Source organism: Beta vulgaris, chromosome 5 (genome assembly GCF_026745355.1).
Source record: "Beta vulgaris subsp. vulgaris cultivar EL10 chromosome 5, EL10.2, whole genome shotgun sequence".
Taxonomy (NCBI): Eukaryota; Viridiplantae; Streptophyta; class Magnoliopsida; order Caryophyllales; family Amaranthaceae; genus Beta; species Beta vulgaris.
The window spans coordinates 8,762,270-8,834,358 of NC_079206.1; the positions used below are offsets into that span (position 1 = coordinate 8,762,270).

Genomic DNA, 72,089 nt, shown 5'->3' on the forward strand with positions numbered 1-72,089 from the left:
TTGATTACAAGTTTACAATGACTACAGTCTACGAAATGATTTAAAAGAAAAACAAATGTTATTGATTAAAAGTTTACGATGACTATAAAATTATTGTAGCCATTATAGAATTTGTATATTTCCATGACGAGGTTAATTAATTGTAACTCGTAAAATTTGTGACCATCAAAGATGGTAAATTTCTACTTTTTACACTAAAAATTGGTTAGAGCTTTCCTTCCGATCTCAAAAATTGTTGGGACGATTGTCATCACCTTACCCCTATGGCTCTCTAAAACAAACCTATCAAACATTCCCCCAGACTAGGTTCACGTGCCATTTGGGCTGGCCCATCAATAACCCGTTTTCCTTTTGTTCTGAGGTAGCAATTTGCCCTTCACCTGGCTAACCTGCTTCACTCGTACAAAGTGTTAGCAATGTGTTTTGGTAAGGCAAAAATTGACAGGGCATTGCTGCTGGAAAGAAGCATGGTTGATAAAAACAAGGCATAAACTCAGATATGATAAAGAAGTCTGAGAGATGATGGAACATTCAAACTTCAAAACAGTCCAAATTAGAGCCCCTTATGTGCAGGAACCAAGAGGAACCAACGTTTATGGTTGTCGTGAAATGATTTGTTGCTTTTTTGCAAGATTTGACGTCTCCACTACGAACGAACCTTACCTTAGAAAAAGCTAGATTGTTCCTTTTTGTGTTTGTGAATTTCAATGTGGATTTGTGTATTAACATATTGATAGTTATATTATAATCCATCAAGAGAAATAAGAATTAAGGGTTAAATTCTCACCTTCCAACTATGAAATTGATTTCGATAATTAATTAAACAATAAATTACAATCTATTTTTAGTACCATCAAACATAAAACAAAAAAACACCTAAAGGAGCTTTAGTAGCTCGTACATGCCCTAAAAAACCTAAACAAATAAAATTGATAGAGAGTTGCATATTAAGTAAGGAGTCATTGGTCGATGATTGTGATAGTGGAGTCAAAAATATGAAGACTGGTGGAAGTGGTACGAGAAGCAAATGTCGATCACAATCCGGACAACGAACAACGAACAGTGAGCAATCCTAACGAGCATCTATCGCTTGGGATTCTTGGCTCATCATCTGTTAAAGAGTCACATTCCTAGATGACTCATGACTCTCTCTCGAGGATATTTGAGGTTTCTCCTTTAGGTAGGAGAAATGGGGTGTACTGAAATCCACCAGATGTAACTGGGGTGCCACCTGCAGATTTGAATTTTTCATGGCAATGACGACCATTAAGATCATTGCCAAGTTAAAATAAGAACTAAACATTGTGAGCTCTCAAAAACACCTCCGGCTTTGGAAACCGAAAAACACATATCTGATCCATAAATACTGATCATCGCCTCGACCACGGTCACACTTCTCATCCTTTCGATTCACATGTTCCTTCATCAAAGAGTCCAAAAGAACTACATATTCTACGACTATAATATTACACCACCATCTCTTATGCAACTGGCAAACGTTTATTAATTGCCATAACCAACTACTATTACCAGCCTTATCAACTCGAAATAAACAACTTACAACTGTTTCACGACTTATCACCCAAACTAAGAAAATACCGGCTAACATAGCCACCACCAGGCGGTTGGGGATAACAACACTCGACCAACTAAGGGGGAAGGAGACTCGACAGACTAACATGAACAGGGGAGGGGAAGGGGATGCCCAACTAGCGAAAAACTGGGGAGGGGGGGGGGAAACCGATGCACAACCAGGGAAGGGGGGAGGCCCAATACACAAGATAAAACAGGGGAGGGGAGGGGAAGAGGAGGCCTAAACAAACGAAAAAAAAGGGACGGGGTGGTGAAAGCCTGACACACAACTAGGGGAGGGGGAGGGGAAGCCCGACGCGACTCAACTACGGGAGAAGGGTGGAAAACCGACAAAATAAACCAAGGAAAAGAAACAGGGGGTGGGGAGGACTAACCAACAAACAAGGGAGGGGAAACTCCGCTGCGAAGATGACGAAAACACGGGAAAGCCACGGAGGAGCAACAATGAGATCAGATCTATAACCTTCGAGGCAGAACCGAAAATAAAAAGGGGGAGAAGGGCTCGACGGCCGCCATGAGGGCACGGAGGCGACTCAGGCGGTCATCGAACCCTAAGGTTTGACGGCTGAGAAAAGGCTCTTAGTTTCGCCTAGGGTTTCACTTTTGTTTTCGCTAAACAAAGGCAAGATATCACTTTCATATATAGTAATGGGATTAGTTTAGATAATATTCCCAAATTACTTCCTCCATTTCTTACTAAGTGATACATAGAGAAATTAGGGAAAATCAAGGAATCTAGAGAGAAAAATTTGGACCACAACAAAGTAATGTAATTTAAGGGGTGAAATAATAAAAGGTAATTGTCTTTTCTTGCTTTCTAGTCGCATATTTATGATTTTTTTTTTTTTGTCGTTTTAAGCTTAGTGTCATTTATTATAACATTTCTATATAAGAGAAGCATGTCACTTTCAAGAAAAAGTCAAAAAGAGGTAATATTAATTTAAATAGCTAACTAGTTTTTTTTTATCCCGGGCGATGCCTCGGGTCAATTACAATAAACAAATATGTTATTGTTTTAAAATTTCATAATTTATTTTGCTACTTTCGTATTCTTTATCCATTAAAAAATTGAAAAATTCACGTTACGACGTGATAAGTAAAAAAATTGAAAGGTTTCAGTTTGAAAATAATATCTTAAAGGATTGTGGTAAGAGAATAGATATCATATCTCTTGTAAGTTACTTAATAAGAGTATTAGAAATGTAATATAGTACTTGTTTAAGTATTTTTAGTTAATTACAATTATTACAAGACTTCATCATATTTTATTTGAAACGTAAGACAACAAAGTCATAGTGTATTGATGGTTAAGCTCTTACTTTTCATTTCAAAGGTCACGTGTTCGATACCTTGCACTTATACATTTTTTAAAAAGCGAGGAGTACATGTAGACATAAAACATTTGCATTAGAAATGTGAGGAGAGTGCCACGTGGCACATAGGCTTTCTTTGGAAGGGATCATGAAGGGCGAGTGATGTTTACTGCTATAAGGCGGGTTCATGCGCGGTGGCCAGTGGAGATACCTAAAGGCAAGGCAATGCTGATGGCATTCAGTTAGCACAAAGGTTTGGGTACAAGGATGTTATCCTTGAGTCTGATTGTCAAACTATTATTTTAAGGCTCTTCAAACCTATAGTTTACTTCTCGGATCTTGGCTCTGTTTTAGAAGACATTTTATTACTTTGTAGTGAGTTTAATTCAATGACTTGATCTCATGTTAAAAAGGGATGGTAACGTTGTTGTCATCACCTTGCGATTTTAGACTTTTAGTTCCTTTAGATGTTAAACAAATTTAGGAAAATTATTACCCGAGATTAGCCCTTACATAGTTATGGACACTTTGTTCTTTGATTAATGAATTTGATTCTTTCCCCCTTAAAAAAATGTATATGATCAATTAATTTCTGAATAAAAAAAAGTTTGGTATAACCCACTTATCCTGAGTCTGAGTTAACAAGCTAAGCTTCCACCATACTAGTCATCCACTTTGGGTTATCTTATAAAAAGCAGAAATTGGTAATGGTGAGCCCTATTTCAGAGACATATACCATCTCCCTTACCAATATCCATGTGGCATGATCAGGGCCCAAAACATAGTGGACGAACTAACGGTCACACTATTCATTAATTATAGGACTATATGGATTATGGAGTACCGAAGCGCAGCACTACTCCATAAAATGAATGTAAAATACCACTCTCTTTTGTTGACCATGCATCTCATATTCTGATGCATGTAGATGTAGTACTTGATGTGTCATTTGAGTGCTTAATGCCCACTTCATTTCATGTGACAAGTGATGTATCTGGTTGTAGTGTTAATGAAACACACAAATTTTATAAAGAGGATGAGATGAGAGTGGTGGGTGTGGGTGCATTTTATTGAAATCTTTATCGATTTTTTCACCATATATTTTTGATAATTTTTTTTTGCACTATATACTCTCGTAAGTTTCTAAATTCACCATACACTCTCCAATTCTCAAAAAATACACCAAACTACCCTTTTGACTAACGGTGTTAGACTTCCGTTAGTCATTAATCCATGATCTCTCCTAAACCTAATTAACTACCCTGAACAGTAAGTAATCCTAAAAACCATAACTAATCCTAAAAAACTAACTAATCCTAAACCCCTAACCCTAAAAACCCTAAAAGCCCACCAGCCCCCACCCACCCCCAGCCCACCAGCCCCCAACAATCCCAGCCCACCACCCCCAACAACCCCAGCCACACCAACCACTCCTCCCCCTCCCTCGCAGCTCCCATTCCCGCAGCTGCGCCTCCCCCTCCCGCAACCACTCCTCCTCCACCGCCTTAATTCCTCGCAGCTCCCCCTCCCCTTCTCCCGATTTCATCCCAAAATCCTCCCCCTCCCCCGCCTGACCGCCTCCTCACTCTCCTCTCCTTCTCCCGATTTCAACCCGAAATCCTCCCTCTCCCGATTTTAGCCCGAGATTCTCCCTCTCCCCGCCTGGCCGCCTCCTCACTCTACTCCCATTCTCAAATTCAAAAATTTCAACAAAAAAAATTTCTAAAATATTGGCCGGAGTTGAGATGTGGTCGAAATCTTAGCCGAAATTTCAAATCAGAGAAGACGACTTCACAGAGACTTGGTTGCGGCCGCGGGGAGGGAGAGGCGTAGTGGGGCTGCGGGGGAGGGGTTGGTGGCGCTGGGAGTGGGGGTGCTGGTGGGCCTAGGGGTTGAGGGTGGGTTAGGGAGAGAGAGGGGGTTAGGGTTACTTAGGGTTTTAAGTTAGTTAATTTGGGTTAGAGGGAGAATTAGGAGTTAATGACTTACAAAGTTTAACTCCGTTAGTCATTCAGGGTGAGTGGATGTAATTTTTCAAAAGTGGGGGTATATGGTAAATATCAAAAGTCGAAAGGGTATATGGTGCAAAAAAAATTTGTCAGTGGTATGTGGTGAAAAAATCGAATCTTTATTGATCTGCTATGTAACTAAGTTTAGGGCTTTTTTAACAAAAGTAGTATTAATTAGATCGTTCTTAATTTTAATAGTTCTTAACTTTAATACTAGCTATTAAGATTAGATGTCAAAATAATCTTTGATCAAGTAATGTTGGATAAAACTAGCTATCAAACTAGTAAATAAAATTCTAAATTTATTTGGAAATTATGTAAAATGGGTTTAACCGTGTCATTTTGTATCGAAAATCTCAATACTAACACGATCTATATAATAGGATGGCATTGTATTGATTCGTTTAATTAAAGGGGTTGAAAGTCCTCAACATTAACCATTTTTTCGCATTCAGTTCATGTAGTGTTATCGTATTGTGCCAACTTTTGCTAACTCTGATATTATGATTTTTTAGTATTTTAATATAAAAATTCAAAAATTGGTAGTGATACCACATGGACCCCAACTTTTCCAAGAAGTTACATTAGCCAAAATAAGGTAACATTGTGTGTATAAAATTTTATTAGGTAACATAAAAAAATTTAGCAAAATGCATAATATGTTATTAGAAGAAACATTGAATCTCTGGGTGAGTGGCCCTGTACGAAGACAGCCCAGAGAAAATTCATCTTACCACGAGTTTCCGAAAGGAGGGCCTAAAAAAAGATAAATTTGATCAAAACTTATTAAAAGAGACGGTCTAATTTTAATATAAAAGTAGACAAAGTCACTAAATGGATTAAACTAGTCACCGAAAGAAATTATCCTAGTCACTATTGTGCTAATTCTCTTTATAATATCGGATTTACCATTGCCTAATTTTAGTTTAAAAGTAGGCGGTCTCTTACAAGACAAATTCAAATTTGATTTTCTTGAAATAAAAAAAGAAGTATCACAAAAGGAGCAATTTCTAGTGGCAAAAACCGACCAATAACATTTTTGGTTAAATCAAAGACATCATGGAGAAATTCAGAAATCTACAGTCCGCTGATCCATAGTTATTTTGGGCCAGGTGCTATAACTTTTTGGATCGCAACTAAAACCCAACCACTTAAATTGGGCATCATCAACAGCTCAAAAAAAACCAAATTACCCAATGAAAAACAGGCCCAAATTCCCACTCTTACCTCATCAAACTACAGTAGAGAAACTATCAAGAACCTAAAACCCTTCACTCTCTCTCCTAAAACCCTCCGGCGAAGAAATGTCGGCATTAGTACCGGAAACTTCTCGCCGACTAATTACGCCGGAAACTATCCGTTTAGCGGCGAAACAATCGTCGAAATGCAACGTCATTCCCGACCGTCTTCGTCGCGCCATTGAAAAATATCTTCAAGGTTTTGTTTTTTACCACTTTTCTCTCTCCTCACCTTCAATTTCTTCATTGGAGAATTCTGAGCTGAAAATTTTGTTGTTTTTTTGAATTGATTAGAGCAAGAAATGGGGCATATAAAGAAGAAAGTACTGAGATTAACGGAATCTTTCGCGGAAATTAAGGATGTAAATCGGTTGCTTCCATTGTCGATATCAAAGGAGCTTGTTGAGGATCCATTGAAATCAATGGAGCAAACAAAGAGGTGGAAAATTAAGAGTGAATATGGTGATATTGGATTAACTTACACAGATGATGAGACTGTTGCTTATGTTGCCTCTCGAATGCCTGCTGTTTATTCTGCTTGTTTTAGAATCCTGCGTGAGGTGATTTTTGTTGCTTTTTAATTGCAAATTTCATAGTTCTTGTTTTGAATTGAAGTTATTGTGTTAGCGTTTGGTGTGCTAGTGAGGTAAATGTTTAGAGTGATCCCTAGTTCATAACGATTACGAACAATTTTTGTTCAGTACAACAGCTGTTTATTGAAATCAAAATTGCACCAACTTATGTAGCTAATGCCTAGTAGTCGGTATTCTAATTTCCATGTGTAACATATGATATTCCCTATACAACATTTTATGAATTGATATACAATGTTTGTTCTCAAATATACAAGAAAATGTTATGGAGTTTTTTTTGCTTATAATGGTTATGAATTAGGAAGTTCTTGTAGAATTTGAGGCTACATGGTAATTTTTTTTTTTTGCTCCCTCTTATATGAAAGCTATATGATATCGAAAGGAAAAATTCCTAATTCATAACCATCATGAACTCTTCTTTTTTGGTGTATTGATTTATAAATTTTGCTTATGTAGAAAATTTTGCTTATGAGAATTAAGGTATCTATATGATCTACTGGCTATCTTAAATGATAAAATATGACTAAATTGTTCATAACGGTTATCAATTAGTAGTGGGCAACACTTTTAAAGGGGTAATTTAAGGATGTGAATTGTGTTTGTCTTTAATACTCAGTTACTTTAGGGGCCTATAGCAAATTTGCTTTATTGATCTTGTAGATACGAAGAAGAGTTCCGGATTTTGCTCCAGCTAAAGTGTTGGATTTCGGGTCCGGTACTGGTTCGGCTTTCTGGTGAGACCTCCCCTCTTTTTTTTACTTTAAAGTCTCAGCTCTCTAATTTATAAACCAAAGCATATAGCTTGTAGATTGGGTTGTTGGTAGTGAATTTATTTTGTGAACAAAATGGTGCAGGGCTTTGAGAGAGGTTTGGCCGCGCACAATGGAGAGGTTCAATTTAGTTGAGCCCTCACAATCAATGCAACGTGCTGGTGTTAGCCTTGTTCGAGGTAACTAGTGAACTTTGTTACTTCTTGCTAGCATTGCACTCATTTCTATTCTTAATTCGAACAAATTTTCAATTGGTAGATATCAAGAACTTGCCACTTATTCACAGCTACAGTAACATTCAATCCTTAACTCAAGATATCAAAAAGGCTGAAAGGGAACATGACCTTGTCATTGCTGTGAGTTTCTATGATTGTTCATCTCAATTGCCTGCACATTTTATATATATCGCTCACTTCAAACTTTAGATTTGTGCTTCAACTCGTGTTTGCTTCTTTTGCTATTGCATGGCTCTTGCTCCAAAGTCCTATGTTCTTGGAGAAATTCCGTCACTGAAGGATAGGATTGCAATAGTACGACAACTGTGGGGTCTTACTCGAGATATTCTGGTAATTTCTTACTTGTGGTTTTTTTTGGAGTCCGTGTTGTATGTATGGGAGTTTCTGGTGGGATATAGTAAGCTATTTCAGTTGCAAAGGGAGATACCTTTGAAGCCTTATTAAGAACAAAACTATTTCTGGTTGTTGTGGAGTGTTCTTTTTTTTCTAGTAAAAAGTTATAATGAGTTTTCACTATGATAACATTTCTGTGTTACTTTGTGCTAGGTACTTGTTGAACCAGGCACACCTGAAGGGTCAAATATTATATCTCAGATGCGATCACATATTTTATGGATGGAGAAGAGGGTATGTCATGCATGTTATGGTTAGACCTTTTGTGTTCGCAACCTCTTGGATAAGCTTAAGCCTATGTTACTCAAATTCAACCACTAGTGTCAGACATAGATACATGTGAGGTTACCCGCTTGGCCATTCTGTGGAAAACTTGCATGTTCAATGATGAATTGCCAAGTATCAGTATCTATGTTGAAGAGTTGAGTACCTGGCATGAGCATGGAGGTGAAACTGAGAGTAACAGTACAGCAAGATGGTTTTAAGGGGTTTCTTACCCTTCTATATCGACCTTTAGAAATCTTCATTAGTTGCCTGTTTTTCTCATTACTTGTATTTTAACCCTGCTGTATGACATCATATGCATGTTTGTATTTTCTTAGAAATGCCGAAAACGTAAAGATACATCTGATGATGCTCCCGAAAAGCGCGGAGCTTCCAGAGATGGTGCTTATGTAGTTGCTCCTGTGAGTATTAACTATATAACTGTCTACTGCCTCCAGAATATGTTAGGAAGAGATGACTTACCTTTGTCATGGGTTGTTTTTTCCTCAGTGTCCACATGATGGGCCTTGTCCACTGGCAAACACTGGAAAATATTGTCACTTTGTTCAACGGTTGGAAAGAACAGAATCACAGCGTGCATTTAAGGTTCTTCTCTCATCCAAAAGCTCTTGTATCCAGGATGTTTTTCATGTTGCTTTATATCATTTGGAGTAGTAATGGCTTGGAGATATGGCATGAGAATTGGTTGAGGACGTTCAATATCACCTCTCTTGTAACTAGGACAAACCTCCATACCATCTTCTAAAGTGCCCAACACCATTTAGATGATAATGCATTCTATGATGAGGTATTATCATGAAAAGAATTTAATCTACCGAAGTTTTGACTCTAAAACCCCTTTTGCATAAAGAAGCACTCTTAGTAATAATGACATTCTTTGTGCTACCAAAGTTCACAGGCATGATCCAACTCCACTTCACCTGCAAGGAAAATGAGAAAGCCTAGTGCTTTTTTAAAAAGTTATGCACTTTATATCAATATGTTGGAAATTATAGATTCATGATATGCCATATAGATCTGTGGCAATTATATATGCCAACTTAACATTTTTGAAAAAAAATCTTTCTTTGGAGATCTGTGGCATCACATCACCTTCAAGGGAGTCACCCTGGGTTAAAATCATGATAGGGTTAAGGCTCACATGTTTTAGCTATTTGGGAAAGGCCACTGAGTACCAGCTGCTTCACCAGTATGTCATCTTTGATAGAGCAGGAGTGGGGCCAGTTCACGTTAGAACAATCTGTTGAAGGGTGAAGTACTTAAGCGTGCTTATGTTGGGATTTGTGACCATGCTTTTGATTTTTACGTGCAGAGATCAAGCGGTGCACCTTTACGTGGGTTTGAGGATGAGAAGTTTTCCTATGTTGCGTTGAGACGAGGAAAAAGACCACAGTGAGTATTGTTAACTCATATGCTATATTTTCGTGGTGGACTGCTCTATCAATACTATGTGATCTTTATGTGCTTAGAATGGTTAATTTAGTATTTTAAAATTCTAAATAAACTATATTGTGGAGCGACCACACCAACCTAGAAATTTGGAAGTATGTTGCAAGTATATTAATCAATTACTGTAACTATATGTTTTTTCGGTATGCTATTTATAAACTAATTATTTCACATCTAACTATTTCATGTTCTCATTAGTACTTTAAATGAGGCATATAGATGTTTAGACATTTTACTCAAACCCTCTATAAATTTTCTAATTTTCTGACAGCAAGTGGCTCATGCAGCACTTCCTGCTCCAAGCCCGTAGTGCTCTCCTATCTAATAGTAATATGAAGCTATGTTACTCGGACTCTTGGGTTTGGATTCGTCAGAGTATTGGACACGTATAATCATATATGCTTGTATGTTTTTCCTGCTATCTAAGTAGCATAGCCAATTAGTTATATCCATTTGAGGTGTCAAACAAGATGACAGCAAGTTGAGTTGGAGTAACAAAGATCGGAAAGAAAGAGCAATTGCGTGCTTATCATAGAACGCGAGTTGCATTTTTTGCCTGTGACTGCTATAATACATGTTGATTTGTTCAATGCCAGCCATTTGTTCTACTTTTTTCTTGCCTTTTACGTCTCTTGATGTATAGGCTGTGAATTCTGTGATAACTGATGGAATGTCTTTTGTATTTTGATAGGGAGCCTTGGCCTCTTGATGGCATAAAGTTTGACACCTTAAAAGAACTGCATGCCAAAAGAAAACCTGAGGATCTTGAAATTGACTATGGTATGTGTTTCTTATATCCTATCCCCCCAGGCCCCGACTCCAGCATTATAGTTGGGTTGCTTGGGGAAGGAACAGTTTTCCCTGAATTTTTTTTTCCTTTGCCTCAATTTCCTTCTTGTGATGCCCCTAAAAGATTGCCCCATATCATAAATCGACCATGGGGGACCACTACTTTACTCTCGCATTCATTCTGTTTGGTGCCACCATGTTTGTCTTTCATTGACTCCCCCAACCAAAGAAGTAAAGAGCAATAAATACTCAATTGGACAAACACTTGAGGCGAAAGGGAGTAAACAATAATAGAGGTAAAAGCATCTGGTCTCTCGATAATTGATGGCAGAGGATGCAGCTAATGGTTGTGAATATCTGAGCCTCTTGGCTTAAAGTGTGTTGTAGGTCATGGAAATAGATCGTATGCCGATTGGTTAGGCTTCCTTGTACACTCAATTTTAAACCCTTTTTGAGGAAGTCTCATGTGTGTCGTGTTTTCAGTAATAATTTGTTAAGTGGGAATCGTTAAATTGGATGTGAAAGTTAGAAGAAAAGGTGATAACTTCGATGTTTGAAGAAGGTGATACCATGTTTGCTTTTTTGGTAAATTTTAAACGAGGATAGAATGGGATTTAAGAAGTGAAATGAATAGGCCTTGATTATTGCTATTTATTTTCATCTTATTCAGTTTTAATTTTTACCAGTGGGATGCCATGTTTCATTCACACTCCGGAATTTTGCCGCGGAACCTACTCCTTTTTCATCCCAAAAAGGGATTACTATAATATACGAAAGGAGTTAAGAGTTAGACATGAAATATGTTTGCTTGATGGTGAAATTGTTTTATGAATAAATACGAAGACATGGTTATGTTACGTGAACTCACGTGGAGTTTTAACATTTTGCTGATCATGTAGGCAACTGATTTTTCCTTGCATCTCTAAGCAAATATGCATTTATCTAGAATTTCTGTAAAAAATGAACTGAGAACAGATGACTCATTAGATTTCCCTATACTTCCTCCGTTTTTTTTAGATGTTACACTTTCTATTTTAGGAAGTTTTAAATTAGATGTTACACTTTTATTTTGGGTAATAACTTCTTTCTATCTCTCTCCTATCACATGTTCACATGGGACCCTTTTGTTTTTCATTCTCTCTATCTCTCTCCTCTCCAAAATTACCTAGGAGTCCGTGATTTGAAAAGTGTAACATCTAATTAAAAACGGAGGAAGTATTATAAAGTAATAGATGATTGACTGATTTTCATTAATTAAGAGTTGATAAAAACAGCCTCTCTTCGTACAGTTAGCCTGGCTTTACTAGCCAAGGCAGACCTCCTTTAGAATCATTGTGGTATGTTGATGTTATGTATCATGCTTACAACTGATTTTCCGCATAATGGATTAGAAGGGGGAAGCAATGATTTTCTCACCAGGGTAAAGGACATTTTCCCATCAAGTGGGGTATTTTGAGATGGTGAACGCTTTTGTTATTCTAATGCTTGGAATTGGTTTTCTTGATAGATAGATTATATGGGATATACTGGTCTAACTTTCAAATCATTGATGGTAATTCTCTCTTTGACCATCATATATCTACAAACTTTCACTATCTCCTCTCTTCTAAGGTAAAAGTTAAGTTTAGCCACCCTATACTATGCCTACTGTTATATATTCTGTTGAGTTTGACAAGTGTTTATTGTTAGATTAAATGGAAGATGTCTTCTTCTTTAACCTAAAATGAGCTGTTAGTATTACATATCTTCCATAAGGGTGCTTAGGTATTAATTGTACCAAAAATCTTGTTGATGATGGATTCATTATCTAGCTCTTGTTTAAATTTGCCAACTTTGAGTACCCTTAAGTTGCGGTTGGTGATTTGCACATTGAAGTCTTGGATGCGCAGGTGGCCTTTTCTGTGTGCCTATCAACCCAAAGTTGAAACCTTTTGATTCGCTTAAGCACTAACTTGTCCTAACTGACAAATTCTGATGCTGAACTCTTCTCTGTTGTCAGAGGACCAATATGAGCAAGAAACTGATGATATTGTTCCCTATGAGGCCCATCATTCTTCATATGATTCTGATGCAACAGAATCTGATGCTGTTACCGATCATGAAGAGGAAGAAGAGCAGGCAGGTCGTGCAGATTTAGGAAGTGGTTGGGGAAGAATAATCTTCATGCCTCAAAGGAGGGGCAGACGTGTTGCAATGGATGTTTGCCGGGCCACCAAGCGTGATGGTTCTGAAGGCTCGTTTGATCATATGGTCATTACACGTGCGAAAAATCCAACCTTACATCATCAAGCTCGGAAGTCTTTGTGGGGGGATCTGTGGCCTTTCTAGGCGAAGCTGATAGTTTTCACTTTTCATGCTGAGTTATCTAATTCACATGGCAGTGCGGTGATTCGTAGATGCTGCATTTGCTCTTTGCATGTCGAGTTATGAGAAGTCACTATTGGATTTTTTGCCTTTTAGTGACTCTTTGGCTCATCTTGGGCCACATGGTGGAAAGGGTGTTTTTCATAAGTTCAAATATTGTCCCAAATTAGCCAAAGCGCTATTACCTATTGGCCATTCAGACAAAAATCTCAGTGGTTTTGGCCTAGGGTTTATCAATTTTGGCTAGGGTTCTGGAGAGTGTAGATGTTTATATCTTTTCATCAGAAGCTGGAAATACACTTGGATGGAGCAAGGTGCGTCTTTGTGCTGAAGTGCTGAACCTTGGACGCAGCGATCTTGCAGCAACTATCCAGAGGACCAGCTCCTGGTGAGGCATGGTTGATAAAACCACTGTCATTTCTAGACAAAATGTATCATGTATATATGCCAGGCGCTGGTCTGACCGTAAATTTGATTATGTTGCAGTCATACGTAGAAATATATGATATTTTTATCGTGGTGTTTGTACAAGCATGAGATGGTTTTATTCCATATTTCTTTTTCCATCAATAATTTAATCTTTTCCAGCATGTGTTTGTTTCGTGTTTGTGTTGACATGATGCTGTTACAGGACAGATGCATGAGATCAATATGAACTTGGATTGCTTCATGATCTGTTTCAACTGTGAGAGCCAAACAAAACCAAGAAAGTAAATCTTAGACTATACAATTTAGGAATCAAAAATATCTACAAGGTAAGTTTTTGATACTTAAGCCTACCATGCGAAGTCTAAACTATCGACCAAAACTGGTTGAACTTCCTAAGCTACGGCAATTCTCTCTACAACGGTTTCTAATATTAGAAAATGAAGATCTAAGGGATTTCCCTGGATATCGAACAGGCAATCCGTAATTATGATATGTTCTAATTTGTCCATCCTTTCCTCCTGTTACTATCACAAGCCCCCACATATGAGAACCACTCAAAATGCTTTCGCATACATTCCTCAAGAACCCGTAATCAATGTCTCCAACAGCTGGTGAAACAAGTGCTGCTCGTAAGTTTCGTAATGCCGCATCTTCCTGTGATCTTATCGTAGATGGCGACACATGATCATGGTTGGTATTAGTAGTTTGTTTTGGTGTCAATGGTGGCAGTTCTGAGGTGGATGTCCGAATACCATGCCAAGGTACCGCGATCAATGCATTGTCTGATATAAAACTTTCAGAAGACCATATGTTTTTCGGTTTGTTGTTGGAAATTCTTCCCTTGTTAGGATGATTCCATATGTATATATTTGAATCATCAGTTGCTGAGATTATGTGCTTTCCATCAGCTGTATAAGATGCGAATACTTGGCTTCCTCGATCAATCAGTGGGAGAGAACCTATTTTGCAAAAGAGAACAAAATTACAAAAATTCTCAACTAAAACCACCTATGATCTTACAATAGGTCATACCATTCATTTATGATGAACTATATCAACAACAATATTCGACTTAATTATTACATACGGTTTTAGGATAATAAATATAATTCAAACTTGGGAAATTATCCCATGATATTCCAGAGGTTTAGCTTTAAGATAAAACTTAAAATGTTATTTTCACACCATAACTCAATATAATTAGTGTGTTCTGGTTTTGTTAAAGTAAGGAGAATGCTTTTTGTGATGAAATAAGGAGAGAGTGATTATTTTGCTCAACAATAGCAGAGCATAGAACTATCAGAAAAAAAAAATTGCTGTTGTTAAATGAACTCTAATTTCTGTAATCAAAGTTAATTTGGATGTTAAAATATAGGAAAAATTCACAAAAGAGAGTCGAACTATTACCCATTTTCTTTGATAAGTCCCAACTATGGATTATTCCATGCAGGTCCCAAGTTTACTATCTTGTGATTTTCATAGGTCCTGAGTTACTTATAGCCGGTTTAGAAGCTAAAATTTTTAAATATTTACCATCTTCGAACACTTTCAGCAAGTGACACATACTATAAAATAGGGCCAACGTTTAAAAATCTCACCTTTTAAAACATTTATATGTAATTCAGGACTTATAAAAATCACATACCCGTTATTGTGAATTTCTCCTAAAATATACCAACCTCTAAGTTTGCAGATGATATCAGCTCCCTTAAGTATTCGAACTAGGGAGTCGGCCGAGCTAACTACTACTTCACTTGGGTTAATCGGTGAAAACTGTGATGAGAAAGAAAAGTGAGATATTGCTATTGCAACAAAAGGCAGAAAATTTTGACATGGAGAGAAAGAAAGATATAGAAAATTTGTCATAACCTGAAAACCAGTTATTCTCTTGCAAGCTAATGTCTTCTTGTATTGCAAGTATATAACAGAAACGTGACGCAGAAAATCATCTGCTGCATGCAATGTTTCATCAGTACTTTTTCTGACTGCAAAATTCAAAGCTCGGAATTTGCCTAACCAGTTGAATTAAGTTGGTTATAATGTAGTGAATACATGAATAATTTATAACCAAGTAAACTAAGCCTTTAGTAATTCGATTAAGTACTCAAACAAGCATAAAATTTGACCATTGAACTGATCGATCATCTTAGAAGGTGGGTGTTCTTGGTGCAAAGCCTGTGTAATTATGATACAGTAATAATAATCTTGACAATTATCGGTCTAAAATGAGGAGAGACGATTAGTCTTAGAAAAGAGATCGACTCAAATGTGATGCTTGACTGCTTGTTAAAGAGAAAACTACGCATGTAATTAGGACTAGTTGTCTCATGTAGATGAAGAAGAGGGAGAATGACTAACATAAAAGATTCTAGAATACTCCACCTATTGTCAATTGATTTTAGGATAGAACTCGAAGGACAGTTTGAAATGCATGGTTTCCGTGCCTATTTCTATACTTGAACTCAGTTATAACGATGAAAATTCCGACACTAGACCAACTGAAGACTAGCATCAGATTACTTAGCAGAGCTGCAGAAATAGAGGCTATCATACCTGAGATTTCAAAAAATGAGCAGTTTCCAACCATTGAGCCAACAATACCACCCTGTCATCAAGCAAAATAAGTTCTACAAATGAAAGCTGATGGTCGATATAGCGAAATTAAAAAATTAATCATACAGTTACTAATTATATCTTGAATACTGAATACAGATACTCGAAACTACTTGGCTCCATATCACTATCATTGGTTGTCAAAACCGAAAACAATAACAGAAACAATAACAATAACAATAACGATAACAAAAAGACCATTGGCCTGACCTTTCCATCAGGCCGGTAGCAAATAGCAGTGACGATTTCCTTGACATCAATCCAGTCAATCACTTGACATCTTAGAACATCCCAAACGCGGACTATTCCATCTATAGAACCACTGATGAAGTAGTTATCATCCATGGGATTGAACTGTCCACAAGTTACTACATCAATAACAATGACACAAAAAAGAGTCACAAACAAGGCTATTCAAGCCAATGACATAAGTTGAATAACATACATGCTGGGCTAATTCATACTAGAAAATAGAATAGAATGTAATAGAAACATAAACTTCACATTACCAAAATCATTGTGAGGAAAAACTCTTAGACATTGGCTACATCCTACTTCCCACAATCGCACTGTCTTATCAACTGAAGAAGAAAGCAAATGCTGCATTGAAAGAAAAGGTGCAATGAATTCATAAATCCAAAGAAAGGTTAATCATTTGTCATGTGACTAGTTCAAACTAGTTTTTCGGCCTAGAAGATGCTCCAATTGTTGCTGCATGCACAACAAATTATAACTATATATGTAAAACTCATGATTGGATTGTAATTACATCGATAAATTTACAAGTTCCTGATGTTAAAACTTTCAAGTTGCATCTTCAGGACTTCTAATATGACATTGATTCCTTTTAATATAGATGTATATATGGAGAAACATATGATGCAGAGGGAGTATAACATTGACTTTTAACATCATTTTACTAGATTAATGCACATACTAACCCCATTTTTAGACCATGAGATATCCAAGATCTCACCCTCATGTCCATGGAACTCATGCAAAGGCTTCTCTAGAATCCGAAACACTTTACGAGGAATCATAATATCATTTGCAGCTGATTGATCAGATGATTTCTTCAGCTTATTCATCACATTTCCTTGATCTTTAAACTTGAGAAAGCAAGCCAAATTTGGAATACCATTCACAGAAAAATTCATACCTGCAGATACAGCACTGAATCTCAAAAGGTCAAAATCAGTAATTCTCTCATCCTCAACTACCTTCCATACATTCAAAACTCCATCTTCACCACCAGTAGCAAGATGCTGCCCATCAATACTAAACTTCATAGATAGAATTGAGCCTTTATGAGCAGAAAATTCTTGTTTATTATATAAGGAAGACAACTCCTTAGACCATTTCTTATGAGAACGAACACGAATTCTCGGGTTTTTAGACCCGGAAACTTTGCAGTTGGTGAACACTTCTTTGTTCTCTTTATCTTTGTTAAACATATTTGCAGCTTTGAAGCTGAATCTCTTTAACCAATTACCTTCTTTAAACTGCTGTTTTCTCTTACCCACCATATCCATTTCTTCTTCTGATTCTCTTGTTATGAAACGCTGAACTAGATCAGATGATCCAAACTTTTCTTGAAACTCATCAACTGTAACACAAGAATTCAAAGCAACCTCTTTTGGAATTTCTTCATCATCAACCTCATCATTCAAGCACTTAATTCTCCATAATAAACCATCATCATCTTCTTCATCAATTGCAGCTTCCTCATTCTTTTTACCTGCTAAATCCTTTCCTGTTGTGCTGTCATTACTCTTTTCAGTGATCATACAAGTAGTATCATCAGGTCCTTCTCTAGCAGTGTGGCACCGATCTAAAACAAAACCTGTCTTTCTTATGAAATCATCTCGTCGTTCATCTATACTTTTCGGGTTTTTATTCCAGAAATCATAATGTTGAAGTTCAGAAGTACAGACCTCAGAACCATCTGATTCACTGTCAGATTCTGAAGATATTTCCTCAAGGGCATCATAGAAGTTATCATGTTCTACACATGTGTTAGCCATAATAATGCCTTCCTAATTGCTCATAATTTCCAACAAAAATTTAATGGCCAAATCTATCATATTGATCATGTTAAAGATCCATATAACCCCACAAAAATCCACATTAAAGATCAATGAAGCACATAATACAAAGATGAGAAAAAAACACCCTCAAATTTATTGCTGCACTTATAACGTTGAGGATTGCAGAATTTCGTATAAAGATGCCGATCAAATTTTAAAACAAGATCAGGAACAACCAATTAATATCATCTTTTACAAAATGAAATCGATCCCAGATGAACAAAATATTCCTCGAAGGTAGGAATTCCTCAAAAAATATGACATGGATATTTCCTTACCTACAATTTTCTTATGTAACTTGATCAACCCAGTATTTATTTTCCCCTTCTTTATATTTTTTGATTCAGATCTGAGCAAAGTTCCAAGTAATTTGATATGAGAAAATCAACCCATAAAATCAAAAAATAAAAGGTGCAAACTTGAGATGACAAAAGTTGGAAAGGGCTAAAAGCTTTTCCCCTATTTCTCTTTCTCTGTTTCGTTGATCTTCCTCCAATTTCAAACACTGGTTTTTTCTGAAACGGTTGCCTGCCTTAATCTAGGAGTAACAACGTTAAAAAGTTGTGTCAAAACTCGAAACTTATGCCCCATTGGCCTGTGTATAAAATTCGGAGTTTTCATGATAACTCTTTACTTTTATTCATTTATGATTTATGAAACAATAAGCCATGCACGTAACATGCAAATATTCTTCCTTTGTAGTTTGAATTTTTTCCTTCAATAATGCAAAAGTGGGTTTTGATTCTCAAAATATGCCCAAAAAAAAAAAATTCCCTGCGTACCGTCCACGTAGGACAGTACGCGAGAAACTGATTTTTTTTTTTTGTTTTTGCCCAAGAAAACCGCTACTCACAGTAGCGGTTTATAAATATAAACCGCTATTCTGAGTAGCGGTTTACTTGGGCAAAATATTGCAAGCACAAATCAAACTCTGCTACTTGAGTAATGAACCGCTACTCTGAGTAGCGGTTTATACAACACACACAAATTCTTTTTTCTTTTTTTTTTTTTTTTGTAAACCGCTACTTCGAGTAGCGGTTTTGCTTAAGTTGAAAAAAAAAAAATTCTCGCGTGCTGTCCTACGTGGACGGTACGCAGGAAATTATTTTTTGGGGCATATTTTGGGAATTAAAACCCACTTTTGCATTATGTAAGGAAAAAATTCTTTGTAGTTTTCTTTCCTTACTTGTAACATTCTAGTCAAATTTAGAAAACTTCGACCATATCTCTATTATATAAGGGAAGGGGGGAGCAATGGTGTCCTTTTTTGAAATGCCTATTTTGCCCCCCTTTCCTTTCTAAATTACAAAAGGATTGTCAAAATCAAAATCGACACTCAAAGAAAACTACCGAAAATTAATTTACAACACTCACTCACAATCACTAAAAGAAGAAACTTTACAAATCATTCATACAATTGAAAATCACATTCTAAAAAATCACGCAAATCACTCAAATAATCAGGAAACTTTATTAAAACTTAAAATTAACATACAACTAAAACTAATAACCTAGAACATCAATACATACAAAAACATTTACAAAAATTTACTTACAAATCACTATTCTCAAGAACCATTCACAATTAATGTGGGCCATGATAAAAATAGAGTTGTATTTGTAGTGAAATCAGAATTTAGAAGTTAGACAAGGAAAAAAATTATTTACTTTTTTATAGTTTTTCCTATATATAATAAAAAAATTTACATATATTTGGACCTTTTTATTCTATTATATAATAGCGATTAATTATCAAGGTAAAAAGGTTTATATAAACTATCATTCAAGAATTAAAGTACATCATATCTCTATTATATATAAAAGAAGGGGGGAGCTATGGTGTTCCTAAATGAAGAGACTATGTTACCCCCTTCCCATTCTAAATTACAAATTCACTTACAAATCAAATGGGGTTTCGAACAAAAATACCAAAAATATAATTATAACAATCACGCACAAACTACTACTTATGAAATTAACTTGAAATCAAAGTGTTCACTTTCTTTACAATTTATGAAGTATTGTACTTAATTCAAAAATCAACTAAAAAATTATAATATTAGAAATCATAAATAAATTCAATAAAATTTCTATTTTGTTCATAGAATTTAACTTTGAAAAGTAAAAAAAACCAAAAAAATGGTAAGAGACTTATTAAGTGACAGAAACTAAACCAATCAAATTTTACAACTAAAAATAATTATATTTTGTATGACTAATGTTCAAATTTTGACTCCGAAAAAAATCGAGTTTCTGTTTCGAAAAAAAATTCAAGCACGCATCGCGTGCAAAAAATTCTAGTTTAGTATTAATACAAAATATGAATGATTAGTTATTTGGAATCTTGGTTAATCTCAATATGTAGTTTTTAGGATATCAACTTTTTATGATTTTACTAATACCTAGTTAAAGATACTAAGTACTCTTTTGATTACTGTTGGAACTTAATTTTCATAGGAAGTCTTATTTTATGAGAAGTAAATTAGCTAAAGGGGTCAAGGTGGTCAACCCGAACCCGACCAACCTAACCCGAAAATGGTCCGTCTAACCCGAATTTCCTAACCCGACCCATCTACATTAAATGGGTTAAACGGGTCAAGAAGCATGACCCGAACTCGATCCGTTTATTTCGCAGGTCAACCCGACCTGTTTCCTTAAACGGGTCACACCCCTTGACCCAAACCCGCTAATTTCGGATCGGGTTTGCGAGTTGTGTTATGTTTTAGCACCTCTAGGTAGGACTTTCTTATTAAATACTTGTAGTCTAGGTTGCATAGACACGGATACGGGTTCGAATATGAATACGGATACGGGATACGTCAACTCAAAAAAAGAGGATACGGATACGCGGTAAAATATAATATAATGTATTAGTAATTTTTGATAAATTTATTAAAATTTATGAATGATTGTAACAACATGGTAAAAATTACGAATGAAATTACTCTAGTAAGATCAAAAAGTCTTTCTTGAGAACATAAAACATGAATAATACGGGTAAAACTAGTGAGAATTATTTTTAAAAATATATTTAAATTATTGATTGAAGTATCCGATATCCACAGAGTATCGGTATCGTATCGGTATCTGTTTACACTTAAAATACTCTAGTTGACTTTGTTTGTTTAACTAATTAAGTTAAGTTGACTATTTGATGATAGCCCTAACTTTGAACAAAAGACTGGCGATGACATCACAAGCGCTAGCCATATAACAGTTATCACTTATCAGCAATTATGATACAGGTAACGACAGATATGCGTAACTTGCAAGTAATGATAGACATGTGCACGTGTGTTTGTTAGCGGTTATCTGCAGTTCAAATGGAAGGAAAAATTAGAGAGGGAAAGTTCAAATTCAAAGTAATTGGCGCCTAGAACGATAACCTCCATCAGACCCACGATCTCCAGTATCCCACATCCATAAATAGCACGAAGCGATGAAGGAAGAAAAAACAACAAACACAACAACAAGCTTATCCTTCTTTTCGCATTTTACTGCTTTCTTAGTTTTCAACTTGGCTTCTCAGCCAAGTTTAGTTTAGTGTAGGGTAGCTTAGCATAGTTTCAAAATACTTCGGTAGGAAGCATTTTCTTCTCCAATTGTACGCACATAGAGGTAATACTCCTTCATTGTAATACAATTGTAGTCTAACTTTATCCTTCATAAATATAGAAGGCGTTTGTATCGTGTGTCTATGCTTGTTTGTTCATAGTTTTAGACTTCATTTCACTCCCAGTACAACTTTCGAAGCTAACTGCTGTCCTTAGACCCTAAATACATCTCATAGGAGCTTTTAGCATTAGCAAGGTTATTTAATATAACTAGTAACAAGAGGGGCAGCCCCTAGCGAACCAAAAAAAATATTGGGCGTTTGACTTGTTGGTGAAGTGCAAAGTCACCTCTACAGTATCCGATACGGGTACGACGACTAAGATGGAGTATCGGTGCTACCTAGCTTGTAGTAGATTTGTGTTGTGTATGTGTTACAAATAGATCTACTTATAGCTTCCTTTACCATATTTAACGGGCCAGGCCATGGGCCACCTAAAAACTACCCACACTTCCAGGTAGCCGCTAATGAACACCCATATTCTTGTTGTTTTAGCAAACACTAACCTTATGATGGTGTCTGCTGAGTTGATGATGTTCTGGAGAGGCTATACGTCAATGCTATGCTAGTGGAGTTGGCTTTCAAGTGATGTCTAGGGTCCTCTTGGCTACCTGCACAAAAGAGATAACTTGGTTGGACAAGCTATCTTCCCTTCCATGCTTAAATGAGTATGTGAATTAAACGAGGGAAATAAAGTAAAGGAAAATCAGTAAATTCTAGAGAGAGAAAGTCTGGATTTTAGAGAGATAAGTAATCTCTAGTAATGATTGAGGTGATAAAAAATTATGAAAAGATGTGCCAAGGGGTATTTATACCCTATGTCTTGTCCCATCAATCAAAATTGATCAGGACACGTGGCACTACATGATTGGGCAAAAATGCCTTTTCCTTATTTAAAAATAATTCTTGCTCTATTTTGATGTATTTTCATACAGATAATTAATTACTGTTTTTATTGCTTGCCTAGTTGCTTTGGTGCCACAGGTCAGCATGAGGTGATGCTGCTCCAACATGGACAAATTAGATTGTGACACATGTCACGGGTTGTGAAGGTCACATCATTTTGCCCATCAGATGGGCATCTATCAGCGATGCTCTCTACCAATGGACATAACTTCTTACGACTTAGAACATACACCATCCACACTTTGCAAAGTTGCTTGAATTTTCTAATAAATCTTTCAACTTCATCACCTCCAGCAACAACTAGATTTACATCTACAATAATCGGTATCAATGAAGGAAGAACGTCCCTACAAGCATCATTTCCCAACACTTCATCTTCTCCCTGGAATAAATCTGCTGAGGCGGTGGAAACACAAGGCATGATACTTTGAGCAATTCTTAACCGGATTAACTTTATGTGACAAGCCTCACAAAAGTTGACTGCAAATACCATGCACCCCTCCGAAATTTTCTCATCATTAGCAGAATCACTAAGATTGGATGTGCGAATGGGGCTGTATGGATGGCTTTGATTTTGACGACCTTAAATCACTAATATGTTCCAAAGGTTATCCCCTAATTGAATTAGAGGTTGTATACAAACAAAATTCAAAGAAATTATTAATTTCAAAGATAATGAGCGTGCCTGCTAGTTATCAAACAGATCCTTGGAAAAGTTTTGGAGTACTGAGTACAACCCTTAATTGATGCTATGATGGATATGGATTCTGCTAATGTTGAAAAAGCTTCGGAAGGGTGCATAGTGTTTGAGCAATCCTTAACCAGATTAACTTTATGCGACAAGCCTCACAAAAGTGGACTGCAAAAAGAGATACAACGTAATAAGTATTTGTTGTTTAGATAATTACAAAAATAATGCTTATAATCTATATATAATATGCAAAATTATGTATACAATAATATAAAAACACAGTTGCAAAATTTCATCATCTCTTCATTTTTTTTTTTAATTCTCTTCTCCCTTCTCCTCTAAGAAAATTATTCCCGGTCTGGACCGAAAATCAAACTTCAAAAATTTTGGACCAAAAAATTGTTTATTTTTTCATTCTAGACCCTAATATGTAGGTTCGCCCTTGGACGTCCAAAATCTCAAAAACGGGACTACAGACTTGATGTACTTATTCAAACCGACTAGGGTTTTTGCTTGGCCACTCCATTTCTCATTTTTATTTTCCTCAAAGGGTCATCAAGTATTATTATTCTTTCGTCAAAAAAAAAATATTATTATTCTTATTTGCTATTTGTCTAATTTATAAAATTCACTTTAAAATAGACCTTTTTATGGTCTGTTTACTTCAGATTAATTTCAGTTTAATTTAGTTCTAATTAATTCAGTTTAGTTTAGTTCAACTCCAATCAGTTCAGTTCAATTTAGTTCTCAATTTCTTCTATCATAAACAAATAATTTTAGCTCATTTCACTTCAGTTCAATTCAATTGTTTTTTTTTCTGACGAGCAATTCAATTGTTTTTAACTGAAGTAAACAGGCCTTATATGTTTCTTTCAATTTATTTTAGCTTATTTTAATAAGTTCACATAAGTTAAAATAAAATTACGTTTCTCCTCAATTTAATTTACGTTTCAGTAAAGCTAAGTTCAGTTTATTGATAAGTTCAGTGCAGCATTATTAATTTCAATCTTAAATAAATTTGCTAAGGTTCTGACAAATATAAATTTAGTTCTGTAAAATTAAATTATGTTCAGAGAAAATAAGTTAAGTTTAGTAAAAATAAGTTCGATTTGAAGTTCGGATTAGCAAACACCAATTGACGATAATAGAGTCTAAGTTCAAATAAGCTAAAATAAGTATTGATAAGGTCTATTAAGGTTTGTCCTTCTAATAAAATAAGGGTGCGTTCGTTTCATCTGAAATATTCTGATATGATATTAATTTTCTGATATGATCTGAATTTTTCTGATCTGATTTGATCTGAACTAAATATATTTTTTTATCTGATTTGAATTTTTCTTATTGTAATTGTTTTTATAGTTATAATTTTTCTAATCTGATTTAAAATTTTCTTATCTAGATCTGATCTGATTTGAATTTTTCTTATCTTATCCGATCTTATCTGATTTGATATGATCATTTTTTGAATAAGCACTAGAATGTTTTTATAAACCCACCCTAAGTCTCAATAACACCAAAAGAGTATAATGCGTAGGCTGACTGGGAAAAACCGGCTACAATGATGGCCGAATGCGTATTTAAAGCATAATTGAAGTATATGTAAAATATCATTAAAGCATAATGACAATTATTGAGCATAATTAAGCATAAATGGGCAATCAAACCTAATAAAAGGGAAAATTGGGCCAAACCAATTTATTGGGCCTAAGTAACTTAGTGATGAGTGACTTAATCTAACCTAGAAAATTAGATTGTGCGGCTGGGCCAAGCCCAAAATTCTTTTAAGTGGAATAAGGTCCGTTTTATTTAGGAAAGTTAGGAGTTTAGTCCAAAACTAGTCAAATTAGTCAAAGAAAATTAATAGAGGGAGTTCCTCCAGTCAAGTGACACCTAATTTTTGACTCAAGCTAGCTGGAAACATAGGGAATATTGTATCCATTGGACGAACTTTTTAACCGCTTAAAAGTGTCTCTAATGATTTTTACAAAATTACCATTAAAACTGACTATACGCCATGTTTTCCTTATGATTCATTGTTTAATATTTGATTTTTTGGTTATTTTTATAAGAACTCCAACCAATTTTCTGAAATACCTTATAAAACTTACCTAGGGCAAAATATTAACCAATAAATCATACCAAAGATATGGGGAGCATGTTGCAGCGTCAAAAACATTGTGTCCCAAAATTATGACTTCTTGAGAACAAGGAATTTTTAAGTGAATTTTAGGCTATTTTCAGGCAATTATGACCCGATTTAAAGAAAACATCATAACTCCAAAATTATAAGTCCATAAATCATGAAAAAAATACACAATACTATCACATCCACAAGGAACATTATGCCAAAAACTGAGATCACTTCATTGAGATAATTTTGTGATAAAAATCAAACAGTGGAGAAAACATATCTTGGGGAATATTTAATAGGAATTAATACTTTAATGGGTTCGAACCATTGACGTTCGAACCCTTAGACCTTAGTCGACTTGGGTGTAGGTTGGCTGAACTGGGTGTAGATTGGTTGAATTAGTTTAGAGTTAACTAGGTCAAAACACCAAGTCAAAAATTAAGGGTGTTTGGATGGGTTAATGGGTAGAGTTTTAAGGACAGGTTAGAGGTAAAGTTTTAGTAGAGTTTCTTCAACGTTATATAAAATAACGTTTGAGATATTATGATAGCGTTCAACTAAAACAAATCTTTACATGTTAGATTTATGCTCTCTTTTTTTTCTTTCAGATATCTTACAAATTTTTTTATGCTAAATTTATCTTTCTTTTTTACGTCAGACCTAATTAAATTAATGCTTAGGGCCTGTTCAGAATCAATATATGTTTCTTGTAACGGTTTTAAGTTTTAGTTTTCACTTTTTACAAAACTGATTGAAAACAATTACTAAAACAATAAAACTGCCATAGAACATTACCGCAAAATTTTGAAAAGTAACCCTGGGTTCAATGCCTTGATAAAAAAATTAATGCTTAATTATACAGTACCTTGCTAGCACATCACCATCAACATACCATAATTAAACTGATGAGAAACGGGTAGAGAGCTAGAATTTTGGCAATTTAATTTAAGAAATCACAATCTTCTTCCACTCTTTAATTGATTTGAATCTCTCTCTATAACATATATATTCCAAATTATCTTCATAAAGCCGAAATTTCATAATTTGACACCAAAAGAATCGTTTGATTCTATGAATCTAATTGATTTTCAATCATTTGAGTATTTGAAGAAGAAATTAGAGAATTTATGAGGATATAAATAATTAAAAGAAGACATACAACAGTTGCAAAAATTATTAAAAGAGACGGTCTAATTTTAATATAAAAGTAGACTTAGTCACTAAATAAATTAAACTAGTGACCGAAAGAAATTAACCTAGTTACTATTGAGCTTATTCTATTTTTAATATTGGATTTACCATTGCCTAATTTTAATTTAAAAGTAGGCGGTCTCTTACAAGACGAACTCCAAGAGTTGTGAGAGAGAAAGAATTTAACAGAGGAGAAAGAAGAAACAGATTGAGGCTATGTTCAGTTCACCTTATTTTTGCTTATTTCAGATCTAATCAGATTAGATCAGATCAAAAAAATAAGTTCAGATCAGATCAGAAAAAATAAGTTCAGATCAGATCAGACCAGACCAGATCAGTTCAGTTTAGATCATGCTTATATTTAAAAACTCATTATTATTATTAAATACTCCATCCGTTTCCTAAAGATCTTCCCACTTACTGTTCCTACAAATACCAAGGAAAATCAAGTTGTGTGGGGCATGGTGTGAGTAAAGTAGGAGAGAGAAAGGGGTTAAGATAAATAAACAAATAAAAAGGGGTTAAAGTAGGAGAAAGAAAGGGAGTAAAATTGAATTAATAATGTAATGGTGGACCATATGATAGTGACATGAGAGGGTAAATAGGGAAATTTGTTTTGCCAAATAAGGAATAAAACAAAAGAGGGAAGATCTTTTGGAAACACCCTTAAACGGAAAGAGGGAAGATCTTTAGGAAACGGGGGGAGTATCTTTCATTACATATTAGTAAAAATTATAATAATTGAATATTAATAAAGTACTCATTGAGACGAATCAAGCAAGACACCACATGACTATATTTTTTCTTATATATTGAGAAAAATCTAAAAGATTCTATCTAATTGTGAATAGTGTCAATATTCTAAGTGAGAAAGATAAAAAAAATACAAAGGGAGTATTATTATTTACTAGTACAGTTGTTCAAAATAATTATTATTGTTGTTGTTGTTGTTGTACTTATTAATATTGGTAATTATTATTAATCTTGTTGTTACCATTATAAATGTCATTGTTATCATTATATTAAGTTATTTTCTTGTTATTAAATAATAGAAAATTAAAGGCCATGTGTTAAGAACATAAGATTGACGCAAAAATAAGAAATATATAAAATATGATATCTCAAATTCATGACAACGAAACTACTAAGTTCGGATTACATTTCAAAATAAGCTAAGTGTCAGTTACAAATTATAAATTTAGATTCGGTATACCTCTTCCTACTGAATTCCAAATCTCTTTAGCTATTTGAAGTTGCACGATATTTATTTCTTTTTTGCTCAAGTCATAGTTGTTTGTATATCTTATTTTATTTTATATGGAAAAATAGAGTTGAGTTTGCCGACTTCTTAAGTCATTAAGTGTGAAACATTTTTTTAAAGGGAAAGTGTGAAACATTGTGTAAGTGCTCTTATAAATTAATGACTTGAGTTATATAATTATTTTTAGTAATAATAATAATAATTATGATTATAATTACTATTGTTGTTCTTATAATAATGATAATAATAATTATTATTATTAATAATAAAAGTTGTGTAAAAGTTGTAATAGAAATAATTAAAATGATAATAATAGTAATACTATAAAAAAGATCTTATAATGTATTGCATAATAATGATTTACAAAGTAATAATATAATAATATATTTTATAAAAAATAAGATCTTGTAAATCAGATCAGATCAGATAAATTCAAATCAGAAAATTTCAGGTGAACTAAACATAGCCTGAGAATAGGCAGAGGATACCGAGAGAAAGAACAAATTAAACATATATTATGTGTGCTGTTCCCAAAACAAAACGCATAAAACCACCAAAAGTCATTTTTTATTTTCCGTTTAAATTTCTGAAAATTGAATGAATTTAGTTTTTTCAAACGTTTTTTCCGAACACGTTTTGTTTCCCTTTTCAAAAAATTAAACGGAAAACTGAAAAACAACAATGATTTCGAACGGCTCCTTAGCCTATGTTCAGTTCACTTATTTTTGCTTATTTCAGATCTAATCAGATCAGTTCAGATAAAAAAAAATAAGTTCAGATCAGTTCAGATCATGCTTATATTTAAATATCATTATTACTATTAAATATCTTTCATTACGTATTAGTAAAAATTATAATAATTGAATATTAATAAAGTACTCATTGAGACGAATCAAACAAGACCCCACATGACTATATTTTTTCTTATATATTGAGAAAAATCTAAAAGATAAGATCTTGTAAATCAGATCATATCATATCAGATCAGAAAAAATAAGTTCAGATCAGATCAGATAAGTTCAGATCAGAAAATTTCAGGTGAACTAACATAGCCTTAGTTTACCGTTTAAAATTTAAGAGGAATAGCATAAGATGAGTAAAAGTAGAAGTGATGAGGTGGCTTCATATTAATTAAGAGAGGTGATGAGGTGGATTCACTTAAGAATCTTTTGGTAGGACTAAAGGTGCTAAACGGGTCGGGTCGGGTCGAAAATTTAACGGGTCAAGGACCCTTGACCCAAACCCGACCTGTTTCCTTGTCTATTTGCTAGGAAGTGGCTTTGGGTGTTTGGTTGAGCGTAGGAATTTGTAATTGACACACGAATTTCTAATCACCAAAGGGGTTTGGTGTTTAATTTCATACACTTCATACGAATTTTCATTTCCTTGAAAATTCTATTTCCCGTGAATTTCCTATTTCCTGCATACCAAACAACTACACTAATTTGTACTTCCTAGGAAATCCAAATTACAGTGCAATTTGAGGTGAATTAAACGACCTCTAAAGGTTAAAATTTGCATTGGAGATAATTGTGCAAAAGCAAAATAATAAAAATAATTACATAGGTGATACCGCGATAGGTTTAAAACCTTAACCCAAACTTTGAACCAACTTAACTAATAAATAAAGGATTTTGCCATTCGATGTCCTAAAATTTGTTACTAACACCCTAAATACATATTTTAATACTGTATTTTATACCTTCTTATTTCTTCCCATTACTCTCTTCCTTCCTTTCCCTCACTTCCTCTTTCCTTTCTTCTCAGTACTCTCTTCCTTCCTTTCCCTCACTTCCTCTTTCCTTTCTTCTTCCACCACTATCACCAACACCTGTCCACCAGTCCCACGGATCCACCACCTTATAAAAGCGACAATGTTACTTCGATTGAGTAGTATCAAAGGAATATCCAGACAACTCACCTTCAAAAATCTGAAAACACCAAAAGAAACAAATCAATCAGCAACAAAACAAAAATTACATTCACAAAACAAATCCCACAAAAAGAGAAATTAAGATTTGAGTTTACGAGAAAAAATTGAATTGGTGAACGTCCATGATAGACGCTCCACCACAAGGCATCCATAATAGGCTCCCGCACCTGTGATGAAGCATCTACCATGGACGCCTCACCACTTTTTTTAAAAAAAAAAATTCAATTGATTTATTCTACCATGTATTTTTGCAATGTGAAAAGAGATCCAATAAAACTTAGTCTGATTGGATGGATAGGATTGGTTTTCGGCTTAGGCTTCTATTCTTAAATTTGATTTCGTTTCCATGTACATGTTGAGACCAATTTTGTTAGACTCGGAAAGTTGCTTCTTGTCGCCGGAGGAAATGATGTGTCATCGAAGGGACCATGCTCCTAGAAAATTGGTGGTGGTGGTGGCTCCAGTGGTGGAAGAATATGAGGAAGGGGAAGTAAGGAAAAGCCAGAAAGGGTAGAAAGAGCGTACACAAATGCTATATAAAAGTACGTATTTAGGACGATAGTAAGAAGTTTTAAGGCGACATTTAAAAACTCACTAAATGAATCGCATTTGAATCAAGTCATTTACTAAGAACTAGACCTGGTTATTGGTCCAGTCAGGATTAGTGCGGGTCGAAAAGCGTGTCAGGTCATAAAGAGTCACCTCATAAAGGAGTCTGGTCAATGCTGACTGATGACGGGTTGATAATGGGAGGGTTGACAACCGACTAAGAAAAATAATCAATTGAGAGAAACAAAAGTGAGTTTAATTGAATAAGCAATTATTTTTACAATATCTAACTAGTTATTAGGCCCGGGCTAATGCCCCGGATAAGAAAAAATTTCATTTATTAATATTGTACTAAATATATTAGTATAGATATACAAATTTACCATCTTTTATCATTAAATACAACTTGGTCTAGTGGTTAAAACTTTAGTAAATGAACTTGAGGTCATGGGATCAAAACCTATACTATGCAATTTTTAATTTTTTTTATTGTACATGGATTACATGAACTAAAACTCTCTAGGGAGAGCGCCATGTGGCACCGTTCCTCTTTTACGCACGTCTTTTAATATATTAGTACTAGAATTTTTTGCACGCGATGCGTGCTTTAATTTTTTCAAAACAAAAACTCGATTTTCTTCGACGTAAGAGTCAAAATTTGAACATTAGACATACGAAGTATAATTGTTTTTATTTGCAAAATTTGATTGGTTTAGTTTCTGTCACTTAAGTCTCTCACCATTCTTTTTTTTTTTTTTACTTTTCAAAGTTAAGTTTTATGAACAAAATAGAAATTTTATTGAATTTATTTATGATTTCTAATATTATAATTTTTTAGTTGATTTTTGAATTAAGTACAGTATTTCATAAATTGTAAAGAAAGTGGACACTTTGATTTTAAGTCAATTTTTTTCCTAGGTTGTAGTTTGTAAGTGAATTTTTAAGTTTTTATAAAGTTTCCTTATTTTAGTGATTTGCAGTAAGTTATGCAATTTTATGATTTTAGTTGACTTGTGAGTAATTGTTATAATTATATTTTTGGTATTTTTGTTTGAAACCCTCTTTGATTTGTAAGTGAATTTGTAATTTATTAGAATGGGAAGGGGGTAACATAGTCTCTTCATTCGGGGACACCATAGTTCCTCCTCTCCTTATATAATAGAGATATGTTGTACTTTAATTCTTGAATGATATTTTACATAAATCTTTTTACCTTGATAATTAATCACTATTATATAATAGCAAAAGATAGGTCCAAATATATGTAAAAGTTTCATTATATATAGGAAACACAATAAAAAAAGTAAATAATTTTTTTCCTTGTCTAACTTTTAAATTCTGATTTCACTACAAATACACCTCTATTTTTTTTTATCATGACCCACCATTAACTGGTGAATGGTTCTTGAGAGTACTGATTTGTAAGTAAATTTTTGTAAATATTTTTGTATGTATTGATGTTCTAGGTTATTAGTTTTAGTTTGTATGTTAATTTTAAGTTTTAATAAAGTTTCCTGATTATTTGAGTGATTTGCATGATTTTTATAACGTGATTTTCTCAATTGTATGAGTGATTTGTAAAGTTTCTTCTTTTAATTGATTTGTGAGTGAGTGTTGTAAATTAATTTTCGGTAGTTTTCTTTGTGTGCCAATTTTGATTTTGACATTCCTTTTGTAATTTAGAAAGGGAAGGGGGACAAAATAGGCATTTCGAAAGAGGACACCATTGCTCCCCCTCCCCTTATATATAACATTTTTTGCACGCGATGCGTGCTTGAATTTTTTTTCAAGACAGAAACTCGATTTTTTTCGATGTATGTAAAAGTCTGAATTTGAACATTAGACATACAAAGTATAATTTTTTTTAGTTACAAAATTTATTTGGTTAAGTCTCTGTCACTTAAGTCTCTTACCAGCCTTTTTTTTTTTTTAACTTTTTAAAGTTAAATTCCATGAACAAAATAGAACTTTTATTGAATTTATCTATGATTTCTAATATTATAATTTTTTAGTTGATTTTTGAATTAAGTACATTACTTCATATATTGTGAAGAAAGTGGATACTTGGATTTCAAGTCAAATTTTTGTGAGTATGCATTGACGTTGTAGTGTATTGGTTGTAGTTTGTAAGTTAATTTTTTGGTTTTTGTAAAGTTTACTCATTGAGTGATTTGTATAATGTAAATATGCAATTCTAAGTGATTTGTTAGAATTTTATTTCCAGTATTTTTATTTGAATCTCCCGTTGTTTTATAAGTGAATTTGCAATTTAGAAAGGAAAAAGGGTAAAATAGACTCTTCATTCGGGGACGCCATAGCTCACCCCTTCCCTTATATAAAAGAGATAGATTTACTTATTAAAATAATTGCAATATTTAATCAGCCATATAATGACTCTATCTAATAATGACCCTGTCCATTAAAGTCTTATAAATTTGACCCCAACCCTTTAGTCATTAGGCTACCTTATCCAATAACCAGATCTACTAAACCCACTATTTTAATATCGAATTCGACTCAAGCTATGCAATTCTTTCCACCTCAAAATTAGAGATGATAATGACAATGGTGGACATTAAAACCCATGATAAAACAAGTCAATGATTTGACAAGGAAAGGAAAGGAAAGGAAAGGAAAGAGTTAAACAAGTATTATAGACAATACATGAAAAAATGGATATATTTTCACTTTTACTTGAGTCCAAAAATGATTATCTCACATAATTGTAAACTAACTTAAAGGAACTATCCCCTCAAAAAAAAAAAAAAAGAAAAAGAAAAAGAAAAAGAAAAAAACTAAAAGGAACTGAAAACGATTCAAATAAAGAAGTGGACTAATTGAACCTTTTTTTTCTCTTTTGATCATTGGAAGTAAAGAAAGGATAAGTAAAAATAAAACATAATTATCAAACAAGGAAAAAAAGAACAACCTCAGCCTTAAACACTTAGCAAGACCTCATTGGCTCGAAGTTGGACATTCTATTTGAAGAACATGCCAATTTAAGTAGGACAATCAGTAATTCTAATTCAGTATAAAACATAAAATTTTGAACAGTTATCTCTTGGGAAAAGCGTCAAGAACAGACGAAACTCTTCTCTGGACAAAATGAACTTGTATTACCTTTGATGCTCATTCAACCTTCATCTGCTTGAAGAACATTGCTTACTCCGAAATTCATCAGACAATAATGTGTTCATAAGCTTCTGAAGCCTTGCAGCACCAGGGCCTGGCTTAAAATGGGAATAGTTACCTCGTAATGAGCAGGGATCAGCCGCATCCCCAATACACCATGCTCCAGGTGCAAATCTGTTTGAGCGGCCTAAAAGCTCCTTATCAATCTTATCCAAAATTCGATCATTCTTCGCAAATTTGCGAGCAAATATTGCACCACTTTTTACCATCTCATCAAAATCCTTCATTGACAAAATGCGAGGGTGCTGTTTTGGAGGATAGTCCCATGCAATATAATGAAGATCATGGCCTATTGCTGTACTGCGCCACTCCTCGGTATTGCAAATTACAGTATGAAAATAGCTTTCAGGAGAAGAGATAAAATTAGTCATATACATTAAGATTGTCCTTGGGAAATTATCCCACCCCCATATACAGTATTCCACAAAAGATCGAGTCACTACCACCCATGCTGAACCTGCACATGGTATGAAAATCAGAACACTTCTCCAGGGGCAAACTAAATAAAGAGCAAGAAGAGGGGAGGGGCGGGGAGAGACAAGAACAACGGAAAAAAGGTGATCCAGACTGATAAGCCAGTCCAAGAGAAATTTAAGTTACAAAATCCATAGTGAAATTTGAATCTACAATGGCAAATTTGGGTTGATTAACTATGAAATGGCTCTCCTTCTCTTGACTGGACTCAATTGCATAGCTTAATATAAGAGCTAAGTGGTTTGACAGTAGATCTCGGTTTATAATTATATAGGAACCTTGCATGGTCAAAAAGAAAGAATCAGGAGACATGGCCCTATTATCCCACAAAATACAACCACGTCATCACTTAGCACAAGGATTAAAGGCACAAATGCAAAAAACTTCTTACAGAAAAAAACACATCCTGCCTGTGTTGCTTGGCATTGTACAAGCTGTTTCCCGAGCAAATGCCCATTTTCTGATCTTGGCCCTTAAGGTGTGTTCTCTAGTCCATTTTGACTTATCTGAATTAATTGCAGTAGTGAATTGAACTATGGTAGCCCTCAAGAAATCTTATCTATACTTAAACTCTTGGAGATAACTCTTGAAGGTTAAAGCAGAGCTTTAGTGTTCTGATAACTCTTCATTTGGAGATGTTATGTTGAATTTTAACCCTTCTGAAATTATGTTGATGAAATTGAATGAGTTATCTCTCTCCCCTTAGTGGCTTTAAATCTTTGGTGGATCCTTTCCATGTTCTTTGTAACTTCCATTTTACTTCTCTCTAACATTTTAAAGCTCTGTTCTCCTACCTTAAAAAACTACTTATTTTGAGAAAAATTCTCGTAACTCGAAAGTTAAGTTTAAAGCTAATAGGAATATGTTAAGATAAGTAAAGTTCAAAGTTAATAAATTCAGATTAGTAAGTCCAAGGTCAGGGCTAATAAGGTCTCTTTATAGCAGAGCAAAACTTCCAATAATGTACAACAAGTTTAGATAAGTTCAGTTTAGGAGTAACAAGTAACAACTTCTATAACGTTCAAGTCAAGTTCAGGAAAATATATGTTCAAAGAGCACATCCTTAGATAATCGAATCTAACTTTGGATTTAGATTGCTTTATGCACAAAATTTAATCCAAGTGCAGATCCTTTTGGATTTTTATGCACTTTATTTTTGTCATTAGAGGATCAAAATCCGATTCTTTCAATTTCCAATCAGAACACCACCCAAAAAAGATCATTGTTCTTTCAAAGATTTTAAAACCTAGTAATGCTCCAAGGCTCTCACATACAACAACTTAAGAACAAAGTCAAGGTCGGTAAAAAAACTTCTGACATAATCAAAATTATGCAATTGAAGGTGACTTGGGCGTTTTAAGTTGAAACCTTATATCTCCCCTTCCTTTCCCTTCGTTTCTCTTCCCCCTCTCTCTTCACTCTCTTCACACCATATAGGAAGAGAGAGAGAATCAAAGTTAAAATAAATTAGGAGAAACCAGACCCCATGTTATACATCTTATGTTGCTTGGACTTTACATTGTACCTAAGACACCTAACCCAGATCCTCAAGCCCTAAAGGGGGGGGGGGGTACACAACTACACATCCTATGTTGCTAGGACTTTTAATTGTACCTAGAATGCCTAGCTCCAAACCCAAATCTTCATGCCCTAAAGTTTGCAAGCCAAAATCTCACAAACTACCCTTAAGTCCAAAGATAGCACACCCTATCTAGTGTATTGGATGAGCAGAAACCACACCAACAGAACCTATAATCCCATCTTTAAAAGTGGGGTCAATAGACAAAGCCCAGTTTTCTAGCTTTAAAGTAGATTACAAAGTTTGCAAGCCAAATGGTCCATTTGTGCTACATTCGATTAACTTCCAACACGCAATGCGTTGAAAATTCTTAAAACCAACTAAACATAAATGAGAAAATGACTGGGTCAAATCAGGTTTGTGTTTGGTCTCGCTTCAGGCTCAAGTCACCTGTTTCTAGGTCGTGATTGGTTTAGGTCATTTTTGCTTTAGATCGGAATAGGTTTGAGTTGAATTTTGGGTCTGTTCCAGATCCACTTGGTTAATTTTGGGTTTCTGTTCAAGATCAGATTTTTGTGAAATACAAGTTCAGTCTAAATATCGCTCGAATTAATCATAGGTCTAATAGTTACAGTCTTTCTCAACAGCATGCTTAGACATACACATTTTGTAATAACATTATTTAGCAAGCCAGATGCATATCTAGAATTGTGTAAGACCACTAGAACTAGAATAAAAACTTCTGACCGTGGAAACATGGAATACAATACAAAACAAAGATCCAACTAGACATACCAGTAAATAACTTAAAAGCAGTAGGAAGTGATCGACGCTGGGTAGACTCAAAAAGATCAGATTTTTTGGATAAGTAGAGGCCAGGATCAACGGCGATAGGCATTGCTCTATGTCTCCTGCAGATTAAAATTGAATTAAAATACAAGTGAAGAGCAGATTAATATTGGATTAGAATACAAGTGAAGAGCAGATTAAAGTCTGGTATGCAGCAAAAACATACTCACAGTTTCCACCCATCTACCATCTGCATATGCTCAATAAAGTTCAGTTTCCGTGACAAGTTGGCGAAAACATGAAACAAATCTGTGCAATGAAAACTAAAATGAGATTTATACTTTTGTATTAAGAACTGGGAATTTAATACATCCCAACCATAGCACAAAAACCAGGACTCTGTATTAATAGCACATATAATGCCTCTATGTCTATATGGGCATCCACCCATCTACCATCTGCATATGCTCAATAAAGGATGGTAGAACCAAGGATATAAGCTACTAATACTACATCAACAACTCTATGAGGAAAGAGGCAAATGTTTAAAAGAGTTCATTCATAAATTTAAGTTTAGATATTTCAGACAGAATGAAGATAATGAACAAGACTTTATGCTACTAAACAAGCAAAAAAGCTGCAATGAACATCGACCAATTTGCAAAACGTATCACTTCTTCAAACCCGTTGCACCATATATACGAGAAACCCATAAAGCCAGATTTTCTTTATACAACAACCAATAAGGGATCCATTGTTAGTAGGCAGGAGGTTGTCAAGCAAACAGCCTTGCCCCTAACCATACTCAACCCTCTACACTGTAATCTCCTGTACAAAAATATGATTATAACTTATGCATTAACATAGTTGTTATATAGAAAAACAAACTGGGTTTATATTACATAACACTCCAAATAACTTATAGTCTTAGCTTACAATCTAACACCTCAGTTAGGATTCATCCATGTAGAGAATCCTGTTTGCCAACACATTATTGGAAAAAAAAAGGTGATGTTCAGAAAATTTGCCGCCAAAGGAAACAGACTATTTAACCGACAAGACTAAGAAACTCAGAAATTGTAATTTGTCGCCATCGAGTAAAATCTGGAGACTCAATTTTCCATATTTAACAAGGTAAAATAATTGGCTAGGCCTAGGAGTTTATATAAAATAATGCTTCAATACTTATCTCTTAGCATGTTGTACTGACATGATAAAGGTCCATTCTAGAAATGACTACCACCACCTAAGTCTTGGATATTCGCCGGCTTTGTCGTAAAATGTTGGCCTTGTGTCTCCTAACTAGTGTACAAAAGACTAGTCCAGAGTCACTGGGACATACAGTTCAGCATGCAGAGCACAGACAGAAGAGATGTGAGAGTTGTGAGCTAAATAACCAAGCCATCCTCCTGTTGGTTAAGCTCCCTCCTTCCAAGAATGACTCTTCTACTTTTGTATTTTAACATATTTCATTGACTATAATAATTAGTCAATGAATGCCATTCAACCAAATAAACCTTTTCACAATATGCCATTCAACCAAATAAACCTTTTCACTATATGCCAATATATATTATGTATCCTACTCATTAAGCATACTTTACCTGGTTGATGAGTTAACTAGTAAATCATTTAGGCAATGAGAGCATAAAATTTGGTTATTAGGCTTGAGTCATCAAATCAATCTGTTTATGCCATTTCCACACTTTATAAATATATAAATGGCGTGGATACAACCATTCACGTTGCACAAGAAATGAAAAGCCAACTAGAAAAACATCAACTCATGAACTCCATCATGATTCTAGTTGAGGTTTCTTCTCCCAATTGCTTAAAAATTAGTTAAACACATCAAAGCAAATATTAGGAGACCCTACATTTAGCCAATTCACCTTCTTCCTTCTACAATATCACTTGACTGAACTTTCACTTCAAATAAAGCTAATAGAACTTCTTTTATTTATCGAAGAAGTCACGCAAAGAAAAGAAAAGAGAAAAGGTTCCAAAGCCTTCTCAAACCCTTTGATTGACTTTGTGAAAGTCACACGGATCCAGCATTACTAAAGTATCCAATACATAAGAAACCACACAACATTGAAGAATAAAATCCATAAAACAACAGCAATGTCAAACATACATCAGGCAAACCGCAAAAGTACAAGACAAGTGACAAAAACTCACCATCTTGCGTCATTAGAGGATAATCCGAAGCGCTGAGGTTAATAAACCAATCCCAATTCAAACTTTCCCTTACCAAAATAGCAATAGCTTGCAGAGTGCAAGCAATCATGGTTGGACCCTTATAAGTCACCAAATTCGATTTATCCATCACACGTACATTCTCTACTTCACGAAATGTCGGATCACTTTTAACAGACATTATCAATTCTAATCTTTCCCTAGGTGGAGCTTCAAAATCCATATGCAAAATATACTGATTTCTCGGATGATACACTGCTTGCAACACTCTCATGATCCTCTGGCTATCACCTATTGTACCAGATATAAGATAAGCGAATCGAGGCGGCTCCTTGTCCGAATTCCTACTCAATGCTGATAATCTTTTAATTTCATCTTCCACAAACAAATCATTCCACTCCTCAGATTCACCAACATTCATACCATCAAACTTCGATGCATCATCATCAAAAGTAGGCGAATATAATCCGGAAAAATTAGCCAACAGAAGCATTATAGATACAAGTAGACTTGCAAAAAATGGAATAATCCACTTTTTATCACTAAAAAACCTGCTTGAATTAATGTTCACATTCTTTCTCATAGCCATTCAGGTGAGCAAATTAGGTCACTGTACATTTACTTCAATCTAACAGTTTCTTTTCACAATCAAAACTTCCATAACTACTGGATCATGCAACAAACAGATTGGAAGATAATCGAAAACCTAAACTACTCATAGTTGAAAGTTCTTCCTTCAATTCTGGATTCTCTCGAAATTTGTTGAAGATCCAAAATTTCAAAGTTAAAGCTAATAGGAGTAATACCTTTGGATTATTGGAAGATCCGAGTTTCGAATCTCGTCGTAAAAGCTTAATTTTGCTCGGAATTTTCACCGGAAATGCGATATTGTGTGTGATAATTAGTCAACTTTAAGTTTATTGGATGAACAGAGAGAAAAAGCAATTGTACAGCAGCAGAGAGAGGAAGTAGACGGTGAGTTTGAAAGTAGAATTTAGATCTGGATTAATTATGATTCAGCTAAAATGGGGGATTTGGAAAGTTGATACCATGAACTTTCTTGAAACTGACTCTACTACACACGACTACGCAAGTACTATAATTTGCGTTTGTTATGCTTCAAATATTGTCAAACAAAAGGTAAAACATTACTTAGAAAGCTTTTTCAACCTAGTCTTGAAAGTTGAAAGTTAACTAAGGATTTGTTATCATCATATGTGGAGTATATATAATATTTATATATATATATGCGTTAATGAAAATAAAAAAAAAAATCATCCTACGTGACATCCTCATATTTTTTTCTAGTCTTTTATTATTTCAAGGTTTTTTCATTTTTTCAGTTTTTTCATTTACATATCATGTGTCACTAATTGGAATGAAACAATGCAAATCTGTTGTGTGATTCTTACCATCTTGAAATTAGGAATTAATTGATATTATAATCCTTAAATCAAGGTGGATATTAATAACTTCCATAGATGGCCAACTGATGAGGAATCATTAATAGGTTTTTTATCCTTACATCAAGGTGCATACTAATTATTTTCATATTGGTTTGTTGATGAAAAATCATCTTAGATAAATTAGAGGATTGGCCTAATAAAATCTAACTTTTACACAATTAACATTATGCAATCCTACTTGATTTGTGCAATCAAACAATATGCAACCCATCATGCCAATAGGGGTATTCATTATAGATACTCCTATCCGAAATTTCTGTTCGAGGAAAATGCAATCCGAAAAAAACGGATATCCCAAATTTTGGATCAGATTGGATATCCGAAAACTAAAGAAATTGAATTTTTTTATAAGAAAAGTACATATAATAAATTTCGGATATCTAGAACCGGATATTTTTAGATATTCGATCTTGTAACCGGCTATTTTCGGATTGGATATCCAAAAAAGTTTTTATATTTTCGGAAATCTGAGATGCGTTTTTTTCCAGATCCGTATCCGATCTAAAAATCCGAAAACTTAAAAATCGGATCAGATATCGTAAAATTTGAGTCGAATAGATCACTTATCGAATCGACCGGGTCGGGTACTTTTGAACAGTCCTACCAATTATATAATGGATCAAATATTCGACTGAACAAAATCAATCTTTCAAAATACACATATGCAGTTATTTTCGAAAGCCTAACAAACAATATTATCCAACACAGTCCAACTATCGAAGTATGATGAAGAGGATAATAATTTATTGAAATTATGTTCTGTTAGATGAAGATTTGCAGTGTTTGCATATTGTATTTTAGATATTTGTATTTTACAATACAAATTCTGGGATAAATTGTCGCGGTCATGGTGAATAAGGTTGTTGTAGTTCAATTAAACATGTTTCTAATTATATTCATATAGAGATGTAATGAGTATTTCAAATAGCAATACTTATATTTCCTTCGAAACAAAATACATGTTACACTTTAACTTTCACGCTTGTCGATGCAGTAATTTGATCATTGATAACTTTAATTGTATATTAGTAAAAGTTATAAGAATTAATATTGTGAAAGTATACAATGAGACAAATCCAACAATATATCATATATTAGCAATTGATTTTATCTAAAATTAAAAAATACATGGTCAAATATAGTATGTGAACAGTGCAATTTTCAAAGTGTAACATATATTTTGTTAGGCAGGAAATATATATTATGTCATACTAATAAATTAATAATATTAGTATCTTTTGATAAATAGTTACTCATATTTATTGCCATTATCATAAAATTTAATTTGATTAATATTTTTGTGATATATTGGTGGTATCACGGTCCAAATCAAAAATTCAAAAGATACACTCTTCATTTTAGGTTCTGTCCGTATTTGGTAAACTTAATTGTTGTTAGAAGTATCCTACAAAATCGAATCAATGGCGATGTTGCAATGGTGTGCAATTTGTTGAACGATACTTCCAAAAGAAGATCCATCAATGGCAATATTTCATATAAGTGTTCATCTGCTTTCTTTTTCCTTTTGAAGTCTACAGAATTGAATACATCAACAAACACCCAAATGACCACAATCGATGGGAATGCAATATAAATCAGATGTTGCCCAAAGAGGAAAGTAGTGTTAGCAATTAACTCCAACAAAATCTGAGATACATGTATAAATTTTGATAATTATTTTTCTTTAAAATTATTCTAACATGATGGTAACTTCAATAACAAAACGAGGAAGAGGTGATAGCTTAGTAGAGTACCATTACGAATTTTAGATCATTGCCCATAATTTGAATCATCATCCCAACAATATGTTGGGGATTATTTGTGGTGGCAGCGGTCTTCAACCCTGTTGTCTTTATAGGTTGTTTAGCTTTTTACCCAATCTTTAAACTGGACTACCCTAGCACTAGGCTAGTAGCCTAGCAAGGATTGGTCTCTAGATCAACCATCTTTCCTAATATAAAAAAACTTCAATAGCAAAATTAAAGTAAATTTCGTAGTCTAAATCGATGACCCTTTTTTTTAAATGTTCGAAAAACAATTAATTCACACAAATTATATTTCAATTGATTAGAGGTGACCGTGGGTCGAACCGGACTTTGGCCCAAAAAAGTAGTCCGTTTCAGGCCAAAACCACAAGTCGGGCGAAGGCTCGAGCCAAAAAAACCTCGCCAAAACCTGGTATTTTGGGCCGAGTCGAAATTTAGCCTATTTTTCAAAACTAGGTTGCTTATGGCCTGAAATTTTTGCCCAGAAAATTAGGCCGGACACGATCGCGGGCCGATTTTCGGCCCAAAGCCCACCCATTTTCGGGCGGGGTCGGACTCAACTTGATCTGACAGAATGTAGACTACAATTGATATAAAAGATTAACCTCATTCCAGTCTCCTCAAATTAATACAATTTTTCTTACTCATATGCATTCTTCAATTTGGAGGATTCGAAGATAAATTTATGCTTGGAAAAGAAATCGTAATTCATAAATGAAAGACTTTTGAATTTAGGTGGACAGTCAATGTTAATCATATGGAGGACATCTGCTAGATGCATGAATAAAAGAGGATTTCGTTTTCTTTTCTCTTTGTTGACTAGGGTGGCATTATTAAAATGATGGATTTGTAATTGAGAGCTTAGAGGTATGCTTTACTATGGTATTCTCAAGAGTCAAGAACATTGACATGTACTAGCCTTTTCATATTTAAAAGAAAAAATTTGATTTTTTTAGGTCCTTTCGAGAACCTCGTGATAAGATGAATTTCATCTGGACTGTCCAAAGCTGCCCATTTTCAAGTCGGGCCGAACTCAACTTTTATCATCTCTACCAGACTACCATTGATCTAAAAAATTAACCTTCGTTCCAGTCTCCTCTAATTAATACAATTTCTCTTACTCATATGCATTCTTCAATTTGGAGGATTCGAAGATAAATTCATGCTTGGAAAGTAAATCGTAATTCATAAATGAAAGACTTTTGAATTTAGGTGGATAGTCAATGTTAAATCATATGGAGAACATATGATAGATGCATGAATAAAAGAGGATTTCGTTTTCTTTTCTCTTAGTTGACAAGGGTGGCATATTAAAATGATGGATTTTGTAATTGAGAGCTTAGAGGTATGCTTTTTTTTTTTTTTGTATTCTCAAGAACATTGACATATACTAGTTTTTTCATATCTAAAGAAAAAAATTTGATTTTTTTTTTGGGACTTTCTTGTCGGAAATTCCGTGGTAAAATGAATTTCTTCTAAGCTGCCCTCACACATGATCAATCATCCAGAGGCCCAGTCATTTAAGAAATTGCAGAGAAAACAAGAATCTAATATTAAGAAGGTAAAAGCTATTTTCTTAAAAATATAATTTATTTTTGTGGTCTAACAAGATTACCACCAAAATTATGTTTGTCGTGTATATCCACTATCCAAATGTATGCATGGGGTGAGGGAAATTATGGTCTCTAACAGGGTTAGTGATTTGTATCATGTATGCTGTATGCAATTAAGATATATATGCATATAGAGTAAATCATCAAATATGTATTAAGAGAGTTTAGTATATAAGACATTCGAGAAGTCAAATACAAATAACAAGTACATAGGAGTGGGACGTATAGAAGATGTCTTGCCCTAGTGGTTAGATTGAGGTGTTGTGAACGATAGGTCATAAGTTCGGATCACCCCTCCCTTTCTTTATACTGCCTTCGTGGCTCATATGAATAAAAAAAAAAGTAAGAGTGGGACGTTTTAAAATTCTGCAATACTTAATTCTTTGATGCAAGTAGAAATTCTACTGAAGGCTAACATTCAAATAGTCTAAATGAAACCGTCAAAAATTTAAAAAGAGTTCGAATGAAAGTGGTGAAAGTGGTTCAATATTAGGAATGTCAATGGGATAGGACGCGTGTGGAGATGGTCCTTCCATATCCGCACCTTTTTAAAAATTTATTCTCCATCCCCTCCCTACCACCCGTTGCAGAGAAATTTTTTCTGATTCATCTCTATCTCAACGGGAAAATGTTATAAATTGTCCCTACCATCATCCTTCCCAACTGTCACCTAAAAAATATACATAAAATTCACACCCGCCCCAACACCCATGACTGGTTCGAATTCATCCCTTTTAAAGATATATTTATATCTTTCACAACCTTTTTATTATTAAAAAAATATAACAAACCTAAAAAGCAAAAACCCTAGCAGTCACCTCTCCTTTCTCCCTCTCCAATTCTCTTTCTAGGGTTTTTAAATTTCTTGACCGAAAATCGTCTACTTTGTTAGGAAATTAGACTATTTCTGACCCTTTTCCTTAGATTTAAGTATTGTTATCTTCTTTACTGCTTTCTTTTGTTCAATTCTCTCCATCTGTGAGAGTAGTTGTCCCCCTTCTTGGTGGTTACTTCTCATATTTGTATGAGTTTTCTTATTTTCATGGTGTCAATAATTTGGAAGATGATTTGGATCCATGAGGTTTAGGTTTGTTCAACATCATCACTGAGAACGATTATATCATATAATCAGATTGTGATGGTCTTTACTTAGAAAGATGCAAAGACATCGAAGTAAACTGCTCGTGTCAAGCTTGACGTGGTGGAGTTGGATCTGTGCTCGAGTATGCTTAAAATTAATTGTTTCAATTGTGAAAATTGTTACAATTTGCTAAATTCGTATATATTTTTCAGATCTTAATTATCATTGTATATTGTTTGATAATACTATTAGCAAATCTGATTATGTTAGCAACCGTACTTTATATTTTGATTTGAGATTGTCAAGATCCGACCGTAGGATTAGGTTGTGCTCTAGATGTCTGATTGATTGAACTATTGATGATATTTCGATAGATTATAGCTATTAACATGGTGAAATTGCTCTAGATCTTTTTAGTTTGATTTTTTTAGTTTTATTAGTTTAAAACTTTATTTCTCATATTCTTGGTCTTGTTTAGTTTCTCTATACCTTAGAAGTTAGATTAAAACGACCATCTGTAATACCCCATATTTTTAGTATTTATTTAAATAATTAAATATTTATTTTGTAAAATAAATATTTTAAGCAAAGGGTATTTTAGTATTTTCACTGCTTTTAAATTATTTTGGAGGGAATATGGCGCCAAAATTGAATTTGTTAAGCTTTTGGTATTAAATCCTAGTCAAAATAAAATTTCAGAAAACCAAAAAAATAAAAAGAATTTAGGCCATATTTTCCTATGGGATATTATGGTGATTGGATGGAGTTTCTTTTTCCTATAACTTCTAAATTTATGACGGAGGTTACAAATCTTGGTTTTATCTCCTAATTTATGGTGAAGGTTATGATCTATTTAAGTTTAGAAATTAAGTACTTACCTATTTTATTCCTATAAATGCCCCATACCTTGAGTCCGGATCCTCTAGAGTTATTAGAGAACTCTAGAGGTAGAGTTAGTGTAATCTCATCCCTCCATCTAAATCTACGGTTATTAATTTAAAACAAATCATTTTATTTAAGGAAATAAAATAAACATCTAAAACTTAAGGAAATATGCAAAGGAGACGTAGTTTTTCCGCCATACACATTCACAAACTCCATTGATGGACTATGAAAGAGTTTGAGAAACTTATAATCTATATCTTGCCACTACCGTACCAATCAGAATTTTTTCAAAAAAAAATCTGCATCACACGACTAAACTACCGAAGAAGATTATTGATTATATAATTTGAGTGGTGTGGATTCTGTTTCCTTGAAGCCATGTAAGTTTAATAAAAACTCCATTTATGTTTAATTTGTATTTTTTTATTGCAAATAGAAGAGCATCTTAGGAGTAAAGTGCAACCAACTCAATCTGGCTTTAACATAAACCAAGTTTGTGTAGTGTTGGCTTATCGAGATTGTAAGCTCGCAGGACATTAAGGATGCAGAATGCTCATTAGATATGTAGCTTACCAGTGACAATGATTTTAAGCTGAAGTGATATTGCAATAACATTTTGGGATTAACAGTAGTTTGGCATCATTGAGTGACAACAAAACTTTCATAGTGTATAAATCACACCCAATATTGACGAAACCATCCAACTCTTTGCAAAGCACTACACAGGATATTGAAGGACTTGAGACAAAAAAAAAAGAGTTCAGCTACACTGTTATACATATCTACTCCATCTACAATGCTTATGATCAATGAAAAGAGCACAATCACACAATGCAACAGGTACTAGAGCCACGCTATGAATTCATCTATCTAGTTTACAACTAAATTCATAATTTCATATAAACTCTTTTAAGATGAACCATATGCAATATGCAAATAATCGTCCTCTCACATCTATAAAAAAAAGATGAACAGTATGTAAAAGGCAAAAACACAACATTAAAATCAAAATTGAAGCTTTCATTAAAACACAACTATAATTTGATAACAAGATAAAAATTAAACTCTACCTAAATTATTATGATACTAAAATAATCACAAATTTTTTTAAAAAATAAATCAGAGGAGTTGACGCCGGAATTCAAAATCAAAGAAATGAAAAATTAAATCGCAAACCATCGATAAGGATTGGCGATTTTGACGCCGAAATAATCGCCGCCGACGGAATCATCACGGCGAGAAGACGGATACTGCAATGCGGAAGCCATGGAAGAGGTGGAGAAGGTAGGAGGAGAAGGAGGAGAGAGAAAATGAGAGGAGTTGAGAAGTTCAGTTGTGGAAGTAATGTTTGAAGTATTAGAGAGAAATTTTTTTAAAAATCACAAATTCTAGGTTGAATTTGGTGGTTTAGGAGAAGGAAATGAGGGAGATGGGTTGAAGAGAAAGAAACAGTAAAGGGGTAGGAGAGAGAAATGAGGGAGATGGGTTGAAGAGAAAGAAACAGTAGAGTAAGCGGTAGGACCGTAGGAGAGAGAAATCAAATAGATTTGGGTATCATTTTTATTTTTTTTAAATGGACGGCTGAGATGAATAGATTTAGATGGAGGGATAAGATTACACTAACTCTACCTCTAGAGTTCTCTAATAACTCTAGAGGATCCGGACTCCCATACCTTAAGCCCTCTTTTCGACACAAAACTTTGAAGAATCCATACTCTCTTACTTCAAAGTTCTTCTTTCTCTTCCTATCTATTCTAGTTTTATATTTCTTATTCAATAGAATAAGATGCGATTAATAAGAAAGCATTCGATGAAATTAGCTCAAACGAAAGAAGCCCACCTTCTTTCCCCTGCTCCATTGCTGGAACCGGGCAATTAGTTCCAATTTTCTTTGGTTTAAGAAAAATATTTTTCATATTTCTTACTCAAAAATATTATGCTCATGATAGGTCATTCATGTTTAAATTCATGATTAAGTTCATGTGATAAGTTACTTATTGGTTGGTTATGAGAAAGCTCGAGCATAATAATGAGTGAAGATACTAATATACTATTTGTGCAAGATCAAGGTAAGTTATATAGCTAGATCTTTTGAAATGTGATTTTATGTGATAAAGCTGTTATTGATATAATGGTTGGATTGGTTTAGAAATTTGGTTTAAAATGGTTACAATATTTTATTAATCACTCTTGAAAGTGAAAAGAAGGAATGCTTTTATCAATCATTTTTCTATATAGAAGTTTTATTATCCTTTTTGGAAAATTAAATTATTTTTACAAGGAAAGGTTGATTAACTTTGAATGTTCAAAAAGTTGTTTATGATGAAAAGAGGTTTATTCATGACTTACAAGTCATATTATTATTATTTCCGCTTGATTAATATCAAGAGCTTCAAAGTCCAGTTGTTGGCAATTATAGTTATCCCTTGATATAGCTCCGTGATGGGAATACTAGTTTGGGGGGTGTGCACATTTAGCAAAATAGAAGGGGAGATAAGAAGAGGAGTTGTTTTCAAGATTATTTTTCATCCAAGTTTTTTGGAAATAGTTTGTTCTAAAAAGGTTATTCTTGAATTATTATATATTCAAGTGTTTGGAAAGAGTTTGTTCTTAAAAGGTTATTCTTGAATTATTATTAAGGTGCTTGAAAATAGTTAAGGAGTTATTCTTGAATTATTAGTGATGGAGTTTTCAAAATGAAAAAAAAAATGTTGCAAACTAACAAATGTGTTACTTATCTAGTATATTTTGTACTCAGTTTTATACTGACGCATATTTCCTTTTTCTTATTTGGCTTTGCCCTGTTTACCTTTTTGGTAAGCAGTTTCGCAGGTAAATTTTGGATCTGCATGGGAGCATACTAAGAAGGGGATCTTCACCTATATTAGGATGTTTTATTTATATTAAGTTTTTAGACAATATTTACTTTTATTAATAAAAGAGTATTATTATTTTTGGTTAAAGTCTTCTGCTGCAAGTTATTTTGTTAGTTAGTAGTTGGTTGCCGAAAGCTTGTTAGTCACGTGGCGGTAATACTCCTAAATTACTCAAATATTATTTACTAAATTATTTATTTAAAAGCGAGTAATTTGGGGGCGTTATACCATCTCTTTGTGGATTCGACCCTACTTATCTTACTACATTGTTATAAGGTTTTGCAGAAATTATTTTTGACAGGTGTACGATAATTAATGAAGGTTTTGATAATACTAATACATATATTCTTTCTATGGATCCCTTGCCTATCATCAACAAAGCTTTTAACATTACTCAACAGATCGAAAAACAAAAAGATGTTTCTGGAGCTGTTATCTTGTAGCTGAGAGTAGTGCAATAGTTGTGCACAAGCATGTTAAAGGTCCACAAAGTGGTGTTAAGTTTGTCTCTCAAGGTAATCAAGGAAAACATCACTAGAAGAAGCATACATTTGCTAGATTATGTGACCGTTGCAAAACTAAAGTTCATTAGGTATCGTAAGTGGTACAACTCTATATGGATTTTGCTGGAGATCATGTTGTAGGTAAAGGAGTTCTGGATGCAAATATGCTTAATACTATCTGTTAGGAGGTTATGAAGGCTATTAAAGGAGGCAATGTTGATGAATTAAGCTTCTCCAAGTGTTTTCGTCAATTGTGCTAGTAGTTTTTCTTACTATCTTAGTTGCACTGTGGTAAAACCAAATGATCATGCTATGTGGATAATTGATTCTGTTGCGTCTAATCATATGACCTGTAATGTTAAGTTGTTGTTCAATAAGAAAACACTTATAAGCATGTTAGAGTTGGGTTACCTGATGGTTCTTGCAAGTTTGTTGACATGGTTGGGAGTGTTGTTTTGAATGATAAATTGGTGCTGCATGATGTGATGTATGTGAAGGGTTTAAGCACAATTTATTGACTACTACTGTTTTGATCAATAAGATGCCTAGTAAGGTTCTTGATTGGAAAAAACATATGAAATGATGTTAACAATGTTTATGATTATTCTATTCTCGAAACTTTTGGTTGCTTGTGTTATGCTTATAACATGCATAAAAATAAGGAAGAATAAGTTGGATTCTAGGGCTAGAAAATGCATTTTCTTGGGCTATCTTATGGTCAAATAAAGCCTATAAACTCTATGATTTAGAGACTCGTACTTCTTTTGTTTCTAGAGATGTACTTTTTTATGAATATATGTTCCTTTTTCTCCACAATAATATTCCTCAACCGATCTTTGTACTCCTCCTCATTCACTTGTTACTTTTTCAGCTAAATCTAATATTTCTTCTGTATTGAGTTCTTCTGATAATAGTTCCTTTGCCATTGATCATGCACCAATTTTTTCTATATGTGTTTACTTGTCTCAATCATCTTCTCCTGTTATTCATACCCTTGATCAATCTCCTATTCAACATACATATAATACTTCAGTTTCTTGTTCTTCTTCTTATTCCTAGACAAGTGTCTTTACCTTTCAAATATAATGATGACTTGACTACTGATAGGCGTGTCGCGCACCTAACAAAAATAAATAACCTAACTAATCCTCCTAACTATATAGTAGGGTAAGTCAGAGTCGATCCCACAGAGAGAAAGTTGTTCTATGATTAGCCTTAAATAATGGTAAGACTAAAGGAGATTAATATCAAGAATAATGGTGGAATTAAACTATACTAATCAATATAAAAATAAAAGACTCTACAGTTAAGTATCCCCACTAGCACGAAATAATACAAAATAATTTCTACCCCAAACTAATAAATTAAATGTTCACAAGGAAAAGTACACCCTATAAAGTACCATAAACCTCTCCCGAGTATCTATGGCTTCTCTAATATGCATTCAAGCCTACTCCCGTGGAATCATGCAAATTAAAGACATTAAACACGACACTTTAACTTCCTAACAATCCATTCTACCTACTCCCGTGGAGAACTTCATGCCTTAATTGAAATACTCAAATCCGTCAAAATCCAACTCCCGTTGTGATCAAGACAATGGAATTCAACAATAATAGTTATCCCTAATCTAGTATTGGAATATACACAATCAATTAAGCAAGAACAATAAACAATTAATATGAGAATTTAAAGAAACATTATGAATTAAATCATACTAGGGTTCAACTTAACCATAGATAAAAGAAACTACTCTATCATGAAATAAATAATGAAATCTAAAACTATAAAAGAAAACATAATTAAAGAAATCAATGAAAGAAACTAATAGAACTCATGAATTAATGAAAAAGAATAAAAACTAGGGTTTACACTAAAAACTAGAGAGAAAGAGAGGAGAGAAAACTAAAACCTAAAACCTAAAAAAAATAACGTGAGAGGGAGGAGAGAGAGAGAAAGAATGAAAACCTATCTAAATAAATATTCAATAACCTAATATGACTTGGAAAGTAATTTACAAGATAAGAAAAGTCTTAAATAAGTCATTAATAGGCGGATTAGTGATCGCGCGTACACGTGGCAGATTCCAGCAGAAACAGTGCAATCTTCCGAAAGGCATAACTCCTTGACTAGAAGTCTCCTCGGGGCATTCCACCTATCATTGGAAAGATCTTCAAGTCTAGTTTCCAAATATGGTAGAATTACTCGATTCTAAGAATCACATCAAAAGTTATGATCAGAAGAGTAGACGTGACTCTTTTTCACATTTCTTCTAATAATTTTCTGCTTCGTTTTTGCTCAAACTCGTACTATGACATATCCATATGATCCTTATGCATTGTAACTCCTTTACAAGTGCTCCTAATCCTTAAGCTTAGCTAATCATACTCCAAATACGTTATCAATGCCTGAAATTCATCAAAAACAAGAAAACATACCGAATAGAAGTACAAAAGTATAACTTAAGAATATAATGAAATAATGAACCTAAATATGAAACTAAATGCTCTAAAATGAAACTAAATGCATCTAAAAACTATACATAAAAATGACATATCAACTACTTATATTCCTCACAGAACAATAGATGTGAATTCTAATTCTGATTCACTTTCTAATGACATTTCTTCTCTTGAACCTAAAACTTATAATCAAGCTAAAAATCACCCTAGTTGGATTGCTGCGATGGAAAAAGAAATTCAGACCCTAGAACACAATCAAACTTGGGATGTTACAACTTTACCTAAAAGAAATAAACCAATTGGATCTAAATGGGTATTCAAAACCAAATGTGGAGAGATTGAAGGATAATATTTTAGTAGTCATTAGGTATCAACAAGTGGAAGGGGAAGACTATACCCAAACTTTTTCTCTTGTTGCAAAATTAACAACTATCCGAATTGTTATTGCCTTGGCAACTGTGCAGAAATGGCCTTTATGTCAGTTAGTGAATAATGCTTTTCTTCATAGGCGTTTGGATGAAGAAGTTTACATTTCCTCCCTGCTGGTTATACTAAGGTGAACCCAGGTGAAGTGTGTAGGTTGAAGAAGTCAATCTATGGTTTGAAACAAGCTAAGCATCTAGAATATGGAATAAGGAGTTGACTAAGTTCATAAATTCCTTTGATTTTCATCAGTCCAAACAGGATTATTTTCTCTTTACAAGAACCAAGGATAATGAGTTTATTGTGGTTTTAGTCTATGTTGATGATATTCTTGTGATTAGGCTTCTATTATGAAATCGAAGATGTAAAGAAAGGTTTGGATGAAGCATTTTTTTGTCTCAGAAGAAATAAATTAAGGACATTATTTCAGATTCTGGAATGACAGATTGTGCTCCTAATTCTGCTCCTCTATCAACTGGATTGAAGTTATCTACAGATGTTGGAGAGGTTCTTCCACAATATGATGTTTACAGAAAATTGGTAAGGAGATTATGATCTTTCCTATTATGGTCAACATCTCAACCAATTCATGCATAGTTCTCGTGTTCCTCATAGGACAGCTGCCTTACATGTACTTTGGACCATGGTTTAGTTTACTCTGCTATATCTGACATGGAGGTAACAACTTATAGTGATTCTGATTGGAGCGGATCTCAGTTTACTAGCATAACATTCAGTGCATATGCAGTATTTCTTGGTTGCAATTTGGTGTCTTGGAAGAATACGAATCAACCAACAGTGAGTAAATCTTATACTAAAGCTGAATACGGAAGCATGTCATACAGCTAGTGAGCTAGTTTTGCATAGAAGGACTACTACAAGATTTAGATGTTCCAGTATCTCTACCTATGACATTATTCTGTGATAATTTATCTACTAAGCATCTAGCACAAAATCATGTATTTCATGAAAAGACCAAGCATTTAGAAAGAGACACGCATTATGTGCGTGAACAAGTTGAGACAGGACTTCATACAACTCATATTTCAAGTGCAAACCAGTTAGGTGATGTCTTGACCAAGCCTCTTGCTGCTCATCCGCATTATCGATCATCTTTGTTCCAAACTTGGACTTGTGTCCCAAGTCAAGCTTGAAGGGGGTGTATAAGATATTTATTCTTTGTGACTGTTTTGTATATATAGTATACTGTAGCAAACTTTTCATTTTGTAATAAGCACTTCTATTATATTTTTTCTTCTCTATATAATATTCTCTCTCATCAATGGAGAAATATCTTCATCTCCTCTTTTCTATATGAACCTTATGTAGTCGCAGCAACAGAGGAGAAAATCTTCAGTGAAGATAGTTCAAAAAGTATCCAAACCTCCCACACATTAAAGCTGAATTCCTACAATTTTCTTACCAATCACTAATTGATCGATAAGTTAAATGAAACTCAAGAAGCAAGTGAAAATTTCTATGTATGTATATTATTAATTACTTCCTCCCTTTCTTTTCAGATGCGACTTTTCAAAAGGAGATGTTTCGGATTAGATGCATTATTTTCTTTTTTGGGAAATATATCCTCTCTATCTCTCTCCTATCACATGGGTCCCTATTTTTCATACTCTTTATCTCTCTCCTCTCCAAAATTGTCCAGGAATTTGCAATTTCAAAAGTATAGCATCTAAAAAGAAAAGGAGAAAGTGCATACCATTTTTCTTGATGAGGAACAAAGAGAAGTAGGTTATTTTTCTTTTAAGGGAAAAAGCTAATAAATCAATAAGAATAAAATGTATAATGTCTAAAGTATTATACTTCTATTTCTTCTATCTTATAATATAATGTTTACTTTTTTTTTTCACAGGAATTAAGAAAAGAAAACATGATATGATTAGGCTTTAATAAGATAAATGCATTGGAATTGTGCTCGCACTTAATGCAGAAATGGCAATGAGAATTTGGAGGGTTTATAGCAAAAAAATGCATTTAAAGGCTACATCCCATCAAAAAAAATTAAAGGCATATAAATATAGATTAATCCTAACAAACTTAAATCAGCCAATAAGAATAAAAAAAGCATTTTTATCAACCAATATATTTACAAGATTGGGAGCGCAAAAATTGCAACCACATAAATTCTTTCCCTCCTCAAATCCAAAAATATATCTTTTATATAAGTCAATGAAAGAGGTGTGGTGTCCCCATTTGAAATGTCTAGGGTACCCTCTAATAAATGAAAACAACATTTTTTATAATAAATTTAAAAATGAGAATTAATGCAACTTGCCATATGGAATAAGTCAAAAATGAAATATGCAATCACACAACCAATGGTTGCCCTATAATTTGTGGTCATTAATTATTTTATTATTTTCTCACTCTTTCACCTACCCACTATTTTTTTCTCTCTCCTCCATTTTCTTCTTTGCTCCTCTTTTTTTGGTCCATCATGAAGAGTTGGGCATCAATTTCTTGGCCAATTTTTTCTCTCTCCTAACAAACTAATATTACTTTTCTACTCTCTCTCCTTATAACCCACAAGGAGGGCAACCACTGGGAGCACTCTTAATAACTTGACTACATTGACACAATCAATTTTTACGAAATTAATTTGAATAATCTTCCATAAAAAAAAGTTGGTGATATATCCTGACAACATAATACTTCGTATTTACAAAGTTCAAACAATATGGTTTATTAACATTTACAATCATTGAAGAACTATACTAAAGCCGCTGACAAAGAGTTATTAAATATCGACCAAACTTTTCTAACAATTGAAAATTGGTCACCTTTAGTTCAAAAAAATAATAACATCTACAAAGAAACCTCAATAATTTAAATCAATACCAGAATAATTTTAAATTAAAAATATAAATGCCTATTCGTACATAAGATTGTTGATGCAGGCATCGCGTGCATATACGGCTAGTTTTCTTCTATTATATATATATGAGTTCATATGAGAATACATACTTACATGAGAAATGAGAATGAATTTTACACGCTATAACTCTAATGAACAAGTGATGTAACTCTATGAAAAAGTGATGTAACTCCAAAAAAACAAAAATTAGAAAAAATATTTCGAAAAAAAAAATTTTTTTTTTGGGCTTGAATTTTTTTCAAGGGTATAACTCTAATGAACAAGTGTGGTAACTCTAATCCAATCGTGTGGTTGAGATTCATTCTCATTTCTCATGTAAGAAGCATTCTCATGTGATCCTGCCCATATATATATATATATATATATATATATATATATGTAACACTTACAACCACCAAAATGAACCCAGAAGAAGAAGACATAATTTTTACCAAAGGGGCAAAAACACAAAAGAAGAAATCATTTCAACCAAAGAGAAAAAACGTAGAAGAATAAAGAATTACACGGAAAAAAAACCGAGTGAAAAACTGACTTTGAGATAAAATTATGTAAGCTATATGAATGTGAAATTATTTTCTATGAATGAAACTTAGATCTCAACCATAAAACCAAGGTGTTACGTAAACCTTGAACTAGTAAATAAACTGCTAATCCTCAACAGGTTCTTAGATGGAGACTTGTGTAACGATATCCTTGTCAGATAGTTTCAAACCTTAGCTTCGTTTCCGAACCTGCAAAAAGGGACTCACCCTAGAGGTTTGGGTGGTGGCTCCCCCTCGAAACTTAAGTCAGATACCAGGAATAATAAGAGAAAGTTTTAGAGAGAGAAAGTAGAGAGAGAGAGAGAGAGAATTGTGACAAAGTAATAGTACACTGCTCTGAAAAAGGTACATTTCTCCTGATTTTAAGGATTATTTATAATGTTTGGAGTGATTGTTGTACCCTTAGGTCACCCTATTTTAAGGGCACCTGATTGGCTAAGCAATAAGAGCATGACACGTGGCAAGCAATGATTGATTGGGAGGTACACATCATCTAATCATGTGTAGATGTCTTTTGAGGTCCTGGGCTTGAGTGCATGTCAGGCCAAGAAGATGGACTAGTACTTTTCCTGAATAGAGATTTGTACTTCGGCTATCCACTTTTTGTCTTGTACTCTTTATTTGTAGGTAGGAGACACGTGGACGCTCCAAATGAGTCCACGTGTGCGGTGGAGAGTCGTTATTTTCAGGCTACAACAAAAGGTATGCATGAATATGATAAGAGAGTCATTTTAAGTTCTTTTTTGTGTGGAAAAACCAAAAAAAATCAGTGAATATAGGGTAATGGGGATGAATGAGGTGTGAAATGGAGTAAATTGAGAGGAAAGAGAGGCAGAAAGAAAAATCTCAATATGGTCCTCAAATGGGGGGAACATAAGTCAGACGAGTATGTTGGGAGGGTCGTTTGACCATTTTCTATTCATAAAAAATTAAAGTTGGTACAAATTTCAAAGGAAAATTTAGGATAAAATGGGAAAAAAAATTGTTGAATGAGGGTGCTTTGGGAACTTTGTAGCAATTTATCCATTACCCATTAAAAAGTGGGGAGTTCAAGCTACTGTTCCTTAGTAACAGTGCTGTGACGGTTCTGCCCCTTCAAATCCCTGAAATTGCCTACTTGCCCTTCCTTCTTTCTTCCACGTTTTCCTCCCTTCTTCTGCCTCTGCCTGTGGAACATAGCAAGGGCTCCTCTCTCCAGCTTTTCCAGTTCTCTCAGTCTCTCATCTCTCATCTCTCAGTCTCTCTGTCTCTCATCTCTCTCCTCTCTCGCTCTTCTTCTTCATTCTCCTCTTTCAAGTTTCCAGTTCATCCTCTTTCATTCTTCTTCTTTTTTAACCTTTGTTTTTTTTCTCTCTCTCAAGTTTCGACGAAATGAACATTTAGCGAAGGTGAAACTCCACCATGCTGACCTACGCCTACTCTCACCGCCGTTGAATCGACACCATCTCCCTCCTTTTTCAGCAGTGGCTTTCGATTATTGGCTTTATATTTCAAGGGTTAGTCAATTTTATCTCTAATCTTTAATTTCCATGAAATTTCAATTCTTGTAGTTAGATTATGGGTTTATTTGCTATTTGTTTTAGATCTTGTGATACTTTTTCGAATTTGCTAGAATTAAGATCTAATTTCTCATGGATTTTTTAGGGTTTCGTGTTTTTCCCAAGATCTGGTTAGTTATAGTTCGAATTTTGGAGTTTCATCATTATTTGCGCGTAAAAATATTCTTTTGAATTATCTGCGCATCGGGTGGTGGTTGTGGTGGCGCCAGGGAGGAGACCGAAGGAAGCAGGGAGAGTTACTGTAAGTTATTCTTCATTTCGATTTTTTTTTTGGCTATTTTCAGATGCTTTTTATCGCTAAGTTATTGGAAATGTGACAAAAAATTGGAGGAGATATTTGAAAATAAGAAAAGATGTAATCTTTGGGCATTTTTCCTGTTATTTAAAGAGAAATATCTGAAGATCTACAATTTGCTGGTCGTTTGTTGTTGAGTAGAACTAGACACGTTCTATATGTACTACTTAGCTTATGTTCTTCTCTAAGGGGTCAACCTTTGCTTAGTACACTACTTCACTAATTGACTATGTCTATAAACATTACTGGACAAAACCAGTTGACCATGAGAAAGCAACCCTACAACTATAATCTATAAGAATTATGTTATTTAGGGAACATATTCTTAGCCCTCTGTTCTGTAGAGATTTCGTACCCCAATTTATCTGATTAGCCTAATTTCATCGGTAAGTTGTCACTAAATACATTGAGAAATCTGATAATAGAACTCTTCCTAATTTTCTATGACAAGGATTACAATTCTCATAATCAGCCAAAACGTTGTCCAAATACATATATCACGAAACTGTTGTCCATCTACGAATTGCAATTTTCCAAGTTAATTTTAGATCCAATGAAAAAATATAGGAATTCAGATTCAATTCAAATGAAACAAAGCTATACCTGGAAAGTTACCAAACTCCATAATCTAAGGCAAGAATTTTGATTCCCAGTTATTGTGATTAAACTAGGCTATTCGATTTCTGGCTTGAATTAATTATTTTAGACCTTTTGTCATTGATTTTATGTACTCTTAGTAGTAATCTTGTGGTGTTTAAACTTGATTTTTACCCTGGCTTTGCACGTGTTGTTTTATCTTCTAAAAATACAATTAATTCGTGACTTTTTTTTTCAGACATAATTTACAGATTTTTCTCTTCGCTTGGATGAAACCTCTTTAGGGTTTTGTGAGAACAAGCTTCCAAGATCTCTAATGGCAGACGATGAATACGATGATTTGGAGATGGGGTAAACTTTTATTTTGAATAATATTTATCTTTTCTTAAAAGTAAATTACGCAAATTAAGGTTTCCATCTCATTTTTTCCGCATCTTTTTTCTTAACTTCATTCACTTTCTATTAAGTTTGCCAGTTTAGGATTTATGTGTCTTCATGCGATTTCACCAACGAAGATTGTTTATGTAACAATATACTTACCTTGTATGTCTTACAATTTTGTTGTGAATCTATCATACTTTTTCTTTGGTTATTTTTGAAGTTCTGTTTGTAATGATGACATAATAATATACCCAGCTCTTTCAGATCTTCCGACGATGTCAGTTGCTGTGTAATTCCTGTTTGTTTGGTTTTCATACAACAGAATTGTTAACTGCAGCAGTAACATGATACTGTCAGTTTAACAAGGCTAGGAGAATAAGCAGCTTCTAGGAGTCTTCAACCAAAACATTGAGACACTATTTTTTTCCCTGCAATATAAACTTTGGTCATTTTCTATCAAAACTACCCATTTTTTCATTCTTTTTGTGATTCATTTGTTTTTCTTGTTTGTTTTGTTTTGTTTATTTTGATTCATCAAAAATCTGTTCTTTCATTTATCAATCAAATCTCTTAAATACCCACAAAGAAAAACTCTTAAATTTATCATTTATCTTCAGATTTCAATAGATGCAACTAGAGATTCATTAATTTTTAGAGAGATTCATTAATTTTTAGAGAGAGAATCAATGGATGCAACTAGAGATTCAACCAAAACATGCGTTTAGTTTGCATTGTCGTTTGTTTTTGTCTTTTTGTCTTCTTCATTCAATCTCCCATCTCAACTGGTTAGGATTTCTTTGTTTATTTATGTCTAATTTAGTTTTTTAAAAGATGTCCTTTTTTTTTTAATTAATTGGGTTTTTATTTTGATGAATCATAGTTTTTATTTGATTGATTTTGGTGTAGGTAGTGGAAAGCTAGATCTTTCAAATAAATTGGTCCTAATGGTATCTTTTTCTCTCTGATTTCTGGGTTATAGTAGGGTGCTAGATAACAGTGATATGCTGCGATTTTATGTATGCGAGTTGCTCTCCGAGTTCATTGATCTTCCTGTTACAGAGACAGGGCCACACAAGAGTGAAAGAAGAAGAAGATATTGTCCAAAGATTTCAAATGGATCTCATTGCTCAGAGGATAATGGCTGTGAGAAGTATGACACTTCTGATATACAGCAGGATGCATCTGCTGCGCTTCTAGAGCCTTCTGCAGATGGTGTGCTGGATAATGATGACAGCAGACCGTTAAAGAAAGCAAAATCTGTTGATGATGATGAGATTGATTCTTCCAAAGACGTAAATAATGGTTGGTACCGGAGACTGTTGCTGGCTGTTTCTGATATTTTATACATGTGCTAATTCAAAATATACATGGCTGATTCTGATTCTCAAATGACAGGTACAAGCCTCTCCATTAAAGGTTTAGTGAACGTATGCACAGAAGAGGGGTCCCATCTTACAAGGGATTGCCTGCCTCCTGAAACCGATGCCAGCTTAAAGTTACAGCCTCGTGAGAGAAAACTTATCGATTTCAGCAAGTTGTACTGAAGTAAGTGAAACTGACAAGAGGTACTGAAGTTGTATGCTTTTTGTTCATGTTTGAACATGCAAGTTGTAACTTGTAATTTCAAATGAGTTGAATTAGTAGATTTTTCTAGATATTTAATGCTGGTCTTTGCTAATACACAATTATTTATGTAAGACAGATTAATAACAAATTATGTGACCAGGTTGACTTATAAAACTTGAAGGGCGATTTCTGAAATTGGTCATATGTATTAGTTGACTCACTTTGATTCATTCACTGTTCCCATTACCAATTTGATTTGTTTCCATTTCTTGAAATTAAAGTGTTATTTGTATAATTAAAATTTGCCCATTTCTTTAAGCTGAATATGCTTCAGAATGTCTTGTGCTAAGAGAATTGTGGGTATGTCTGCTGGTGGTAAGACTCCCAAAAAAGCAATTTGCTACTAAGGTGTGTAGAATTCGTGGTAGTATTTGAAATACATATCAGTTAACAAGATCCATAATGTAGTTCTTCATATTTCAGTGACCCTGGTGCTGCATTTTGGAGTGATTTATATTTTATTTTAGACAAGATTATCAAAAGGAATTAGCTAAAATGACTCTTTGTTTGGTGCAAAGTGTGTATTATAAGACTGATGTTTAGTTAATCTGTAAGATACAGATGACGAGAAAATCTAATGGTAGAAAGTCTCTCTATGAACCAGTTGGGTGTGTACTCCTACCATTTTGCTATTGTGTTTGCCAAAATTCTAGATAATCTACTTACAAATTCAAAATCTGAACTATAATTTCGAAATTGTTTCAAATTATAGGTGCGTCTTGATTATATGGTGTTCAGCTGTATAATTCAACCACCATGACCTCGGTTGTGGTATAATCGAGTTCGATCACTCAATACCCCCATATTTCATCTCATGCAACAAGAAAGATAAAAAAAAGGGGGAAAGAAAGAGGAAGTGGCCTACTCCAAGTAATCTCTATAGTCTTTTGGGTTCCCTTTTTGATATATGATTGGTGATGTTAGTGGTTCTATTTCGAATGATGTTGCAATTAGTTTATAGAAGTTTCTTAATTGTAATTAAGCAAATTTATATGCCCAGATCAGTTGTTTTGGACATTTCTTAACCTGGAAATTTTACTGTAATTTGGACATTATCTGCATTAGATTAGCCAATGAATTCCAAAGTTTTAGTCTTCTCTAATTGTATTGACTTCAAGAGTTCCCTTCAAAATGTTGATTTATTTTTCCCCTGAGTTTCAGTTTCCACTACGTTATTTTTTTAGAAAATTTTGTTGGCATTTGCAATACATTATCGTGAATCCTAGCATAGACTTGAATTTCCGATAGTAAACCTAACATAGACTTGTATGCCTCTCTTTACAGGGTTCCAATTTTGCAGTCAGATTAGAGTATGTTTCACTCTCTCAATGCGATAAATGGGTTCGAGCCAATCAGATCTTCAGATTTTTCAGCTCACAATGAGCTTATGTCAGTTACGAAGGTGCAATCTTTATCTATCCCCTTTTTATTTCCCTCGATTTATCAACAATTAGTGAGCTGTTGTCCATCATTGATATCCTAGACATATGCTGAATGTCAGTAATATAGGATGATTCCAGCGTGTTCTCGTTGTAGACGCTCATTATTGTCTTGTTTCATCAATCGATCTTTTTGGAGAGTTTTCCCTCTGCATTGTTAGTTCTTTGCATGCAGTAGACATAAAGTTCCTTTGTCATTTATCTTTGTCAATTACTAATATCATCTTCTTTTTTCCCTTCTCAAAAGATGGAGGATGAGCTGCTGCAGACCTTTGGCTGTTGAAGAGCACGTTTGGAATCCGAGTCTATTCTTGCAGTTGTTACCGTTGGTAAGCCATACGAAAATAAGAATTGATCAATACTTCGTTTAATTGTTTTAGAAGCAAAGTCATTATCTTTTCTCTCTATTAATTTTGATGATCAAGTACTCTTGCTTCTACATCCTAAAGCCCTCAATAGCATTCAAGTTGCCTAAAAAATTACACTTTTGTAATAGCCGGTATTTCTAAACTTGCTTAAGGTGAGCTTAATTATTATAAAACTATGTTATCTAGAAATTACTTACGATTCTTGGTTTGGGAAAATTTATGAATTAAAATGTTTTGAATTTCTTTGGATGATTTTAAATCTGATTTTTAGAAAAAGGAAATATACCATAATAATGGAAAAAAAAAAATAACCCATTTCATTATGTTTCGTGGGATTTTGTGGGAATGCCACAATTGTACTTAGTTGTCCAAATTTCACAAAGCTTTAGAAAAGATAAACAGAACCCAAAACCTCAATTCTCAATTATTCATTCTTACATCTCTTCTCTCTCTCAAAGAGTTGTTCTCCTCTGAATTTCGGTTGCCGTGCTCATTCTCCGTCGATGGGCCTTGGTCGGCGTTCCGCCGGTACTGCGGCGCTGCCACTACCGTCAAATGGGCTGCTGTTCTTCTTTCTTTTGCTTCTGTTCTGTCGTTTTTCGGTGTTACCGGTGCATTTCTTCGTTCCTCTTCTCTTATGTTTGGGTCTCGATTTGCCATTGTGATTGCTACTCCTCTGAAAATTTTCTCTCTCCTCTGTTAATTGTTGTGGTCGTCGGTGTTTGATCGGAATTTCGGCACCGTTGATGTTACCGTTTTGGTGTTCCTCGCCGGTGAGCTGCCGCCGTCATTGCATCGCATGCTTCATTGATGATGCTGGCGAATTTTCTCTCTCCTTTGTTTCGGTATGGTGCTGCCGTGATGGTTGGTGATTGTTGTTGCAGTTGTTGTTCGTCCCTGCTTAATTTGAGCAGAGGTATACGGATATGTTTTTGATTTGTAAATTCAAAATCAGGTATAAAATCCAAACCTTGATCTTATTTTCTTTGAATTGATAAGTATAAGCTCAAGATTTACATGGGTTTAATTTCTGATTTCAAAAAAAAAAAAATTCAGAATTAGATCTTGATTGTTGAATAGCAAAATAAGTCATGTTAAGCATTTGTCATATTTAACTTAAAGATTGAACTTTTATCCTTACTTCGTCGATTCAAGCTTGTAAAATAAAACAGTCCTACTTAGGTAAGATTATAAGTTCTGATAGCTAGAAGTTATGTTCTTTAATTACATTATCTATAGATTAGTGAAGAATTATAGTTATTATGTGAGATAGAACATGTGAATTGATTAGTGAAATAGTTGTATATAAAAGGTTGTGGTTAGTTCATAAAAGAAGTTAGAAAGTAGTATAAGAAGTTAAATTTGTTTATTTGAATTGTTGCGAAGATGGATACTAATGGTCATTATTATTATGAGGTGAATTAATTCTGGAATTCGAATATAATTTGGGTGAGGAGATATTGGACTAGTCGAATTAGGAAGAAAGGTGTATTAAGAAAGTTAGTCAAGTTAGCTTCCTTATTCGAGTTTAGTGAGAATAATTATTGATTGTTGCTATGGCCTTGAGGTTAATGTTGGAGTATGGCTATGGAGATTGATAAAGAATTTGGAAATGTTGGACTCTTGAAGATTATTGTGGAATTGAGCATTCTTTGGGGAAAATGGAAGAGGTACACACATGTCCTTCTATTTTCCAAATATATTATTGATATTTCGATCAATCATTATATAAGTTGATCTTAATATATTTTCATAAGTTAAATTTATGTTGTACTAAAAATGTGATTTGTGTACTATATAGTCTTGTGAAATACAAGTTTATGAGCTTTAAGACAAAGGCAGAATTAAACCGCATATCAAATTCTATTAGCTATAAATTATGTTGTTTTGATACTCAATAGTATAAATTTGTTTGATGAACCATGTTATAAACTATGGTTATATATAAATGAATTTATAAGTGGGAGTGTTCAGTCATATTTACCAATGTATATATATATAGCCCTTTCAAGTTGAGTTTATGAAATACATTCTAGGGAGTAAGTAAGTTGCCATAAATCATAGATAGGTGCTTGTTATGCGATTCAATATGACTATAAGATGAGTCTTCAAAGGAAGGAGTTTTCCGATATAAATTTGAGGATTTTATTCTTCGGCTTCGAGGAATAAGAGTTTCTAAGTTCATAAACTAAATATCGTATTATGGGTTTGTGAGGGGAAGAAGTTCATAATATAATTGAAGTACATTATTTAGAAGCACCTTTAGATATCCTCTTGAAGAAACTTTGGTTATACGCTGGGAATTTATAATATTATGGGAGCCATCAAGAAATCATTGGGATATTAGATTTAATATGCATCTGTAAAGTTATAAGCAAGCTTTTTGAATATGTTTTGGGAAGAAAGAAAACTTCAGACTAAAGGATATATCATATTATTCAGATGTAGTCTTTAGAGAATTATGAATTCTTGAAAATGGATTTTGTAAAATAGGAAATATATGTTGGAGATGGTTATAAGTTTGATGGATTGCTAAATAGGATTAAATGGAAAGGTTATTCTTCGTAAAGGACATTTGTGTTTTATATAGAATAATGAACTCTAATTTGGAGACATGATCTTTTGGTAAGCAATGTTTTGTTTGGAGAATCCGTTATAGAAATGAAGCATAGTTTCTATAAAGTCGGTATTGAAAGGGATTTAGCCAAAGAACTTTTATAAAAAAAAAGGCTGATTTATACCAAGTTAATTGAAACTCAATTATATTATGCAAGCAATTTAATTTGGGTATATCTAATACCCGAAAGTGATTCTATTGACAATTTGAGATTTATGAATCTGAATTTTCGAAAATATGAATTTATGATTCTGTTTTTGAGGGGAAGAAGCTCCTAAAGCAGTGACAAACAACATTTGTGGAGCAGATTTGCTCATTATGTGTTAGAGCGGGTATTGCTCTGGAGCGGGTATTGCTCCTTATGTGGGGTCATGACCTAAAAAGTCTTGCAAGCAGTACAAAATGGAAGAGGGAGACGTCCCTTGTAAAAAGCTTAGAGAATTCGCCTATAAGGCAACTCTATTCGTGTTCTCTTCCCCAGTATGATATTGAAAGAAAAATAGAATATGTATTTGAGTATTCGAATGGTTTCGTGGAAAGATATTTCAAACTTTAATTTCTGAAATGATGTTTTACTCACCCAAGTTATAGAGTTCATGCGCCGATTTTGGAAATGATTACCAAGGAACTTGTTAGGAATTTATGCAGGAGTTAACTATGATATGCATATGGATTAAAGGTTTTTGGACCATATGGATTAAATGTTTTTGTATATGATCCACAGAAGTGGGAGGGATTTATTGAGGTAAAGTATGTTAGGATTGATTTCGGAAGATTGTATTAGTTCTATGGAAGTAGCACTACAAACTGTGTTCAAGTATTTGTTATATACTTCTTTATTTATGACTTCGATGTATCTTGATTGCAAATGTCTCTAAAATCTTGATTAATTGTTTCATAAATAAGTTTAAATCTGTACATATGTTTTTAAGCCACTGAAAAGATGTTATGGTTGGACAGTGTGTACTCAGTTTTCCTGATTTTGTTCTTGGAACCTGTCCTGGTGGGGGCAGAGTTCATTGTTAGTGGTCTTGCAGGTTCATATGTGGAAAACGGAATGGAGTAAAGGAAGAAATTATGTATCAAGGTTATAGTAGAGGTAATGGTGCAGAGGTTGTATTTAGGATTATATATCTTTATAAAGAAATTGTTATTATATTGCTTTAAGAGTCGAGTGAGGTATCATGTAATATGTTATTAGGATATTGAGGATGTGTTGTGGGCCCTGACCCACAGGTCCAGGATCGAGTAAAAAGGTTTTGTTTCCGCTGCGAGTAAATAGTTAATTCGAGGTTATTAAGTGTTAATTGAGTTTTATGAATGTAAAGTATGATTAGCTAGCAGCTCGGAGGTGCGGGCTGTTACACTTTTGACCGTACATGATGAATTAATTCCCAGTGTAAATTGACTAACAAAATTCTATTTAATTCACTACATCGCTCCAATTTGAGGAGCATTAAATTTTACACACGTTTAATTTGTGGATTTGTGCGTTCCCAAAAAATCCATTATCTTATTCTTAGTTCACTTGATCAATTCCTTAATTCGACCATTTCTCTTGCTTGCTTCCTTCCTGCTTTTTTCCTCCACACCCAACTCAACTGAATTTTGCTTATTGTTTTTATTAATTTTGCTTACCCAAATCAAGAATTAAGGTATAACCACAACTGGTATTATGCTTTAAAAGGTTATATGCTTCCTCCGTTTTGTTTTTTAAATGAAAAATAGAGCCTTGGCACGGGGATTTAGGAGAAGAGAGTGTGCTATGATTTACCACAACTCACAAAGGGGTAATTGAGCGGGACACTGGAATATTAGAGTACAGAGATTGTGTGTATAAAAGGATCTAAATTCTCAATTTCTTAGAGAGTCAAACATTCTCCTAATAGGTGCCAACAATTATCTCGGAAGTGGAGATAACTTACATTGTAGATAATCTCTAAGCCAAAATATTATGTGTATAGGAAGAATCATTGAGGCTTGGAGCCTTGCTGGAGGATAATCTATGGATTATGTTGGTGGATCTATGTAGCTTCTTGTGGATGCCCAAAATAGAACTCAATTGTTTATAGAGGTGCCTAAATTGGTTGACTAATGCCAAAAAGAATAGAGAAGTTTCCAGCATTTATTCCATAAAAAAAATGTAGAATATTTTGCCTTTTATGATCTTCATATCATAATTTTGCTCGAGGTGTGCACTTGGAAGATATCTTAGGAAGATCAAATCCAATTTATAAGAGCGCCGACCTTCATGTAAAGAAGCTTGAGAGGTGGTGAGGGGGTGGGGGGGGAGCCACGATGAAGGGTGAGAGGGAAGGGAGCGAGGGTGGAGGGTGAGGGATCGAGGGTATGGGGTGAGAGGTGAAGGGGTGGGGAGTGAGGATGAGAATTGGGGGGGGGGGGTGAGAGGGGATGAGAAGGTAGGGAGTAAGGGCGGGGGTTAGAGGGGGAGGGGGGGGGGTTGAGAGCAGGGCGGTTCTTGACCGGCGGGGGCAGCGTGACCGCACACTAGGGCCCCAAACTTCTGTACTTAACATTGTACTACAAATAGATTAGCAACAAATTGATTTGGAGGAGTTGGTAAGATAATGGGCTTTTTAAATCTTAGATGCAAGGTTCGAATCCTAGCATACACAAAATCACCTATTTTTATTTTTGACAACTAGCCATAACTACTCTCTTTTTTCACTCCTTCAGAGGTAGTAAGCCATTTACGAGACAATTCATTAATGTCTCCAATTCTCCAGATTCATCTGATTTTGACGCTTTACTTAGCCTTTGTTCATGAGATATTGTTAGTTTACTCAAGTAGTTAGAGATGGCATACCAATTATCATCAAATCATACGATAAGTTTCTAGCGAAACTAGGAACTATAGAGAAATCGAGAAACCCATTTTAAAAGAAGTGCGAAAATGTAGAGCTAATCTCCTTTGTTTGGTAGTTTTTATCTGCGTAGTTGAGTGGCAAGAGCACTTTTGAGTTTCGCGTGCTACATGTTGTTGTTGTTCTTTGTAAGTTGCAATCATGTTCCAAAAATTCAAATTCGGTCAAGATCGCAGAACTGGTTGTGGGCTCGCAAGAGTAGAACGGATACGTTGATCATGAACCACAACATAGCTCAAATTTGATTCTAAATTTAGTTTTTTACTAATGGATTGCTTTGATCCTACTCAAAGCACCGCTTTTTATTTAGCTTCCTTACAACTTTTTATGCCATTTTAAAGAAGGGCATGATTGATGCCGGGATGCACAAAGTGTTTACCTTCATGGCCCTTGGTGAGGTCATTTTGATAAGGTCCAGTCTAGACGACATACATAGCTTTGGGTGTGTCATTAAATCCAATTGGAAATTTACAAAATAACATACATTACTTTACTCCATCGTGCTTAGTAACAACCAAGTGCTACAAAACTTAAATTACATTTCTCTTACTAATAATAACTTCACGTTCTACTACTTTCTCAACATTGCTTCATTTAAATTGTCTTTGCCTTCTTGTAGGTTGAAACCTGCGCCCAGTAACTGTTCAACAACGAAGATGGCAGGAACATCAAGTTCTTTTACTCGCTATTTTGCAGCCTAATGCTCCTTGTTAATGATGCGCCACCTAAAGTTAATCAGTGCCTAATAGAAACTAATCTTTTTTTGCTGATAAGCGTGATTTAATCCTTGTAATAGATATAACAAATTAGACAAAGCAGAAAACCTTGGGGCAAATTTTGTAACAATCTAACAGTTTGCAATCAATGCATATATGAAATATAATCTAATTGCCTCATTATCTTACCTATACGTTTATATATTTTGAAATACCTTAAATTCAATTCACTAATATTTCTATAGTGTTAGACTTTGTGATCAATGAGAGAACCGGATATCCACTCCAAGGCACGGAAACTACGCTTTCCTATTAGTTTAATTTCGCCCCTCTAGGATCACCGGGTTAACACGAAATAACTAATGAGATACAATGGAGAGAACAATCCACTTAGATGATCTTCTAAGTGAATCAAACAAGAACTTGTGTTTTGTGTTTGTGAAGAACACTCAAGAGAAGATTGCAAGTTTTCTCTTAAGCTAAGCAAGAAGTATTTGAGAGAGTATAGAATAGAAAATTCTGATTTTCTTCTAACCCTCACTCATAGGAATCCCAAGTTTATATAGGAAGAATAAACCTTTCATTGACTAGAGTAGCTAAACCATAACCCCCATTTTAATCACCCATCAAAGGCCTTTAATCAGCTGATTTAAGGACCTTAAAGGACATTAAAATGAGGCCATAACATCACAACGGACATAAAACCGTCAAGGCATCTTTTCGCATTCCAAGGCAGACGACACGTCGCGACTCGCGAAACAGCTCGCGAGTCGCGAGGCGCTGGTCGCGACCCGCGACACCTGTCGCGACTCGCGACGGGCCACTGGTCGCGACTCGCGACGGTTGTCGCGACTCGCGGCCAGTCTTCTGTCTCCCTTGGTTTATCAATGCGTTTTGCCACTTGATGCACTCTAGCCTTTTGCATACTAGACCTCCTCCTCTTCTAGTACATACCCTTATGAGTTTCAAACCCATTACCCTATAAATGTTCCAACATATAGAACTATTAATAACAATTTTTGCTTTCTTGGGGGCCGCGCGCGATAGCGCGCGGGCCAAAACTAGTAAATGAAAAGGTGAAAAATGAGAACAATATATTAGGACATCCAAAAAGAAATGTAAGCGTTATATTATGGGGACAAAGAGAGTAGCATATAACTATAAAAGACATGTATAAAAGTATTAGTTATATTGTACAAAAAGCATAACATCACATGTATCTTTTAATTATGTACCTATACCAAATGAAGTGCACGAGTTTAGAAAAATAATACCAATTAAAATGTAATCTTTCCATTATATAATAATACCAATTAAGATTAATATTTCCATTATATAAACTTATCAAGTGTATCACACGGGTTTGAAAAATTACAACCAATTAGTTAGAAATAGAGAGAGTCATAATCTAATAAGAAAAGACACATGTGACCAAACGAGTTACTATAATCCGACGATGTCAAACTTGTAGAGTCATTTATAACATATTGACATGAATCATATTTATACTAATAATTTATATTGTTAACTAGTACTAATCAAAATCTAGATGTATCGCCGTGTCGGATGCACTAGAGTTATAGTTTATGAAATTGATCCTAATATTGCCAGAAAAAAAAAGGACACAAAACCCCGCATGCGCAAGGGATTGAAGTGAGTGGTGGAGTAGCGCCGCAGTATGGAACCCACAAACCGTCCGAATCCACTCACCGCCCTCTCCCATCGGACGCGCACGCTTTTTTCTCTCTCTTTCCTTCATTACGGCAAAAAAACACGAAATTATTCTATGTTGCCGTCAACATTCGTTACGACTTACGACACGTTAGTTTCGTGTACATCGACAAAAAAGGACCACACAAATTATAAGGGAATCCCATTCTTTCTCTCTCTCTGCCTCCTTATGTTACGACTTCTGTTTGCCGCCTGCTGCTGTTTTCTTTTTCGTGTTCTATTTCATCCATTACAGATTTGCAGTTTCTCTTCCATTCCATGTATATTTCCACCACTAAAATTGAATACTGTACTATTGTAGTAGAAGTTATTTGAATAATATCACCCACTATATTCAATTTTGCCGCAAAGTCATACTATTTCTACACTTGTGTCTTTTCTATGGATAATTTAACTTTCGAATCTTTGTCCCACTTTAATCTCATCTGCTTTTCCCCCGAATCTATTCTTTTTCATCTTTCCTCCCTTGTATTTAGCACGAGAGTACATGCTTTTAACCATGACATGTACTGGGTATTGTACGCCGAGGTGGAAAAGACTAGCTTTTTGCTTATAAGTTATATGTTGTTTCTGGAGCAAAATAATAACATTACGTGAACGGTAGAGTCATACCCAATCATAGTACTTCCTCTATCATTTAGATGATTCGTTTTGATTTTTAACATTATTTACATACATGACTTTGGTCCTCTCTTGTGGTTTGTACTTCATGATATTAAGATCGAAATTCTACTTTGGATTGTAGAGGTTATTAGTAGGATCGAATCGGTTGGATCGAGTCGTAGGATCCTAAAATCTTACAATTCCGTAAAAATTTATGCTAGAATATGGTGAGAAACTCATGTTAAAAATTTTCACAAATTAATAATGACTTATTTCATTAACAAATGGTGATAGCTTTAATTTTCAATACTATACGATTGAAGTAACATGCAACCAAAATCTAATAGTATAAATATAATATGTGAAATTACTTGATGATTTTTTTACGATACGATTGGATCGTAGAGTCGCCGAATCGTAGAGTTGCTGGATCGTAGAATTGTATTAAGATTCTATTATGTGAATTTTTGTGGTTGGGTAGGATCGAAAAATCCTACAAAATTAAGATCCTACTTAGGATCGGGATCGGTGAGATCCTTTCGGATTGTACAATTGTAGGATCCGGATTGGGATTTTAACTAGAATGGTTTCAATATTTTGTCTTCTATTCTTAAAATATACTTCCGTCGCTTTTTTATATGACCCGTTTTGACTTTTGACACTATTCACATATGTAATTTTAACTACCTTTTGTGATTTTTACTCAAGGAAAAATATAGTCATTTGAGATTTTGTTAGATTCGTTTCAATGAATATTTTTCAAATGTCAACTTTTTGTAATTTTTTCTTATTGATAAGTAATATATAAAGGTTCAAAATAATGCATTGACAAATGTGTCTAGAGGAAACGAGGCAACTAAAACACCAGAGGAAGTAGTAGTAATACTCCTATTCTACATGGCCGGATAAATAATACTCCCTCGTCCTCTTTTCTCCTTTCTAGTTTGATTTTTCTTTTGTCTCTTAAAAGGATTTCAAATAAGAAGAAACAAAATAAAATGGGTGAGTAGTATGTATTAAGTAGCAAATTTGTGTATACCCTCAAAAAAAAAAGTAGCAAATTTGTGTTTATCCATCAACATATAAATATTAAATAGAGCCTTATTAGGGTGCGTTCTGTTCAACTTAAAAAATTAAGTTTCAGGTCCAATAAGTTCAGATAAGTTCAGATAAGTTCAGATAAGTTGTAATAAGGCCTAATAAGGGCAATAAGTTCCAATAAGGTCTAATAAGGTTCAATAAGTTCCAATCAGGTGCAATAAGTTCCAATCAGGTGTAATAAGTTCCAATCAGGTCTAATAAGGTCCAATAAGTTCCAATCAGGTCTAATAAGGTCCAATAAGGTCCAAATAGTCAATGTTTAATAAACATTTGTATTATTGTCCATTATTTTGTTATTCATAATTTCATATCACTATTAGCTGATTATGTTATTATTAGAATTTTAATTAAAGTACCACAATGATTATATAGTATTATACTTGAAGGATGAGGAGCTAGCTCATGTGGTAGAGCACTCCCCTCTAATCCTTGAGGTGAGGGGTTAGATCCTTACCCCCAGCATTATGTTAGGGTATTTCCTTAGCATGCTTTGCATGCTTTACCAGCCAATGTGAATGTGCTGGTAGTTCCTACAAGGCTAGTAGCCTTGGTAGGGGTTAGCCCTTGGGCTGACTTAATTTCCCAATAAAAAAAAAATAGTATTATACTTGTATTAGTGTCTATTATTTTATTATTTATTTGTATTATGTCTATTATTTTATTATTTATTTGTATTATGTCTATTATTTTATTATTTATTTGTATTATGTCTATTATTTTATTATTCATATTACTATTAGCTGATTAAGTTATTATTAGAATTTTTTATTGAAGTACCACAATGTATAGTATTATACTTGTATTATTGTTTATTATTTGATTATTCATATTGCTATTAAATAATATTATAATCATGGTCAAATAATTAAGGTTAACAATAATAATAATAATAATAATAATAATAATAATTACAATAGTTTGCAATTCGTCTTTAAATAACTAGAGATAACATGTTAAATTTATAAATAGTAAAACTTTTTTGTTAAATTAATTATCATAAGAGATAATTAATAATAATTATTTTTTAAAAGGATCAATTTTATTAATTATTACTT

At 34.0% G+C, this 72,089-nt stretch overlaps 4 protein-coding genes and 1 long non-coding RNA gene across 7 annotated transcripts; 3 read left to right on the forward strand and 2 right to left on the reverse strand.

The window, feature by feature from the left end:
- The first annotated feature begins 6,127 nt into the window (after positions 1-6,127).
- On the forward strand, positions 6,128-13,619 carry LOC104892581 (uncharacterized). Its single transcript, XM_010678547.4, has 12 exons — positions 6,128-6,352; positions 6,448-6,713; positions 7,407-7,480; positions 7,601-7,695; positions 7,775-7,872; positions 7,999-8,082; positions 8,299-8,379; positions 8,748-8,831; positions 8,920-9,015; positions 9,743-9,822; positions 10,571-10,659; positions 12,668-13,619. The coding sequence occupies exons 1-12, from the start codon at positions 6,220-6,222 to the stop codon at positions 12,994-12,996; spliced, it is 1,509 nt and encodes a 502-aa protein (XP_010676849.1). The 5' UTR covers positions 6,128-6,219; the 3' UTR covers positions 12,997-13,619.
- Positions 13,620-13,704: 85 nt separating this feature from the next.
- LOC104892582 (hypothetical protein) lies at positions 13,705-18,206 on the reverse strand. 2 transcript variants are annotated; one of them, XM_010678548.4, is made up of 7 exons: positions 17,016-18,206; positions 16,584-16,674; positions 16,285-16,442; positions 16,015-16,066; positions 15,331-15,410; positions 15,141-15,234; positions 13,705-14,420 (listed from the first exon to the last, which is right to left on the reverse strand). In XM_010678548.4, the coding sequence occupies exons 1-7, from the start codon at positions 18,096-18,098 to the stop codon at positions 13,828-13,830; spliced, it is 2,151 nt and encodes a 716-aa protein (XP_010676850.1). In that variant the 5' UTR covers positions 18,099-18,206; the 3' UTR covers positions 13,705-13,827. The 2 variants fall into 2 exon arrangements, with proteins under 2 accessions (XP_010676850.1, XP_010676852.1); XM_010678550.4 differs by lacking the exons at positions 15,141-15,234; positions 15,331-15,410.
- Positions 18,207-33,257: 15,051 nt separating this feature from the next.
- Positions 33,258-39,803, reverse strand: LOC104892583 (beta-glucuronosyltransferase GlcAT14A). 2 transcript variants are annotated; one of them, XM_048645003.1, is made up of 5 exons: positions 39,416-39,802; positions 38,592-39,039; positions 36,641-36,719; positions 36,417-36,532; positions 33,258-34,085 (listed from the first exon to the last, which is right to left on the reverse strand). In XM_048645003.1, exons 2-5 carry the CDS (start codon positions 39,028-39,030, stop codon positions 33,577-33,579), a joined length of 1,143 nt encoding a protein of 380 aa, XP_048500960.1. In that variant the 5' UTR covers positions 39,031-39,039; positions 39,416-39,802; the 3' UTR covers positions 33,258-33,576. The 2 variants fall into 2 exon arrangements, with proteins under 2 accessions (XP_048500960.1, XP_010676853.1); XM_010678551.3 differs by having other exon boundaries at positions 38,592-39,803.
- A 19,023-nt stretch (positions 39,804-58,826) lies between these two features.
- On the forward strand, positions 58,827-59,492 carry LOC130591329 (uncharacterized). Its single transcript, XM_057394604.1, has 2 exons — positions 58,827-59,250; positions 59,344-59,492. Exons 1-2 carry the CDS (start codon positions 58,950-58,952, stop codon positions 59,490-59,492), a joined length of 450 nt encoding a protein of 149 aa, XP_057250587.1. The 5' UTR covers positions 58,827-58,949.
- A 2,113-nt stretch (positions 59,493-61,605) lies between these two features.
- On the forward strand, positions 61,606-65,466 carry LOC104892585 (uncharacterized). Its single transcript, XR_789953.4, has 3 exons — positions 61,606-62,336; positions 62,949-63,051; positions 65,012-65,466. It is a non-coding gene; the product is annotated as an uncharacterized LOC104892585 (long non-coding RNA).
- Positions 65,467-72,089: the final 6,623 nt, after the last annotated feature.

Excerpts from the sequence above, each read along its gene's own strand:
- LOC104892581 (XM_010678547.4), top strand. The coding sequence starts at position 6,220 with ATGTCGGCATTAGTACCGGAAACTTCTCGCCGACTAATTACGCCGGAA. Across the intron at positions 8,380-8,747 it reads TTTTATGGATGGAGAAGAGG|AAATGCCGAAAACGTAAAGA; the intron begins GTATGTCATGCA and ends GTATTTTCTTAG. Across the intron at positions 10,660-12,667 it reads GGATCTTGAAATTGACTATG|AGGACCAATATGAGCAAGAA; the intron begins GTATGTGTTTCT and ends CTCTGTTGTCAG.
- LOC104892582 (XM_010678548.4), bottom strand. The coding sequence starts at position 18,098 with ATGGCTAACACATGTGTAGAACATGATAACTTCTATGATGCCCTTGAG. Across the intron at positions 16,675-17,015 it reads TCTCATGGTCTAAAAATGGG|CATTTGCTTTCTTCTTCAGT; the intron begins GTTAGTATGTGC and ends CTTTCAATGCAG. Across the intron at positions 16,067-16,284 it reads GCTACCGGCCTGATGGAAAG|GGTGGTATTGTTGGCTCAAT; the intron begins GTCAGGCCAATG and ends GCTTGATGACAG.
- LOC104892583 (XM_010678551.3), bottom strand. The coding sequence starts at position 39,198 with ATGGCTATGAGAAAGAATGTGAACATTAATTCAAGCAGGTTTTTTAGT. Across the intron at positions 36,533-36,640 it reads ATGGTAGATGGGTGGAAACT|GAGACATAGAGCAATGCCTA; the intron begins GTGAGTATGTTT and ends TTTAATCTGCAG. Across the intron at positions 34,086-36,416 it reads TGCTTTTAAGTTATTTACTG|GTTCAGCATGGGTGGTAGTG; the intron begins GTATGTCTAGTT and ends TACCATGTGCAG.
- LOC130591329 (XM_057394604.1), top strand. The coding sequence starts at position 58,950 with ATGCTGCGATTTTATGTATGCGAGTTGCTCTCCGAGTTCATTGATCTT. Across the intron at positions 59,251-59,343 it reads TTCCAAAGACGTAAATAATG|GTACAAGCCTCTCCATTAAA; the intron begins GTTGGTACCGGA and ends CTCAAATGACAG.